Source organism: Canis lupus, chromosome 6, assembly GCF_048164855.1.
Source record: "Canis lupus baileyi chromosome 6, mCanLup2.hap1, whole genome shotgun sequence".
In the NCBI taxonomy this organism is placed as follows: Eukaryota; Metazoa; Chordata; class Mammalia; order Carnivora; family Canidae; genus Canis; species Canis lupus.
This window is the reverse complement of record NC_132843.1, coordinates 70,416,004-70,476,219: the sequence shown is the minus strand read 5'-3', so window position 1 is coordinate 70,476,219 and position 60,216 is coordinate 70,416,004. Positions and strand designations below refer to the sequence as shown.

The following is a 60,216-nucleotide window of genomic DNA, read 5'->3' as shown; positions in this document are numbered from 1 at the left end:
CCCTTGGCCCTTACAATGCCAAGTGAAAAGCTTTCTCTAGGTATCAAGGGTGTTATAAAGTAAGATATAGGGGCAGCCTGGGTGGCTTAGTGGTTTAGCGCCGCCTGCAGCCCAGGCTGTGAGCCTAGAGACCCGAGATCGAGTCCCACCAGGCTCCCTGCATGGAGCCTGCTTCTCCCTCTGCCTGTGTCTCTGCCTCTCTCTTTCTCTGTCTTTCATGAATAAATAAATAAAATCTTAAAAAAAAAATAAAGTAAGACATAAAATCCAGTCTCTGGCTTCAAGATGCTCAAATGTAGTATATGTGCTGCCAAGTGAGCACACAAGATGCTCAAATCTAGATAAGAGATAAACTGTGCAAAGAAAAGCTAGGTAAAAAAAAATAAAAAGAAAAGCTAGGTAAATACCAGGAAGTGCTTAGCTACTTCAGTGAGTAGCTCCAAGGGTGTTAACAGTCAGAAAAGGATGGTATCTCTAGGGGCTCTAATTATGGAGATAGACTAAGGAAGGGAGTGGGAACTGAGGTGACCTGGACCATAAAGGATGGGTGGGATTTGGCCAAATGAAGGGAAGATGGAGAGCATTTCTTAGCAGATCATGAATCAGATTGCATGGCAGACATGAATGTGGCACACTAGAGGCACTGGGTGGACTGATGTGGTGTGATTTCTTCTCTGCTCTTCTATGCTGTTGGTAGGGCTTCAATCTGCATACTCAGCCACACCCAGTTTCTTCAGCAATCTTCACCAAAGGTGTGGTATTTTAGCAACCTCCCAGTCCCGATCCTGGGGATCAGGAATTAGTCTTGCTGGGACACATGGGTAGCTGAGCGGTTGAGCATCTGCCTTTGGCTCAGGTTGTGATCCTGGAGTCCCAGGATCAAGTCCCACATCAGGCTTCCTGCATGAAGGCTGCTTCTCCCTCTGCCTGTGTCTCTTCCTCTCTCTCCCTCTCTCTGTGTCTTTCATGAATAAATAAATAAAATCTTAAAAAAAAGGAGGGGGGCAGACTGGGTGGCTCAGCGGTTTAGTGCCACCTTCAGTCCAGGGCGTGATCCTGGAGACCCCGGATCGAGTCCCACGTCGGGCTCCCTGCATGGAGCCTGCTTCTCCCTCTGCCTGTGTCTCTGCCTCTCTGTCTCTCAAGAGTAAATAAATAAATAAATACATAAATAAATAAAGGAATTAGACTTGCTAATACATACCAACTACCGTGCTAGTGTGTTTTGTAATTTATAGTAAGAACAATAGTTTTGGTCTTCAAAACAAAGTTTCTGGCACAGACCTTCTCAAACCTTGGGACTTTCCTGTGATGATTTCCTTGTAATATTAATACAATGACTTTTGGAAAGTACTTAGGGATGAGGGCTGGTTGCCAGGGAAATGAATCAATTGAGTGAAGTTTTGGAAATTTCAGTGCCCCACTCCTCCCCTTCCATTCGGTCTCTTTTTAAATTTGTTTTAATATTTTATTTATTTATTTATTTATTTATTTATTTATTTATTTATATTTAAGATTTTATTTATTGATTCATGAGACACACACACACACACACACACAGAGGCAGAGACACAGGCAGAGGGAGAAGCAGGCTCCATGCTGGGAGCCCAATGTGGGACTCAATCCCAGGACTCGAGGATCATGCCCTGAATTGAATGAAGGCAGATGCTCAACCGCTGAGTAGCGTCCCTGGTTTCTTTTAGGAAATCAACTGGCATGATGGACCAAAAGGAAGCAAGACGAAAATACACAGAAGGGAAAACCTTGAGATTCTTTTCTACAAATGTTACAGACACACACACACACACACACACACACACACAAACACAATGTCTTGAGGAAAATAAAGTACATATGAGAGGATTCTGATTTCCAGCCTCCTCTATTCCTCCATTCCACTTAATCTTTCCACAGAGCACAACAATAGAGATTTGACCACGCTGGTGGACAGAGCATGGTAATAGTGGTGTAAGCTGAAGTCAAGCCTGCTAAAATATACCCCCCTTCCCCAAGAAGGGGAAAATGGTGGATTTTTACATCTAGTATCATTTATATCTAGTAGCATGGTTTGCATCATATCCACTTAGACAGCAGGAAACTTTATGCTCAGGAGAAGCCACATCAGTCTTGATAGCATCCTGGACCTTGGTTCCTGGATGCCATTCAGATCTCATATTGCTGAACTGTTACTTATTCAAATTTCTCTCAGATTTGGCATTCCACACCCATAATGTAGCTCAATCTCCTCTTGACTCCCAGCCAAGTGATGTTCCCAGGGCTATCCTCTCTGGAAGAGAATAAGGTTTATGTTTTATACATCCAAACATATGATATAAAGTATGATTTATACCTAAACTGGTTAATAAGTATCTATTATTGGAGCTTCAAGACAGAGGAGGCAAGGTTAAGAGACTAGAATGATACTACAAGGTGATACTGCTGAGTTTTCCTCTTTCTGTCCTCCGTTTTTTACTTATGGAAGTTTTTCAAACAAAGCATATGAATTTTGTCTAATCTTTTCTTTGGAAATATTATATTTTACTTTTCATAAATCATAGAAAGTTAGAGTCAAAAGAAATCTTTAAAAAATTGTTTTATTTAAATTCGATTTGCCAACATGTAGTATAATACCCAGTGCTCATCCCATCAAGTGCCCTCAAGTCAAAAGAAATCTTGAATCTCACATAGTTCAACTTTCTTTCTTTTTTTCTTTTTTAAGATTTATTCATTTGAGGGGGGAGGGGCATAGGAAGTGGGAGAGAGAATCCTTAAGCAGAACCCCCCCACACCCCCTGCACTGAGTTTGGAGCCCAAAGCAGGTCTCCATCCCATGACCCCAAGATCATGACCTGAGCCAAAATCAAGAGTCAGATGCTCAAACAAATGCACCATGCCAGGAGGCCCATATAGTTCAATTTCCTATGAAATTCTGGCATCCTGTCCTCAACACACCTGATCCAATATAGATAGCATCAGTTGTCTGGATATTGTGGTCTACTCAACTGTTGAACACCTCTGATAAGAAATTTACCTTTTGGAAAAAAAAAAAAAGAAATTTACCTTTTGGGATGCTTGGGTGGCTCAGCGGTTGAACGTCTGCCTTTGGCTCAGGGCATGATCCTGGGGTCCTGGGAATGAGTCCCACATCAAGAAGCCTGCCCTCTGCCTATGTCTCTGCCTCTCTGTGTGTCTCTCATGAATAAATAAATAAAATCTTAAAAAATAAAGAAAGAAATTTACCTCTTGTTAGGCCAGCGGTAGTTAATATACACCACCATGTGCTGTCCTTTCAGGACATTCTCAAAGCACCCTCTGGAGAAGGGCTCTACAATCATAAATTCAGTCTGAGAGAGCTTGGAGTAACCCCAGGACAATGCAAGCAAGCTTCAATAGGCAAAATGGGGTCAAATCTAAGACAACATAAGAATAAGATAACATTGAGGGCAGACTTGTGTTGATAACAATGGCTTTGGGTAACATTTATTGAGTATATTACTGATTACTATAGATCAGAGATTAGGTACTATTTAAGCACTTTGTACTTATTAGCTATTTATTTCTCACAATTTCATGAAGAAGACTGTCTTCATTTTCTAGTTGGAGAAACTGAGGCACAGAGTAATTGGTCCAAAGTCATGCAGCTGGTAAGTAAAAGAGCTAGGATTTGAATCCAGGCCAATTGGATCTGGAGCCTGGCCTCTAACCACTATATAAATTACCTAATAACTATAACTAAGAATGTCATGTGCCAGGCATCATTCACTCATTTATTCCTCATAATAGCAATCACATGAAGCATGTACTATTATAAAACACCTAAGTAACTTGCCCAACTTGGGCAGCTAGTGAGTACTAAAGTTGGGATTCAAATCCAGGTAGCCTGCCTCTAGATATGCTTTGCTCCAGTACTCTAAACTCCCTTGACGCTCTGCTCCACACAGATGGTGATAGTATCAGATACAGAGTTTTGCCATGGGCATGGAAGGCAAATAACAAAGTGGATGAGAGTAGTATAGGTGCCAGCTGGCAAAAATGTGGAGGGAAATTAGATGCTTAGATCCAGGATACCCAGAGGACTCTTAACCTAATCCTTCTTGCTAAGGACATAGAGAAGGCAAATTATTTCTAAACTGAAGCCTACACAATTGGTAAGAATGGCCTCCTTGCAGAAATACATTCAGGAAGCTGCCTTTGTGCAAAGAGGGAAATTATCCTTCAGATTTGGCAGAAGACAATCTCTAATGGGGAAGTGAGGCCTAATATAATCTGCCAGTTTCTGGTTTCAGAAAAGGGGGTGGGAAGTTTGCAGATATCTAAATGCTTACTATAAATACCTGGATCTGGAATGGAGGTATGACAGGGGCAAGCAGAATCCATTTAAAATTGTACCCATTGGATGCTCTTTCTAGACGGTTTTCTGTGAGTTATGTAGAAAGTTTCACAGGGGGATCCCTGGGTGGCTCAGCGGTTTAACGCCTGCCTTTGGCCCAGGGCGTGATCCTGGAGTCCTGGGATTGAGTCCCACATCAGGCTCCTTGCATGGCGCCTGCTTCTCCCTCTGCCTGTGTCTCTGCCTCTCTGGCTCTTTGTGTCTCTCATGAATAAATAAATAAAATCTTAAAAAAAAAAAAAAAAAAGAGAAAGTTTCACGGTACATAAAGGTATTTAAAAAATGCCTCTGAATATTGAATAATAAGTTGTGCTGAATAATAAGCAATGTGATTAGTATCTTTTTCAGAAACTCATGTGATAAACTTTTTTTTTTTTTTAAAGATTTTATTTATTTATTCATGAGAGACACAGAGAGAGAGAGGCAGAGACATAGGTAGAGGGAGAATCAGGCTCCCTATGGGGAGCCTGATGCAGGACTCATCCCAGGACCCTGGGAACATGACCTGAGCCAAAGGCAGATGCTCAACCACTGAGTCACCCAGGTGCCCAATGATAAACTTCCTTAACTGAGACTGAAGTCCTTTGGATTCCACATTTGGTTATGTGTTCATTCAGAGAACACAGCTTAATAATCCGAAATATTATCTAAATAAATGTTTAGAAAATCATAGTTGCAGAGGAAACTTGCATGTTTTTTAAAAAGAAATGGATTCATTTACGTAGCAAGTAATTATTTAAAATATTATGGTAATTCAATGCTTGTTAGCTGCAGTCATTCAAGAAATAGCAATAAATTTTCAGACTAACTCTCATGGAGCTTACCTTCCAGTGGGGAGGGAAGGGAGAAAATAACCAGAAAAAAAATAAGTAAAATATAGGATAATTTAGATAGTGGTAAGCACTAAGAAGAAAAATTAAGCAGGGGAGGGGACTGGGTGGTGGTGGTTGGTGGTGGCATGTGACAGTTTATATAGGGTGGCCAAGGAAGACATTGAAATGTACATATTCCTTAAAGTTTAGGATTTTGTAATATTTCACCTGTATGAGAGATGTCTGATATATATGATCCATATCTATATCTATATCTGAGGCATACATCAGATATACATCACCAAAATAATAATATTAAGAGTCATTAAAAATAAGATATACAGGGTTTTAAGGCTTCTAGATTGCATCACTTTTTTAGATTAAACCCCTAGTTAGGGGCGTCTGGGTGGCTCAGCGGTTTAGCGCCTGCCTTTGGCCCAGGGTGTGATCCTGGAGTCCTGGGATCGAGTCCCACGTCGGGCTCCCTGCATGGAGCCTGCTTCTCCCTCTGCCTGTGTCTCTGCCTCTCTCTCCTCTCTCTCTTTCTCTCATGAATAAGTAAATAAAATCTTTTTAAAAAAAAACAAAACACCCATAGTTAGACATCTCGGGTTTCGATTTAACTATTTGGAGTCTCATCGGGTTTGCCTTGTTTCAAAATTCGTTGCCTAAGCAGTAGCAAGAGCAGGGGCAACATTTCTCTAGAAGATTCTCAAGGCTACGTGTACGTGCCCTTGAGAGCAGGTTTCATTTTTTAATGCCGGAGGGCACGACAGTGTCTGGACACAGCAAACAAGACTGGGACCCGGAACCCACCGAAGCCACCGGCTGCGCACGTCCAGCGAGGCTGACTGCAGGGGCTGGTCCGAGGGAGAGCGGGGAGCCTCGGGTCCGCTCAGGGTTGCAGGATTCCAACTTCACAAGGGAAGAAAGAGGTCTTTTCTTTTTTTTCCTAAAGATTTTATTCATTTATTCATGAGACACACACACAGGGAGAGAGAGAGAGAGAGAGAGGCAGAGACACAGGCAGAGGGAGAAGCAGGCTCCCTGCGGGGGCGGGGGAGGGGGGCGATGCGGGGCTCTATCCCGGGACCGGGGATCAGGACCTGAGCCGAAGGGGGATGCTCCGCCGCTGAGCCCCCCAGGAGTCCCACAAGGAGGTTTCTGATGAAACCTCTGTATCCAAAAAATAAATAATAAAAAAATAAAAATAAAAATAAAAATAAAAATAAAAATAAAATAAAAATAAAATAAAATATAAAATATAATAAAATAAATAAAATAAAATAATAAAATAAAATAAAAAATAAATAAAATAAAATAAAATAAAATAAAATAAAATAAAATAAAATAAAATAAAATAGAAACCTCTGTATCCGGGCTGAAACGGCTCCTGGTGTTTTTCCTCTGCGGAGGGGGCACGAGCTTCGGGAAGGCGGTCCGGTCCGCTCCCTCCGGCCGGGCAGCCGAGTCGGGGCGAGGCCAGGTGTGCCCCCCGCCGGAGCGCCCACCGGGCCCCAGGGGAGCCCCTCTGCGGGGAGAGGACGATGGCTCCCAGCCCCGAGCGGCCCCCGCCCGCCTGCTCGCTCGCTCACGGCGCCCACCCTCTGCGCACCCCACCCGCCCTCCTCCCGGGCCGGTTGCTCGCGACCGCAGCCCGCAGCCCGCAGCCCCGCCGCCCCGCAGCCTCCGGGGGTGGGGGGAGGACCGTCCGCCCCGACCTGCAGGCCCGCCGTCCTCCCTTCTCTCCGAAAACATTGCTCCCGCCTCCACCCTGAGAGGAGCTCCCCGATTGGCCCGCGCGCCGGGCGAGGACGCCCGCTGATTGGCCGCCGCGCCGTCACCCGCGGTGACACGCTCTCGGGGCGGGGCCCGGCGCGGGGTGACCGCCCGGAGGTAGGCTCGGAGCGGGAGAGCCTCCTTCGCCCGCGGGCTCCCTGCAGCGCGGGCTGGCTTCCGCGGCTCGCACCCGCGCTCCCTCGGCCAGGGAGAGGGTTGCATGAGCCGTGGGCCGAGCGGTTGGGGTCGGGGGTGCAGGGAGGGCCTCGGGGCCGGGGCCGGGGGTGCAGGGAGGGGGAGGAGGGGGGGCCGGGGAGCGGGGAGGCGCGGGGGCGCGCGGGGACATGGCGAAGCTGGACGTTGAGGAGGGGGCAGCGGGGGCACCCGGGCACCCGCCCGCCAATGGGTACCTGTTGGTCCCGGGGGGCGAGCCCCCCGGAAAGCTGAGCGCCGAGCCGCAGAACGGGCCCAAGGCCGGCTGCCTGACCCTGAATGGAGTGTCTCGGGACAGCCTCGCGGCCGCCGTGCAAGCCCTGGACAGGCCTCGGACCCCGCTGGCCCCGGAGGAGGAGACCCAGACCCGGCTGCTGCCGGGGGGCCCCGGGGAGGAGACCCCCGGGGCCGAGGGCGCCCGAGTGCCGCAGACGGCGCTCTCCGCGCGGCGCTTTGTGGTGCTCCTCATCTTCAGCCTGTACTCGCTGGTGAATGCCTTCCAGTGGATCCAGTACAGCATCATCAGCAATGTCTTCAGGGACTTCTACCGCGTCTCCTTCCTGCACATCGACTGGCTGTCCATGGTGTACATGCTGGCCTACGTGCCCCTCATCTTCCCGGCCACGTGGCTGCTGGACACCAGAGGCCTGAGGCTCACGGCCCTGCTGGGCTCCGGCCTCAACTGCCTGGGCGCCTGGGTCAAGTGCGGCAGTGTCCAGCAGCATCTCTTCTGGGTCACCATGCTGGGCCAGTGCCTGTGCTCCGTGGCCCAGGTGTTCATCCTCGGCTTGCCCTCCCGCATCGCCTCGGTGTGGTTTGGGCCCAAGGAGGTGTCCACAGCTTGTGCCACCGCCGTGCTAGGCAATCAGGTAAGAACTAGAGTGATAGATGAAAATCGGCTCCTTAAAGGACCAGGTAAAGGACCTCTGCCTCCTGAGGGAAGAGGAAGGAGGCAGTTGTGTATAAGTGAAGGAAGGGAGATGTGTAGTCAAGATAGGAAACAGTTTTGGGTTAAAGATGGTATTTGATTTATTTGTAAGCACAGAACTTCCAAACCAGTTTGAAATGATCAACTTATCATCTTGCTTTGAGAATTACCTATAAAATATTAATCGAGCTGGCCCCTATATCCCTAACATGATAGAAAACTTATTAGTGTAATAACCAATGAGACTCGGGTAGGTGTTTTTGTTGCCCCCAGAGTATTCATTGTAAAAGGAAGGTTGTTGGATTCTGGGAAGTGCTCGTTTTGAGCGATCCGTGTGAACTGCTCCTGTTTTATTTTGTTTTTGTTTATTTATTTTTCTAAAGTTTATTTTTTGTAGTAATCTCTACACCCAAGGTGGGGCTAGATAGAACTCAGGACCCTGAGATCAAGAGTTGTACACTCTTCCAACTGAGCCAGTCAGGCCCCTCTCCTGTTTAATTTTACATATTAGCAGTTAGCAGAGGGCCTAGCACATGACACTTATAAATGACAGCTAAATAAATGTTCTGGTGGTAGAGGCTTCACAACATTATATATTCACTTACCAATTTTTAACAGTAAGAAAGTGCAAGACAGATCACAGATCATGGAACCCATGGTAAAAGGGTGGCTTATTTTGCCATTTCTCCCATAAAGTGCTTCCTCATCCTTCTAACACCATAGGTTCAAATTCCAGTAGCATTCAGTAACATTACTAAGTAGAATATTGTGTGTGTGTGTGTATTGTAATTGCAGATTGATCCTTTTTTTAAAAAAAGATTTTATTTATTTATTCATGAGAGACACAGAGAGAGAGAGAGAGGCAGAGACAGAGACATAGGCAGAGGGAGGAGGAGCAGGCTCCACGCAGGGAGCCCAATGCAGGACTCCATCCTGGGACCCCAGGATCATGCCCTGGGCCAAAGGCAGGCACTAAACCACTGAGCCACCCAGGCGTCCCCAGATTGATCCTTTTTTTGTCATTTAAAATTTGCTTCTGGAGTTCTGTGATGCTTCATGTATATTGTATTGAGTGTTCATTCAACTTGAGGAGAATGTAGTTAAAAATCTATATACCAAGAACTTCACTTCTCTCTATACCTATATTCCTACATGCTATGTAACAAAAGAATGTTACTCTCTTACTTCCAATCTAATACTTGTTTCAAGATCACAATAAGATTTAGCTAAGATCCATAAAAAGACTAGCTCTACGTGTTTATTACTTTACATTTATCTTTCTCTAAAAGTACAGAAGAGAGGGTAGCTTGAATCTAATTGTTATGTATTCAAAATAATTTATGATATTTTTGTTGGTTGCTTCCATATGTTTAGATAGGAACTGTTTTCTTAAAGTGTTTTTCATTTATAAAATGATATTCCCTTTCATACTTCATTGAGCATGACTGAAATATTATTAACTCCGTATCTATGGATTATCTATTTGTGGATAATAAATGGAGATGCTTTCTCATAGGCGGATCCCTCTGATGTTCAGCACACCTCTGCCTTCTTCCTACATTCTCCCTTGGTGTTCTCATCCTTCCTTGGCTGCAGTAGCTGTGCACTTGTTCATGGCCTCCATTTTCAGCCTAGATTATGGAGTGATCATTTATAGTAATAGTCAACGTTATTAAGTGCTCACTAAGAACCTGGCACCATGCCAAGTATTTTGCATGCATTGTGCCCTTGAATTTAACAATATAAGGTAAGAACCATTAGTCTCTCCATTTTACAGACACTGAAACTGAGATTTGAAGAGATTAAATTATTTTTCAGAAATCACTCAGCTAAATGGTGGCAACATTCATACCCAAGTCTGTCTAATTCCTGCTTTTCACCATCCACCTCTACTGCCCGGTCTCTAACCTGGGAAACCCTTTTAAAACATGGATCAGATCCTGTCATTGCTCTGCTTTGGACTTGCCAATGATTTCCCATAGTGCTAAAATAAAATCTAAACTCTTCCCTTGGGATGCCTGAGTGGTGCAGTGTTTGGGCGGCTGCCTTCCACCCAGGGCGTGATTCTGGAGTCCTGGGATCGAGTCCTGCATCAGGCTCCCTGCATGGAGCCTGCTTCTCTCTCTGCCTGTGTCTCTGCCTCTCTCTGTGTGTCTCTCATGAATAAATAAATAAATATATATATATATATATATATATAGAGAGAGAGAGAGAGAGAGAGAGAGAGAGTTGTGAGAGTTCTTTATATATTCTCTGATATATTTATCTTTATATATTGTTATACTCCTTTCCTATCCACACCCCTCATTCCTCACATCTGCATTCTTCCTCTGCTCTGAGGGGAATTGTCCACTACTTACAGCTTCTCACAAGGTCATGGTCTCTTCTTCCTTTGTACATGATGTCCCCTTAGCTGAGAACACCCTGATTTCACTTGGCTAACTCCGATCTCTTCAGATCTTTCCTCCTCCAGAAACTTCTTGAACCCCACGTCTATGCAAGGTGCTCCTTCAAAGCAGTTTCTTAGCTAAGGTGACTGTATGTTCCAGTTTGCCTGGGATAATCCAGGTGTAAAGCTGTTCATTAGGATAATTACTCATTATCCCGATCCCCGGTCTGGGGATGAGTTCCACATTGGGCTCCCTAGGGGAGCCTGCTTCTCCCTCTGCCTGTGTCTCTGCCTCTCTCTCTGTGTCTCCCATGAATAAATAAATAAAATCTAAAAAAAAAAAAAAGGTTAATTACTCATTTAGTCCCTTTCACTCTGAATAGTGTTCTTATTTGGATGATAGATCACATGATCATCCGGATCTTAAGCACCCTCTACCTCTTCATCACTGTACTTACCACACTCTCATTATTACCTGTTTAATGTTCTCTATCTTTAGTTTTATTTCTTTCATTGTGATTATCATATTCAACCTTATGTTTTTTCTTACTGAGGTGAAATTCACATAAAATTAACCATTTTAAACTATAGCTCAGTGGCATTTAGTATATTCACAACGTACAACCATCACCTCTATCTAGATCCAAAACATTTTCATCTACCCTCAAAGAAGACCCAATACCCACTAAGCAGTCACTCCTTATTCAACCCTTCTTTCGTCCCCAGACAACCACTAATTTGCTTTTTCTCTCTATGGATTTACCTGTTCTAGATATATCATGTAAATGGGATCATATGGGGACGCCTGGATTGCTCAGTGGTTGGGCGGCGTCTGCCTTTGGCTCAGGGCGTGATCCTGGAGTACCAGGATCGAGTCCCACATCGGACTTCCTGCATGGAGTCTCCCTCTCCCTGTGTGTCTTCTCTTTCTGTGTCTCTCATGAATAAATAAATTAAATATTTCTTTAAAAAATGGGATCATACAATATGACCTTTTATGTCTGATGTCTTTCACTTCACGTGTTTTCAAAGTTCACCCATATATGTATTTCATTCTTTTTAGGGCTGAATAATATTTCATTGTATAGATATACCACATTTTGTTTATCCATTCATCCACTAATGGACATTTGGGTTTGTTTCTACCTTTTGGCTATTGCAGATAGGGCTGTTATGAATATTCATGTATAATATTTGATATTTGTACTTATTTTTAGTTTTTTGAGTATTTATCATTTATTTTTTAAAAGATTTAATTTTATTATTTATTCATGAGAGACACAGAGAGAGAGGCAGAGACATAGGCAGAGGGAGAAGCAGGCTCCATGCAGGGACTCGATCCTGGGTCTCCAGGAATCAGGCCCTTGGCTGAAGGCGGCGCTAAACCGCTGAGCCACCCAGGCTGTCACTTGAATATTTATTTAAGAGTGGAATTGCTAGGTCATATGGAAATTCTGTGTTTAATATTTTAAGGAACTACCAAATTGTTTTCCACAGGGGCCACACTATTTTATAATCCTACTAACAGTGTACAAAGGTTGCAGTGTTTTCACACCTTGCCAGTGTTTGTTATTTTCCAATTGTTTGTTTTGTAATTACAGCCATCCTTGTGGGTATGAAGTGGTATCTCATTATGGTTTTGATTTGCATTTTCCTACTGATTAATGATGTTGAGTATTTTTTTTCACATGCTTATTGGGCATCTTTTTTGGAAAAATGTGTATTCAAGTCCTTTGCCCATTCTTGAATTGGATATTTGCCTTTTTGCTGTTGAGTTGTGAGAGTTCTCTATATATTCTAGATAGTAGACCCTTCTTAGATATATAATTTGCAAATATTTTCTCCCATTCTATATGTCCTCTTTTCTCAGCCTTCATCTGCATATTCTTATTCCTGTTTTTGATTGTAAGCATCTGAAGGGTAAGGATTGTATCTTACACATCCTTAATCCTTACAGCAGAATTATTCAGCTACAAGGAATTAGTAGAACAGGAAAGGTGGTTGTCAGCAACTACCCTTTAATGGTACAGTAAAAAAAAAAATTAGAACCTAGTGGATTTTTTTTAATATTCATTTATTTGAGTAATTTCTACATGCAGTGTGGGGCTCAAACTCAAAACTCCTAGATCAAGAGTTGCATGCTCATCCAGCTGAGCCAGCGAGGTACCCCAGAACGTGGAGCTTTAGGTTGTACACCTTACACCTTTTTTTTTTTTTTTAAGATTTTATTTATTTATTCATGAGAGACAGAGAGAGAGAGGCATAGAGATAGGCAGAGGGAGTAGCAGGCTCCATGCAGGGAGCCCGATGTGGGCCTCAGTCCTGGCACTCCAGGATCATGCCCTGGGCCGAAGGCAGACACTCAACTGCTGAGCCACCCAGGCACCCCAGAACATGGAGCTTTAGGATGTACACCTTACACCTTTTTTTTGTTTTTTTAAGATTTTACACCTTATACCTTAATAAAGAAACTGTTTTCTCCATGTTGTATTAATTGCCAGTATGTGCTTTTTTTCTCTTATTAATAATAGCTATGAACAGGATCATTTGTTTTACAGCTTGGAACTGCAGTTGGCTTTTTGCTACCACCAGTTTTAGTGCCCAACACACAGAATAACACGGATCTTCTGGAGTGTAATATCAGTACTATGTTTTATGGAACATCATCCATCGCCACATTTTTATGTCTTTTAACAGTCATTGGTAAGCAAATTATTTTCCCTATTGCTTAAATAGATCAATGCATGGCAAACATATGCAAATAAAAATAACTAATCCTGAACATTTTTATGATAATATCTCCAGTACCATTTGCTTGTTTCATTCTTGCTATTGCACTTTTGTTCAGATAACAAATGCTATGCCCCTAGAGGTATGTTTTGGTCTGCTACTATTTTAATATCATAAAGGGTCTGAAGACTAATTCATCTAATTTATATCACTACTAACTTTTCTTCCCTGATAACTGTTCTTTCAAACTTATAACCTGTCTCCTGTTTGCATATTCCACTACATGTTCTGCATCTTATGCTCCTATAGCCAGGAACAGATTATCATGCTTTTGAAATGATGCAAAGAGGCTACAACCTTTTTTTTTTTTTTTTTTTAAATGGTAAATCCTTCCAAGGATGCCCATTTTAACAATTAACTGGATCTGAAAATGTTGACCAGTGAATGATTCAGGGCAGTGGCAAGCTGTTCAGCAGAATTTCAGACTGGCAACTGTCTGCTTGTTAGGCCACTCCAGCAAAGCACTGCTGTCACCACCCGTCACTGAGTTCTCTCGCCTGGGCCTGTGTCTTGAAGCAGTCAGTCAAAATCCACTGCAAGCAGCCATCATCAGTTTGGAAGAAGGTTTGGGAAGGTCTGCTTTTTCAAGTTTATTCTTAATGGGAAACAATTTTGATTTCAGGGAGAAGGATATAGGGCTTTTTTTAAGTAATATGGTTGCTGACATAACTGTAATATTGCTCTTTAGGCACTCTTAAATTGATTCGTGGAAGAAAGCAACTTTAAAGTTGAAAGGCCGTCTCTTAATCCTTGATATTTACATTACATTGCATTATAGCTGGAGTTTTGTTTTTTTATAGCTGGAGTTTTAAAATTTATAGATTGATTTTTACCATGGCTATAATAGTAATAAAAAATTCAAATTTTGTGATCTCCAGATATGAAATCCTTAGTTTTCAAAGACATGTAGTTTAAAGACTATTTTGATAGAGACTGCCTTCATAGATGAACTGCCCATACGTTTAATTTCCTTTCAGATAATGAAAAAATATTCTTTTGGTAGCATACAAAATATTCTTACATGCCAAATCCACTCTTGGCTATTTTTTTTGTTCCAGTTAGGGAGTGACATTTTTGCTGTGTACAGACTACGGAAAAAGGACAAATTATTCCTGTACTATTTCAGCAGCTTAACAAAGTTTTAAAAGAAATCTACAGTTGGCCCTTGAATAACATGGGTTTGAACTGCATGTGTCCAATTCTACATGGATTTTTTTACAGTACTATAAATGTATTTTCTCTTCCTTATGATTTCATTTTCTTTCGTCTAGCTTACTTTATTTTAAGAATATGGTGTGTAACACAGATAACATACAAAGTAGGCGTCAGTTGACTATGTTGTTAGTAAGGCTTCTGGTCAACAGTAGTTGTTAAGTTTTGGGGGAGTCAAAAGTATACATGAATTTTCTGCTGTGTGTGGGATTGATGTCCCTAACCCCCATGTTGTTCAAGGGTCAACTGTATATTTTTTAAAAATAAACTTAAGACTACTTCCCTGGTAGCCATATTTGATTTGCTAAGTGAAATATAGTTCATATATATTTTGCAAAAATTGATCCTCTAGTAGTAATAGGGATTATTAAAATGTAAAATCCTCTTTCCTAGGATTGCTTATTTATCTTCACATCAATTCCTTTGGTTTTTTTTTTTTTTTTTTAATTGTCTTTCATTACTTGTCTCTTTGGAAGAAATGAAAGAACAGGTTCTATGTAAGATACCTATATATGTGAAATTATATATATGACACATATGAGGTTAAGCAGATCTGTATGATAGCCTACAAATATAAGATTTTTATTTTTTAAAGGAAGGGGACAAAAAGGCAGTAATAATAGATGTGACTGTTGACCTAGCACCCTGTGTTATTTGAGAAATTAAAAGAAACCTATTCATGTCCATTATTACTTATTTATGTACTCATTAGCTTCTGATTAGACTGTGGAGATGGAGCAGGGAAGAAAGGTCTCACTATTAAGTTTTGCTTGGTGGCCTCTAATCTTAACCTTATGATAACAAACATATAAGCATGGTAATATTCATTTGTGACATGAATGTCTTAGGTTGAAAATTGTGACATTTAAACAAAAGTTATCTATTTTCCTTATACACAAATATTTGCTATTGAGGAAGATATGGATTATTTTAAAAATTCCTACTTTTTAAATGTCCTTAATTACTAAGAGATAATCCTACTTCCCTCTAAATTCTACCCACAAATAATTTGGAAGCCCAACCAAATTTTATAAAGTAAATTGGTTCTGCTGTTGTTTTTCAGCAACGTGATACATACTAAATTGGTATTCAGCAGTCTTTCCAAAATACTGTTTTGAAACTTCATGCCATGTAACCCTCTTACCCGATCTCATGGAGCTTACTGATGAATGTAATCCATCTAGCACTTACAGGAATTAACCCAAGCCTTCCACTGAATTTTACACTAATCCCTCATTCTTCATACCCCACACAATTATGGCCTCTACCATTTGGTTGTTTGGTAAGTACCAAACATGTTTAAAGGCACAATATATGCTATATCATCTAATCCTCATAGCCATGTGAAGGCAGTACTATTAGTATTCCCATTTGATAGATGACAAAAGAAGGACACAGAATTGAAGTGTTTTAATCTAGCCATGGTCACAGTAAATAACTGAAGATGAAATTTGAGCCTAGGTACCCCAACTCTATATTTAAAATGTTACGTATAAAAATATGCCATTTTATTTTTTAATTAGTCTTGTTTTTGTTCCAGTTCAAATTTCTTTGGTATAAGTGGTAATGCTGTTGTATTTGAAAGCTCTTCTTGTGCAGGATGGCAGCAAACTCTATCACTTAACTCAAGTGTGCAAATTAAAATCTTTACCTTCCTGATTCACTAACATGGGTACATAAGAGAAACCAGAAGCAATGGCAATCAAAATATTTAATGTTAAAATACTTAAACACATGAGTGTATAACATGTATGTATAATTCTACTTTTGATTCTTATATTCAGGATATTTATATATTGGCTACTATTGTAAACTTTTAATAGAAGTATGTTTTACTTAGTCTATAAGAATTTCAAGCCCCTGAGATAAAGTCTCTGACTTTTAAAAGTAGGTATTCCTGAGGGCACTTGGGTGGCTCAATCCATTAAGTGTCTGACTTGAGCTCAGGTCATGATCTCGAGCCTCGTATCAGGCTCTATGCTCAGTGGGGAGTCTGAGTCTCTCCTCTGCTTGTGCTTTCTTTCTCTCAAAATAAATGAGTAAGATCTTTTAAAAAAAAATCAGTATTCCTGGGACGCCTGGGTGGCTCAGTGATTGAGCGCCTGCCTTCAGCCCAGGGTGTGATACTGGAGTCCTGAGATTGAGTACCACATTGGGCTCCCTGCGAGGAGCCTGCTTCTCTCTCTGCCTATGTCTCTGCCTCTCTCTCTGTGTTTCTCATGAATAAATAAATTAAATCTTTAAAAAAAAAAGTATTCCAGAAAATGACGCTGAATTCTGTAGTATTCAATAATTACAAAATTATTTTGCATATATTATATCATATAATCCTCATAACAACTTGTTTTTCCATTTTATGTATGAGAAAGCTACAGTTGAGAGATGGAAATTGACTTCTTCAGAGTTATACAAAGATATGAGGCAGAGCCAGTATTCAAACTTATACATGTCTTGTAATAAGTTAATATGTGGAATATCTGCTTGAATCATACAGGGACAAATAATGAAATCAAAAGATAATGTTATTTATTTATTTATTTATTTATTTATTTATTTATTTATTTATTTTTAAAAGATTATACTTATTTATTCATGAGAGACACAGAGAGAGAGAGGCAGAGACACAGGCAGAGGGAGAAGCAGGCTCCATGTGGGAGCCTGATGTGGGACTCAATCCTGGAACCCCAGGATCACACCCTGGGCGGAAGGGAGGCGCTTAACCACTGAGCCACCCAGGCAACTCTATTGTTGTTTTGTTTTGTTTTTTAAAGATTTTATTTATTTATTCATGAGAGACAGAGAGAGAGAGAGAGGGAGAGAAAGAAGCAGAGACACAGGCAGAGGGAGAAGCAGGCTCCATGCAGGGAGCCTGACGTGGGACTCGATCTCAGGACTCCAGGATTACGCCCTGGGCGGAAGGCAGGCACTAAACCGCTGAGCCACCCGGGGATCCCCTCTATTGTTATCTAATTTCAAAAAGTAGAAATAGTCCTAAACACAATAAATTTCCTTCTTATTTATCGTGGAAGATAAAGTTTGAATGTGGCTACTTTGGAGAATAACTGCTTTGATAGTTATTTATTATTATTATTATTACTACTACTAACATGTGCTTTCATACATTTCATACATTATTATTATTATTAATGTATGCACTCATGTGTTTAAGTACCCTAGTATGGAGGCGGGGCAAGATGGCGGAAGGGTAGGATCCCCAAGTCACCTGTCCCCACCAAATTACCTAGATAACCTTCAAATCATCCTGAAAACCTACAAATTCGGCTTGAGATATAAAGAGAGAACAGCTGGAATGCTACAGTGAGAAGAGTTCACACTTCTATCAAGGTGTTGTTCTGATGCTCTTGCAAAAATATGGTCCAGCTTCAAGAAGATTCACAAAAAGGGCTTTTGACAAATACCAGTCTCTGGTCACCCTGAGATCATAAAACTAAAGTATGAATTGTCAGAACTAAAAGCTGCATTTAAACAGAACAAAAAGAAACAACATGGAACTGAATGAGTTAAGGACAATGATGACTGTTTTTAATGACTCTTGTTCAAAACATTGTTGATCCCCTCATGTTTGCTCCTCCAGATTGAAGGAAACTGGTCTCTAGATATATCTATAACTTACAGAAATTTTATGAAAATGCTGTTTTGTAAACAAATTAAAATATTTATCTTTCTCCCTACCTGTAAGAAAAAAAAAAAAAAAAAGTACCCTAGTATGGAGCTTGAACTCATGACTCCAAATCAAGAGACACATAGTCTACCAACTTAGCCAGCCAGGGCCCCAAGAGTTAATTATTTTATCAACACACATTTTTTGTGGGGAGAAGAAAGAAGGCTGTTGCTTCTCAATTTCAGAGGAGAAAGAAGAAGCCGTATTTCATACTTTGAAGGAAGTAATGCAGAATAAACAGGGTCAGAGACCAGTGGTTTTCTGTTCCTGTTTCCTTTTCTTTGTACAGACTGAAACCAGGTTTAGTGTGTTGTATAGCTGACAGATACGGGCCTGATTTTGTCCGATAGGGCAGATGACTACCTGAAACTAAAAGATAATCAGAAAATAGGTTTTCTTCAGAAAATAGGTTTAGGGACACCTGGATGGCTCAGTGGTTCAACGTCTGCCTTCGGCTCAGGTCATGATCCTGGGGTCCTGGGATGGAGTCCTGCATCGGGCTCCCTGCAGAGCCTGCTTCTCCCTCTGCCTGTGTCTCTGCTTCTCTCCGTGTGTCTCTCATGCATAAATACACAAAATCTTAAAAAAAAAATAGGTTTAGTGGAGTTGAAGATTAATAAGAATTGTTTTCATTTTGCATTTGAGTTCAACTCTGTGCCATTTATACTTACTTTACCAGAGGAAATAAAAACCTAAATAAGAGACGTAAGACTAAGACTCCTTCTCAATCCCCATGACTACCTTGTAAGCATGGTTTTTACATTCTGAAACTTTGTTTTACAATTGCGTGAGTTGTACCTTACCAATATTAACAAAAGAGATATCTCCTATCTCAACTAGGACACAAAGAGACTTTCAGGAAAGGACAACAGACATCCTCAACAGTGCAAGGAGCAGATAGGGTGAACTGAAGAGGAGGAGTTGCAACAACTTAAACATTTTATGTCTACCAGTCCTCCGCTATAAGGATATTAAAAAGTAAATATTCATGAGTTTGTCTCCTCTTGAATTAGTTGTGACACCTGTAAAAATAGAAGTCTGTTTTAGTTTGCTAAGTTTTCAGTATATCATAATTAACCAGTGTTTTTGGTGAGCTCTGCTCCCGTGAATCCTCCTGGACCTTTTCCATTCTAGAGGTGTAGATAGATCAGATGATAAAATTTTTTATCAGATCTTCGAAGAAAATAGTTGCCAACTCAGGACAATCCTCTAAAAGTTCAGTAACATATTGGTTTGCTTATAGCTGATGTTAACTATAATTATAAATGGAACTAAGTTTAGAAATGAATTTGCTGAATACTTACTAGAACAAAAATTCATCTTGCTTAACTAAAAAGGGAATAATCAGTGGGCAAGGGTGTGATATATTGATGGTTTTGCAGTTAAGTTATGTGAATTGGCCTCTGAGTTAATAGTCAGTTTCAGAGAACTGAGAGGAGATTCTCCAGAAATTAATGAAACAGCCTCCCTGTAAGACTTTCACTACATCTTTAAGCTTAAACTGATTTAGTCTGCTCACTAAGCAAGATACATGTATTTAATTACCTTTCCATGTGTATTTCCAGCATTCAAAGAAAAACCTCCATATCCACCAAGTCAGGCTCAAGCAGTTCTTCAAAACAGCCCTCCTGCTGAGTACTCCTATAAGAAATCAATAAGGAACTTATTTAAAAACATTCCTTTTGTCCTTCTGTTGATCACATATGGTAAGTGGTTTTCTTTTACTTTCTTTGATTTCTGTATAAAACTTTGAGCATTGTAGATTCTTTTCATTTAGTCTAGTGGTTTGAACTTTATCTTTTATTTTATTTTATTTTTTTTGGTTTGAGCTTTAATGAGATAGGTTTGTTAACTATAAAAATAATGATGACATAGTCATAAACTTAAATTTTGAACTAAAAGCAAAACTTAAAGATGAATTTTTTACCTATCTGTAAAATATAATATAATAGATCTCAAATGGACAAGCACTTTCTTTTTTGAGTTTTCACAGTGTTTTAAGTCCTTTATTAGCGGCCATAAGCATATGGGGAATGTTATCTACAATTCCTTTCTCTGACCCTGTGCAAACTGGCATCTATTTTTGACTACTCAGTCAAAACTAGACATTAATGGATGACTTTCACTAGTTTTTTTTTTTTTTTTTTTTAAGATTTTATTTACTTATTCATGAGAGACACACACACAGAGGCTCTCCAATGGGGAGCCTGATGCGGGACTCAATCCCAGGACTCTGAGATCAAGATCTGACCCGAAGTCAGATGCTTAACCACTGAGCCACCCAGGTGCTCCCCATAGTTCCTTTTCTTAATTTTGCAGGTTACCTCCATTGGTTAGCTTAAACCTAAAATACATAACTAGGAAGTAGAGAAAATATAGTGAGTGATTATTATCTATAAGAGCAAATTCATCTCTGTAACCTGTCATTTAAGGAAGAAAGATTCCTACCTTCTTTATCTCTGTCTCCCAAAATAAAAGTTTCTTTGAGCCAACTTATAACCAACCCCTTATCACACTCACAAACATGCCTGCACATGCATTTACACTGTGAATTTTAGTCTCTGTAGTTTTGTGGGTTTTTTTTTTTTTAAGATTTTTAAAATTTATTCATGAGAGACACACACACAGAGAGACAGAGACACAGGCAGAGGGAGAAGCAGGCTCCATGTAGGGACCCTGATGTGGGACTTGATCCCGGGTCTCCAGGATCAGGCCCTGGACTGAAGGTGGCGCTAAACCACTGAGCCACTGGGGCTGCCCCTAGTTTTGTGCTGTTACCCTTTTACCTGAAACGTGTTCCTTTTTTTCCCCTTAAGCAATCCTACGAGAGCTGGCTTAATGTTTTCCTAACTTACTGTTCATTTTGTTATTTGTTTCTTCATTTATTCCATCAATAATTATTAAAATCAATTAAATATACAGTAGTGCCATATATACCATGTGGGCTAAAAATAAGCATGATAGGTGATTTTCTCCATGAAGTAATTAGAATCCAACTGGGGACATAATATAAACACCAAAAAAGTGAATGACAGCTTAGGAGTTATCAAAAAGGTAACAACACCTTGTTGTTGAGTTGTATGGCAAGTGTGTGCTGAAGGCTTCAGAATAAATAACTGGCACAGGATAAATGAAGGGAAGGGCTGGCAAGGGAGATCATCATGGCAAAGATGTGGTTAAGCCTGGCCTTGAAAGTTGGGTTAGATTTGGATAGAGAATAGCATGAGAAAGGTGTGTAGATGGTGCTCTCTCTGATACTCCCCTCTCTGTGGAATGTTTACTTCTTTTATATCACATCATATACTACTTCCTTGATTATATTTAAATAAGGTGAAAGTGTTTGAGTTTTTTTAAATTATAAAGAACTTCCATATGTATTATTCATATAAATTTTTGAGATAGAAATATTAGTAGTAGTATTTTTTAAAGATTTTACTTATTTATTCATGAGAGACACAGAGAGAGACTGGCAGAGACACAGGCAGAGGGAGAGCAGGCTCCATGGAAGGAGCCCGAATTGGGACTCGATCCCAGGATTCCAGGATCACGCCCTGAGCCAAAGGCAGACGCTTAACCGCTGAGCCACCCAGGCATCCTGGGATAGAAATATTATTATACCTATTTTATAAGTGAAGAATTAGAGTTCTCTTTTCTGAATTCTAAATTTTATTTATTTATTTTTTTAATTTCAAAGGTACAGAGACGCCTGGGTGGCTTAGTGGTGAGCATCTGCTTTTGTCTCAGGTCATGATCCTTGGGATTGAGTCCCGCATCAGGCTACCTGTGAGGAGCCTGCTTCTCCCTCTGCCTGTGTCTCTGCCTCTCTCTCTGTGTCTCTCATGAATAAATAGATAAAATCTTAAAAAAACATTCAGAAGGTACAAAGGATGCAGAGTGCATATAGTATAAAATTCAGAAGGTACAAAGGATATATGATGTAAAACCAGTCTTCCTCTATCTCTGTCCCCAGGTCACCCAGTTCCCCAACATGGAGGTAATCACTGGTATCACCTGCTTACTTGTGAGGCTGATATAGCCTTGATGTCAAAATCAGACAAGAACAGTGCAAGAGAAAAATTTCAGGTCAATTTTACTTATGAACTAGATGTAAAATGCAAAAGAAAATATTAGTAAACCTAATACAGCAAATTGGAAAACTGATAATACATCCTGGCCAAGATTAGTTTAAGGAATGATTTTTGTGCTAACCCGAGCACTAAAAATTTATGATTATAACTTATCACAATAATAGATCAAAGAGGAAATTTTACCCAATCAATATCTGAGGGAAATGTATTTGGTAGAATTCAATACCCATTGATTAAAGACTTTGCACACTGTGAAGTAAAATGAACTTTATGAACCTGATAAAGTTTATCTCTGAAAACTCTGTAGCAAACATCATTCTAAAGTCAGAATCTTAGAAATGTTTTTCTAAAGAAACGGTAAGAAGTATCCTTTACAATAGGATGTCTGTCGTTATCACTTCTATTTAGTACACAACTGGAAGTCCTGGCTGGCTCAGTAACAAGGAAAATTAAAAGTCTATAAGTTGGGGGCGCCTGAGTGGCCCAGTTGGTTAGGCCTCTGACTCTTTGATCTCCACTCAGGTCTTGATCTCAAGGTTGTGAGTTCAAGCCCCACATTCAGCTCCACGCTGGATGTGGAATCTACTTTAAAAAGTATGTGAGTTGGAAAGGTAAAAGATGCTATTATTCACAGGTAATATGGTTACGTGCACCAAAGGTAGTCAAACTGTGGCCTATGAGTCAACTCTGTGTGTTGCCTGTTGTTATAAGTAAAGTTTTGTTTGCTTACGTATTGTCTATGGCTGTTTTTGAGCTGCAAGGGCAGCACTGAGTAGTTGCATCAGAGACCACATGGCCTGCAAAGCTAAAAACATATACTCTTTGGCCCTTACAGGAAATTTTTCTGACCCCTGATCTGCAAAAATAATGCAGAAGAACCTACAGATAACTATTAAAACTAATGAGTTCAGCAAGATTACTAATCTGACAATGTGAAAATACCAACTACATTCCTGTGTATTTATAGGAATTGTATGCCTATAAAAGATTTTTTAATACCAATCAATACTGTAAGATATGTATAAATACCTTAGTATGTGTATAAAATAGGTATAAATAGGTATAAATCTAAAAGAAAATAACTTTATAAATTATAAAATTATAAAACATTGAAAGGCAAGAGAAGACCTAAATTAAGTGGAGAGCTATACCACACTTCTGCAAGATTTGAGATTATAGTGATAAACCAGTTAACGTTACAGAACATTGCATTAATAAGTGACAGTTGCAGATTTGGATTGACAGAAGAGCCGGATATAGGCAGTAATTAGGAAATTAAAAAGAGTTTACTTGTTGAAGGAGTTAAAAAGGAATTTCTGTGTACCTGGGTGGCTTAGTGGGTTAAATGCCCAATTCTTGATTTTGGCTCAGGTCATGATCTCAGGGTGTTGGGCTTGAGCTCTGCAATCAGGCTCTGTGCTCAGCAGGAGGTCTACTTAAGATTCTCTCTCTCCCTTCCCCCTCCACCAACACTCTCTCTCTCTTTCTAAAATAAATAAATAAATCTTAAAAAAAAATCAGAAAGAAGGCATTGGGAAACACTGTGGACAGTTTGATAATATTCCTCGGAACAGTTGGAAAACTTTCTTGACCTCATATTCTTCACCAAAGGGGTGCCTACTTAGGGATCATGATTTGAATGAGTGAGCCACATCACACCTTTTGACCATGCACCTGTCTCCCTCTATGACTAGTATTATATATAAAGATGGAGCAGTTGCACATGGGATAGTCTAGATAGGGACTGTACTCCTAGTATGGGTTTTCAGGATCATATACAGTGTCCAAAGCTAAGTTAACATTTTTTGGAGGTAGAGCTATTTAGAGAAAATGAGATCCTTCCCTATGCCATTATTACTATCAGAAACTAAAGGCCAGTTACTCATGATTTTCTGATATGATCTTTAGATAGCCATAGGTCTCATCCTGCAATCTTCCCTTTAAACGTTTTTTTTTTTTTTTTTAAGATTTTATTTATTTATTCATGAGAGACACAGAGAGAGAGAGAGCAGAGACATAGCAGAGGGAGAAGCAAAACTCCCTGCAGGGAGTTTGATGTGGGACTCCATCCCCAGACCAGGATCACGCCATGAGCTGAAGACAGACACCCAACCGCCAAGCCACCCAGGTGTCCCTAAACCGGGTTTGTAATGGAACTTGACTAATTCTTAAATTCCTGTGAAAGAAGTAAGGGCCAAGGACAAAGATAGCATCGCTGAAGAACAAGGTGAGGCACACATTCGCAGATATCAGAATTTATAAAACAATAATCATTAAGATGCCGTGTATTATCAAGGGGTAGACTATTAGATTACTGAACAGTAGAGATCCTAGTGACCTCCTTCTCCGTATCCGTTTGCAAGCTAGGTTGTATTATAGCAATGAAATTCTGCTTTAAAAAATTCTCAGTGGCCTAACATGTCACAAACTCATTTATTACCAGTGCTACATGTTCAGTGTGAACTGCCAGCAAGGTTCTGTTCATCAGAGTTAGCTCAGGATCCAGAATGAGGTCTTGGCACATGCTATGATGATTACCAGGGCAGCAAATGGGAAGTGTCACTTTTATTTACATTTAAAGTCATATGTCCGTGCCGTTAAGTGTCTGGAAAGAGAAGTACTAGAATACAGTGATCTTCTCTTATTTCTAGTTTCACTTTCTCTGGTTTCAGTTACCCATAGTCAACCACACTTAGGAAGCAGATGCTCCTCCTTCTGACCTATCACAGATGGTCAGCAGTAGCCTCACACTATGTCACACGGTTTATGTCATTCACCTCACTTCATCCTGTGGGCACTTCATCTCACATCATCACAATAATAATAAGAAAAAATACAGTACAATAAGATCTTGAGGAAGACTACATTTACGTAACCTTTATTACTGTAGTTTTGTATTCTATTATTATAATTATTCTATTATTAGTTATTTTTGTTAATATCTTACTGTGCCTAATTTATAAACTAAAATTTACGATAGGTACGTATGTATGTACAGGAAAAAAAAAACCCATAGTATATGTAGGGTTTGGTACTATCTGCAGTTTCAGGCATCCCCTGGGGGACTTATAACATACCCCGTGCAGATGAGAGGGGACTACTGTGTTTGCAAATAGCTCTAATGATTAGAACGTGTGTATATAAAAACTAGATGTCTTATAAGAGAAACTGTATAGTAAATTGTCCTGGGATAATCGATTATCCTTATGGGAAGAATAAAGTAAAATTAGCTCTCTATATCATACCGTGAAAAAAATGAATTACAGTAGATTAAAGACTGAAGGGTGAAAATGAGAACTTTAAAGTTTTAGAAGTATATGTAGGAGACTGGCTTTAGTATTCTCTTTTTTTTTTTTTAATTACTTTTTGGCTTTAGTTTTCTTAAAATAATTTCTTGGGGCACCTAGGTGGCTCAATCAGTTATGCATCTGCCTTAAGCTTAGGTCATGATTCTCCAGTCCTGGGATAGAACCTCAAGTTGGACTCCCTGCTCAGCAGGAGAATCACTTCTCCCTCTCCCTCTGCCCCTCTGGTTGTGCTGTCTCTATCACTCTCTGTCTCAAATAAATAAATAAAATCTAAAAAAAAAAAGAAAAGAATTTCTTAGTGTAAAGAACAGAAGGGATGCCTGACAGGCTCAGTCAGTAGAGCCTGTGACTTAATCTCGGGCTTGTGAATTCGAGTCCCAAGTTAGATGTAGAGATTACTTAAAAATAAAATCTTTTTTTTTTTTTTTAAGATTTTATTTATTTATTCATGAGAGACACACACACACACAGAGGCAGAGACACAGGCAGAGGAAAAAGCAGATTCCATGCAGGGAGCCCAATATGGGACTCGACCCCGGGACCACGGGATCATGTCCTGAGCCAAAGACAGATGCTCAGCCGCTGAGCCATCCAGGTGTCTCCCAAAATACAATTTTTAAAAAAGATTCTATATGTTTATTCATGAGAGACACAGAGAGAGAGAGGCAGAGACACAGGCAGAGGGAGAAGCAGGCTCCATGCAGGGAGCCCGATGTGGGACTCAATCCCGGGACTCCAGCATCACGCCCTGGGCCAAAGCCAGGTGCTAAACCACTGAGCCACCCAGGTGTCCCCAAAATAAAATATTAATAAATAAATAAGCAAATAAACACAATCCTTGAAGAAAAAGATTGATAAACATGATTACATTAAGACAATGTAGGGGTGCCTGGGTGGCTTAGCCATGTAAGCGTCTGATTCTTGATTTTGACTCAGGTCATGATCTTAAGGTCATGAGATTGAGCCCTGTGTGGGGCTCACACTGGCCATAGAGCCCACTTAAAATTCTCTGTCTTGGGACACCTGGGTGGCTCAGCGGTTGAGCATCTTCCTTCAGCTCAGCGTCTGGATCTGGGATTGAGTCCCGCATTGAGCTTCCTTCAAGGAGCCTGCTTCTCCCTTTGCCTGTGTCTCTGCCTCTCTCTCTGGGTTTCTCATGAATAAATAAATAAAATAAATCTTAAAAAAAAAAAAGATTCTCTGTCTCCCTCTCTCTCCCCACCCTGCTTGCTCGTGCTCTGCTCTCTCTCTCTCTCTCAAAAAAAAAAGACCCAAAAAACAAAAAAAAACCCGATAATGTTCTTTTCTAAAACAACATTATAAACAGAGAAAGCAAGACATAGACTATGAGAAAATGTCTGCGATGCATATAACCAACAAAGGCTTAGTACCTACAATGTAAAAATAACTCCTACCACATACTAAGAAAATAGCAAAGAAATTAAGGAAACCAAAGCATTTTTGTGTTTGTGTATTGCTCATTTTTGATGCTGAACCTTACTCAAGATTCCTAAATGAAAGAAATGCAAATGAAAACCAGAGTAAGATACAATATCACATGCATTCAAATTGGCAAATTTTTTTTTTATAAGATTTTCTGTATTCACGAGAGACAGAGAGAGAGAGGCAGAGACATAGGCAGAGGGAGAAGCAGGCTCCTCGCAGGGAGTCCAATGCGGAACTCGATCCCAGATCCCAGGATTATGCCCTGAGCCAAAGGCAGATGCTCAACCACTGAGCCACTCAGGCATTCCCCGCCCCCCAATTTTTTTTTTTTGAATTTAAAAAATTTTAATACAGTTCAAATCAGTGGGTCAGGTTCATTTTAGCTCCTTCACTGCCAAACCTGGGGGCAGAGACTGCTTGAGTTTCTCTGCCTTCTCTTTCTTTGTCTGTGATGATCAAAGTATAAAGATACCGGCTGCATCGAACTTTAAACTTCACATTATCCTTATTCTTCTTGATCTTGACGGATTTGGCGTCCTTTCGCCTAGCCGTCAGCAAGAAGTCCTTGATTTCCTTGATTTTGTGAGGCATGCCTACATGGGCGTGGGGGGCAGCACACAGCTGGCACTGGCAGAGACACTCACAGCAGGCGGCCCCCCACCAAAATTTTTTTAACTAGTGAAAACATACATGGCAAGAATGTGAAGTAAAGGAACTCTGCTGGTACTATAAACCAATATAACTACTTTGAAGAGCAGTTTGACTATATCCAGAAAATAGACATTCTCCTTCTAGATATATATTTAGAGAAATCCTTATATGTGATAACGAAAACATAATATTCATTGCAGTATTGTTTTAAAGAGTACAAAACTGGAAAAAGACAAGTGTCTACTGACTGGGCAAGAGGTAATTAAACTGAAGTATATTCACATAATGGGCTATCCTATAGTAGAGAAAATTAATAAACTAGAATTTAAAGTACTGACTCACATAAATCTCAAAATTGTATTATTGAGTGATAAGAGCAAGCTACAGATAGATACAAAAATACATTATTTATATAAAGTTCAATTACATGCAGAATAATTCTAATTGTTATTTATGGATACACATATTGTAATATCTAAAATGATAAGCACTGGGGCACCTGGCTGGTTCAGTTGGGCGTCTTACTCTTGGTTTTGGCTCAGGTCATGCATGATCTCAGGGTCTTAAGATCAGGCCCAGTTTCAGGCTCCCAGCTCAGTGGGGAGTCTGCTTTCCCTCTCTCTCCCTCTGACCCTCCTTCCACTCATGCACGCTCTGTCTCTAAGATAAATAAACCTTAAAATAAAATAAATAAAAGAAAATGATAAGCACTAACAGGATAAGAGGCTATCTCTGAGGGACGCCTGAGTGGCTCAGCAGTTGAGTGTCTGCCTTTGGCTCAGGGTGTGATCCTGGAATCCGGATCGAGTCCCACATCCGGCTCCCTGCAAGGAGCCTGCTTCTCCCTCTGCTTATGTCTCTGCTTCTCTCTCTGTGTGTCTCTCATGAATAAATAAATAAGTCTTTAAAAAACCAAACTAGTAAATGGTACTTTTATAATTTTCTGTTTATTATTATAGGTATCATGACTGGAGCATTTTATTCAGTCTCAACATTATTAAATCAAATGATACTGATACATTATGAGGTAAGTTTCTGTTTATACAGAATGGTTAAGAATGTTTCTTAAGCAGTGTACTTCCTGTTAGCATGTTCATACAATTAAAGATTTATTGGGCACCTGGCTTGCTCAGTTGGTGGAGCATAAGGACTCTTGATCTCAGGGTTGGTTCAAGCCCCCCACATCAGTTGTGAGATTACTTAAAATCTTTTTTAAAAAGGTTAATGACTTTGTTGCTTTAAAATATTTGTATTTGTTTTAACTGAATACATTTTTTAAAAGATTTTATTTATTTATTTGACAGAGAGAGAGCATGAGCAAGGGGGAGTGGCAGGCAGACGGAGAGGGAAAAGTAGGCAAAGGGAGATGGAGAGGCAGGCTCCTCACTGAGCAGGGAGCCTGACAATGAGACTCAAGACTCATCCTAGGACCCCTGGTATCATGAGATCATGACCTGAGCCAAAGGCAGATGCCTAACTGGCTAAGCCATCCAGGCGCCCCTAATTGAGAATACATTTCATCCAATTTATAAAACACACAGAATGGAGAGAAGTTATTATTGCTGTGACAATACCGAAGTCTTTTTTGTTGTTGTTGTTGTTGAAGATTTTATTTATTTATTCTTGAGAGACATAGAGAGCGAGAGAGAGGCAGAGACACAGGCAGAGGGAGAAGCAGGCTCCATGCTGGGAGCCTGACGTGGGACTCCAGTATCAGGCCCTGGGCTGAAGGTGGCGCTAAACCACTGAGCCACCAGGGCTGCCCCAATACCTAAGTCTTTTAAAAATACTTTTTAAAAGAAATATGTCTGGTTATATGGGAAAAGCTAAAGAAACAATTTTAAAAGAAACCAACCCAAATATAAGAAGTAAATATCAAGCTGTGACATCTCTTCGCTTTTGAAAGGAGAGAGCAATTGTAATATATAAAGACTATCAGATTAATCTCCTTAGACTTCTGTGAATTACAGGAGAATTCTAACAAAAATCATTGTACTTTCTAACAGCCATGGAGGATCAAGAAAAATTTCTTTTATTTCTCCTATATTTTAGGTTTTCTTTTTTTTTCTGGTTTGAAAATAGAATGTCCTTTATATGTGCTTTACTTGCCCTCCACCCCCTTACCCTAACAAATGTTCTAAATTTTCTATTATATCGTATGCTTAATTTTATCTGATTATTTCTTTTGACTATGAAATGTATGGGACTGTGAAAGATCTATTTGAAAGAAGTATCTGACTAACTTCTTATGAAAAAAATTTTTAAGGGAGAAGAAGTCAATGCTGGAAGGATTGGGCTAACACTGGTAGTAGCTGGAATGGTGGGTTCTATTCTTTGTGGCTTATGGCTAGATCATACCAAAACATACAAGTAAGTGATAGTAGGTAAATGTATGATGTACAACCTAGGGTATTTTGGGTTTAACGGAAACTTTGCTTTTTATTTTCACACATTTAAATAGTGTTATTGCTATAAGACCTGGATCCTAGACATTCTTAGATTCTCTTCACTTCTGAATAAAGTCTATATATTTTATCAGTCATACTTCGATTTTGAGAATTTAGATACCTTATGAAGATTCTTCCCCTCTAATAATAACACATATGTCTTCAGAAGGGATCATTGCTGTTCTACAGAAGCCCTTTCTAAGAAACATTTGACTTCTGATAGAGACTTTATCTTGTTCTTTTCTCATGTTATAAGCTTAAAAGCAAACAGAAAGTTGTGTTTCCTACCAAAAAATTGTTATTGAGCATAAGACATTTTTGGTAAGAAGTTTTTGCCTAGGAGTGCCTGGCTGGCTCCGTGTGGAGCATGTGACTTTTGATCTCAGAGTTATGAGTTCGAGCCCCATGTCGGGTGTAGAGTTTACATACATACATACATACACGTATACATACATAAAGTCAATCTGAGGAAAAAAAAGTCTTTAAATGTCTTTGCCTCAAGGCACCTGGGTGGCTCAGTTGGTTACGCATCTGCCTTGGGCTCAGATCATGATCGCAGAGTCCTGGGATCGAGCCCCACATCTGGCTCTCTGCTGGGGTTGGAGGTCTGCTTCTCTGTCTCCCTCTGCTGTTCCCCCTGCTTGTGTGCTGTCTCTCTCTCTCTCTCTCTTTCTCTCTCAAATAAATAAAATCTTTATTTTATTTTTTTTAAATAAAATCTTTTAAAAAAGTATTCACCTAAAGTGCCCCACACTATAGTACCACTTAACTATAATATAATACATAATATGAAAATGCTGTATTAATTATACATTTATATGATCAAAATGCTAATACAAAAGAAGAACTTAGTAATACAAATGAGGAGACTGAGAAAGGGGCTTCAGGGGCAGCATGTTTTGCATTGGGCCTTAAAAGAATAGCCATATATGTTTATTTATGATGTATTATTCCATTTATATAAAGCATATTTATATTGTTAGAAGTCAAGAGAGTGACTACTCTTGGAGGCAGGGAAGCTGTAAGACTGGAGGGATCTTCTGAGTGTTGGTAATGGTTTTTTCTTTGGTTTTGTTTTTTGTTTTTTTAAATTTTATTTATTTATTTTAAAGATTTTGTTTATTTATTCATGAGGGACATAGAGAGAGAGAGAAGCAGAGACACAGGCAGAGGGAGAAGCAGGCTCCATGCAGGGAGCCCAATGTGGGACTCGATCCTGGGACTCCAGGATCACGCCCTGGGCCAAAGGCAGGCGCTAAACCGCTGAGCCACCCAGAGATCCCCTATCCATTCATCTATTGATGGACACTTGGCCTGCTTCCATAATTTGCCTATTGTAAATAATGCTACAGTAAACATAGGAGAATAATTATTTTCTTTACTAAATGCTCCCCATGATAAATGTAGCTACCATCGGTCACCATACAAATGATTATAATATTATTGACTATATTTCCTATGCTATAGTTCATTCCCATGAATTATTTATTTTATAACTGAAGGTTTGTATTTCTTAATTCCTTCACCTGTTTTGCCTATAGCCCCTGACTCCCACAACCAACCACTAGTTTGTTCTCTGTATTTATGAGTCTGTTTCTGTTTGTTCAATTGTTTTGCTTTTTAGATGCCACATAGAAGTTAAATCATATGTTATTTCTATATTTCTGTCTGTCTCATTTCACTTAGCATAATGCTTTCAAGGCCTATTGATGTTATTTTAAGTGACAAGATTTCATTCTTTTTTTACAGCTAATGTTCTATCATGTGTGTGTATTCTTTATTCATTTATATACATAAAATGTATATATATTCTTTATTCATTCATCTATCAATGGACAATTAGGTTGCTACCGTGTCTTGGCTGTTGTAAATAATGCTACAGTAAACAGGAGTATTTTTCTTTTCTGTGGGTAAAACCCAGAAGTGGAATTACTGGATCATTAGTAATTCTATTTTTAATTTTTTTTCTATTTTTAATTTTTTTAGGGACCTCCACAGTGTTTTCTATAGTGGCTGCACCAAGTTACATTTAACAGCAGTGTATGAGGGTTCCCTTTTCTCCATATTCTTACCAACACTTGATATTTCTTGCATTTTTTTACAACATTTTTTTTTAAAGATTTTATTTATTTATTCATAGAGACACAGAGGCAGAGACACAGGCAGAGGGAGAAGCAGGCTCCAAGCAGAGAGCCTGACGTGGGACTCAATTCAGGGTCTCAGGATCACGCCCTGGGCTGCAGGCGGCCCCAAACCGCTGCGCCACCGAGGCTGCCCTCTTGCATTTTTTTAAAGATTTTATTTTTTATTTTTTTTTTAAATAAGCTTATGCTTTTTTCTTTTTAAGATAGATTTATTTATTTATTTATTTATTTATTTATTTATTTATTTATTTATTTTAGACACACAGAGAGAGAGAGATGCAGAGACACAGGCAAAGGGAAAAGCAGGCTCCATGCCGGGAGCCTGACCCGGGACTCAATCTTGGACTCCAGGATTGCGCCCTGGGCTAAAGACAGGCGCCAAACCGCTGAGCCACCCAGGGATCCCCTTTAAGATTTTATTTATTTATTTATGAGAGACACACAGAGAGAGGCAGAGACCTAGGCAAAAGGAGAAGCAGACTCCCTGCAAGGAGCCTGATGCAGGACTTGATTCTGGATGCCAGGATCAGGACCTGAGCCGAAGGCAGATGCTCAACCGCTGAGCCATCCAGCCATCCCTTTCTTGAATTTTTGATACTAGTCATTCTGACTGGTGTGAGGTGATTTTTCATTATGGTTTTGATTTGCATTTCCCTGATGGTGAGTGATGTTGAGTATCTTTTCATGTGTCTGTTGGCCATCTGTATGTCTGCTTTGGAAAAATGTCTATTCAGGTACTCTGCCCATTTTTAATAGAATTATTTGGGTTTTTTTGATGTTGAGTTGTATTAGTTCTTTTTTTTTTAAGATTTTATTTATTTATTCATGAGAGACACAGAGAGAGAGAGAGGCAGAGACATAGGTAGAGGGAGAATCAGGCTCCCTTGCAAGGAGCCTGATGAGGAACTTGATCTCGGACTCCAGGATCACGCCCTGAGCCAAAGGCAGACGCTCGACCACCTCATGAGCCATCCAGGCCTCCTGGATTCCTTTTATTTCTTTTTCTCGTCTGTTGTGGCTAAGACTTCCAATACTGTGTTGAATGAAAGTGGTGAGAATGGATATTTTTCTCTTGTTTCTCATCTTAGAAAAACTTTTTAGCTTTTTATCACTGCGTATGATGTTAGCTGTGTTTTGGTCATATTTGGCCTTTATTATGTTGAAGTATATTCCCTTTAAACCCACTTTATTGAGAGTTTTTATCATGAACGAATGTTGAATTTCATCAAATGCTTTTACTGCAACTATGATCATACATTTTTATTGTTCATTTTGTTAATGTGGTACCTCACATTGATTTGAAGATACTGAATCATACTTGCATCGATGGAGTAAATCCTACTTGATCACATATTGACCACATACTGTTGAATTCCATTTGCTAATATTTTGGTTGAAGATTTGCAACTATGTTCATCAGGGATCTTAGCCTGTAAATTTGTTTTTTGGAAAGCCTTTGTCTGGTTTTGGTAGCATTGTAGTGCTGGCCTTAAAAGATGAATTTGGAAACCATTCCTTCCTCTTATATTTTTTGGAATAGTTTGAGGAGTATAGATATTAACTCTTCTTTAAATGTTTGGTAGAATTCACCTGTGAAGCCCTCTGGTTCTAGTCCATTGCCTGCTGGGAGTTTTTTTATTACTGTTTCAATTTTGTCACTAGTAGTTAGTCTTTAGATTTTTCTATTTCCTCCTGATTCTATCTTGGAAGATTCTGTGTTTCTAGGAATTTCTCCATTTTTCTAGGTTTTCCAGTTTGTTGGCATATAATTTTTCACTTATTCATAGTATTCTCAAAATCCTTCATATTCCTCTGGGGTCAGTTGTAACTTCTTTCATTTCTGACTTTATTTACTGGAGTGTTCTCTTTTCTTGATGAGTATGGCTAAAGGTATGTCAATTTTGTATATCTTTTCAAAGAACCAGCTCTTAGTTTCATTGATCTTTTCATAGTCTTTATGTCTTTTATTTATGTTCTGTTCTTTATTATTATTTTTTTTTCTGTTCTTTATTATTCTTTACCTTCTACTCACTGTGGATTTCTTTCTTTTTCTAGTTCCTTTAGGTGTCAGGTTAGATTGTTTGGAATTTTTCTTGCTTCTTGAGGTAGGCCTTTATCACTATAAGCTTCCCTTTTAGAACTGCTTTTTCTATGTCCCCAAAATTTTGAACCATTGTGTTTCATTTGTTCTAGATATTTAAAAAATTTATTTTTGGTTTCCTCATTGTCCTATTTGTTGTTTAGTAGCATATTGCCTTGCTTCCACGTCTTTGTGTTTTTTCCAGTTTTTTCTTGTAACTGATTTCTAGTTTCATACCATGGCAGTCAGAAGAGATATGCTTGCTATGATTTCAGTCTTCCTGAGTTTTTTGAGACTTGTTTTGTGGCCTAACATGTGATACATCTTGAGGTTTTTCCATGTATACTTGAAAATAATGTCTATTTTTCTGGTTTTGAATGTCATGCTCTCTCTATATATGAAGTTCATCTGGTTTAAATATGTTGCTCAAAGCCACTGTTTCTTTCTTTTTTTTTTTTTTTTTAAATTTTTTTTTTATTTATTTATGATAGAGAGAGAGAGAGAGAGAGAGGCAGAGACACAGGCAGAGGGAGAAGCAGGCTCCATGCACCGGGAGCCCGACGTGGGATTTGATCCTGGGTCTCCAGGATCGTGCCCTGGGCCAAAGGCAGGCGCTAAACCACTGCGCCACCCAGGGATCCCAAAGCCACTGTTTCCTTGTTAAGTTTCTGTTTAATGTTTAATGTTAGAAGGAGCATTAAAAAGTGCCCTACTATTAGTGTATTACTGTCAATTTCTCCCTTTTTTCTGTTAATATTTGCTTTATATAATTAGGTGCTCCTATCTTGGGTGCATAGTTACTTGCAATTATTATATCCTTTTGTTGGATTGATCCCTCTATCATTATGTAGTACCCTTGTTTGTCTCCTGTTATCACATTTGCTTTAAAGTATTTTTTCTGACCTAAGTATTGCTATTCCAACATTTTATTTTGCTTCCATTTGCTTGGAATATCTTTTTCCATACCTTCACCCTCAATCTGTATGTTTCATAGGTCTGGAATGAATCTCTTGGTCACAGCAGATAAGTAGGTCTTGTTTTTTTATCCATTCAACTTTTGTCTTTTGGTTGGAGCAGTTAGTCCATTTACATTTATTTTTTTTTTAAGATTTTTAATTTATTTGTTCATGAGAGACACAGAGAGAGAGAGGCAGAGACACAGGCAGAGGGAGAAGCAGGCCCCCTGCAGGGAGTCCCGATGTGGGACTTGATCCTGGGTCTCCAAGATCATGACCCGAGCCAAAGGTAGACGCTCAACCACTGAGCCACCTAGGTGTCCCCTGCCCAGTCCGTTTACATTTAAAGTGATTGTACTTTATGTACTTACTTCCATTTTGTTAATTGTTTTATGATTATTTTTGTAGTTCTCTGTTCCTTTCTTCTTTTGCTCTCTTCCCTTGTAATCTGATGACTTTCTTTTAGTGTTATGCTTGGATTTCTTTCCTTTAATTTTTTGTGTATCTACTATAGGTTTTGGGTTTGTGGTTACCATGAGATTTGTGTATAACGTCATATATACACACACACATATATATATATATGTACATATATGTGTGTGTGTGTGTGTGTGTATATATATATATATATATATATATATATATATATATATATATCCAGTTGGTGGTTGCTATTTTAAGTTGGTGGTAGCTTAGTTGAAATACATTTTAAAACCACTACATTTTTACTCTACCCTCCATGTTTTGTTTATATGAAGTCATGTTTTATATCTTTTTATTCTTGTATCCCTTAACTAATTTTTGTAGATATAATTGATTTTGCTACTTTTGTCTTTTAGCCTTTATAGTAGCTTTATAAGTGATTGATCTACTACCTTTACTATATGTTTGCTTTTACTAATGAAATTTTTTCCTTTCATAGTTTTCTTCTAGTTATGGCGTTTTCTATTCTGTTTAGAGAAACTTCTTGTTAGGCTCATTTAGTGGTGATGAACCCCTTTAACTTGTGTTTGTCTTGGAAACTCTTTATCTCTCCTTTATTTCTGAATGACAGCCTCGCCAGCTAGAATATTCTTCATTGTGGGTGTTTTCCTTTCAGCACTTTGAATATATCAGGCTACTTCCTTCCGCCCTGCAAAATGTTTGCTGAAAAATCAGCTGATAGCTTTATGGAGTTCCCCATGTACCTCAGTATATACTTTTCTGTTGCTACTTTTAAGATTCTTTATCTTTTAGTTTTCACATTTGACATGAATTATTTGACATTAATTATTATGTGTCTTGGTGTTGTCCTCCTTGGGTTCATATTCTTTGGGGTTCTCTTTGCTTCCTGGAAGTGGATGTCTGTTTTTTTTTTTTTTTTCTCCAGGTTGGGGAAGTTTTCAGCGCTTATTTCTTCAAGTACGTTTTTGTCTCCTTTCTCTCTTCTCCTTCTCAACCCTTATAGTGCAAACGTTAGTATGCTTGATGTTGTCCCAAAGGTCCCTTAACCTCCTTATTTTTAAAAATTGTTTTTTGTCTTTCAGCTTGGGTGCTTCCCACTACCCTGTCTTCCAGATTGCTGATTCATTCTTCTGCATCCTCTAATCTGCTGTTGATTTCGTCTGGTTTGTTTTTCATTTCAGTTATTACATTCTTCACCTCTGATTTTTTATATATATATTTTTTCTATCTCTGTTGAAGTTCTTAGTGAGTTCGTCCACTTTTTCTCTCAAGTCTAATGAGTAACTTTATGAGCATTACTTTGAACTTTTTATCAGGTAGATTACTTGGTTTATTTAGCTCTTTTTCTGAGATTTTTGTCTTGTTCTTTTTTTTGGAATATATTCTTCTCTCCCATCTGTCCTCCTGTGTTTGTTTCTCTGTATGAGGTGGAACAGCTATCTCTTCCGGCCTTGAAGGAGTGGCCTCACGTAGGAACGTCCCCTGTGCAGACTGTGTGTGCTGGCTGCTTTGGATGGTCAGCAGGAGCTGGATTTGGTCTAGGCCAGAGGTCCTGGGGTACTCCATGCTGGAGGCCATCCTGGTGAGATGGCTGGAGCTGAAGCACATTTTGGCTGGGTGGTGCCAGGGCCTTCATGCCAAGTCCATGTCGGCAGGATAGCTGGACCTGGAGTAGGCATGAGCCAGGGGTCCTGGGGCATTTGTAGGGTACTCTGTGTCCTAGCTGCCCTGGCAGGGTGGCTGGAGCTAGAGTGAGTGCTGGCTGGGGTTCTCTGTACTGGGGCTGCCCAGGTGTGACAATTAGACCTGGAAAAGATGCAGTCTGGGAAGTCTCCCCTTGTAGGACAGATGGCTAGGTGCCTCTACTCTGTTCCCTTCTATGCTCTCAAGGGGGAGGAGAAATGTAAACAGTGGCTGTCACCAGCATCTCCAACCCCAGAGTGAATTCTACAAGTTCTCCTACTGTTTGGTGGATACTCTAGGATTACTAAATGGATTTCCTTCACTCATAGTCTTGTTGCCCTCTAAACTGCTGTTTTGGTTTTGGTTTTTGCTGTGCCCCAGGGCAGGTGAATCTGCAAGGACAGCTCAGTGATATCTCTCCCTCCTGTAGGTCATAGGGTCTGCAGTGGGGTTGCCATTGTCACCCGGCTCTATCTTTCCTGGTGTTCTGTATGTGGTCCCTCTACCCTTTATTCTGCAGAAGCTGTTCAATCAGTCCTCAGTTCTTCTTCAGGAGGAATTGCTTTCTCTGCAGTCTGTGTGTCTGTGGGAGGACATGAATTCAGGGTCTTCCTAGGCTGCCATCTTGGGCTTTTTAGCCAAGAATAGCTACATTTTTTTAGCAGGCAGAATGTTCTCATCTGCTTGAGCAAAATGAATCAATGGAACTGTGAATAAATGAATGGAATGAAATAAAATGAATGAACGAATGAAATAAGGAGCTGTCACCTATGTATCCTATATGCTTTCAAGGCCCAAGATATAGTTGATATCATCATGGAAGCTCTTCCAAAGCCCTCTCATGTTGGAATTCTCCAAGATAGCTCTCCCATAATTTAAGACAGCACTTGCTGTGGCTTTATTATTATGAAATGGTAGCCTAAACCCATTCAATCTGTAGATGAAGGGAACATATATAAAGGTTTAAAGTTATTACTAGTCTTTGGTCCACTTTACAATTAGAAAATTTGATAGGCATAGCAATGTGTTTTCTCTTGCCCAGATTTTGTTCTCAGAGTAACTGCCATTCATTCACCAAACTTATTTTGTGGGCATAGTTCAGCTAGGGATTGTGACAAACAGTATAGGGTCTCTGTCCTTGAGACATTTGTGGTGTAAATGGGGAAAATAAAGCATTCATATATGAAAAATAATAACATAACAGCCTAAAATAGATGTCATATGCCCAATAGATGTCTGTCATTGGACAATTATGTAGATACTAAGATGGCAAGGGAGTTTAGAAGAAGAGACAATTTTCTAAGTTGCAGTGATTAGGAAAGGCATCTTGGAAGAGATGGAATTTGACCGTGATGGTGAGATATAGATAGGGAACTATCCCACTCAGTGACACAAAAATGATTTTATCCATATGAATATTCCTTCCTATCTGAACATTGGATATGTTTTGTTGGTTGCTGCTGTTGAATCTTAAATGTAAGCTTTAAAGTCCATGCTTTGGTGGAAACATTTTCCATACAAAGGAAACCCAATTTTTTTTGGTAAGATTTTATTTATTTATTCATGAGAAACACACATAGAGAGAGGCAGAGACACAGGCAGAGGGAGAAACAGGCTCCATGCAGGAAGCCTGATATGGGACTCGATCCCAGAACTCCGGGATCATGCCCTGAGTCAAGGCAAACACTCAACCGCTGAGCCACCCAGGCATCCCTAGGGAAACCCAATCTTGAAAACAAAGGAATTTGTTACTGTATGAACAGAGCAATGGTTAGCGACATGATTTTTATATACCTAGGAAAATCGGACAAAATACTAACAATTTTGTTTTTGTTTTAGACAGACTACTCTGGTAGTTTACATTTTGTCTTTTCTGGGAATGGTTGTATTTACTTTCACGTTGGACCTTGGATACATTATCATTGTGTTTATTACTGGAGGGGTACTCGGGTAAGCATCATATGTGTTTAGGAGGGTGATAGCATGCTGTTACAATTCTGAAGTATTACTACTGTGGTTTTAAATTTTTAGTTCATTCAAATGCCCTTTAATATTTTAAACTTTAAAGAATCTATCCTGTGCGTATAAATCTATCCATGCATATAAATATTTTAAGTTTTAAGAATCTATCCTATGCATATATATGAGTAATTTTTAGGAGTAAAAAAAGTTGTTTATGTTTTTTTCGTATATATGATAAGTGAAAAATGGATTAGCCTTACTTAGTCTGGGTAACTCTATTTAGTTAGAAAAACAATTGACTTAGCAAATCAGAGGTATATTTTTCTTAAAAAAAGAAAAATTCAGGAACTGCTTTATTTCTCAGTTCTTTTGTCTTTGGGCTGATTGGCGAATAATAATAGGGCTTTACTTAGACACATTAAGTTCAGAATATTCCGTTATTTGATCACTAGAATAGGCCTGAGAAGGAGAATGATTGCCTCAACATGTGATACTGTCCCTCAGTGAATTTTCTCTATAATTTTGGATTTATTTTCCCAGTTTCTTCATGACTGGTTACCTCCCATTGGGTTTTGAGTTTGCTGTTGAAATCACTTACCCTGAATCTGAAGGTACCTCATCTGGTCTTCTTAATGCTTCTGCACAGGTAAATCTCTGAGTTCTCTTAAATCTGAGGTGATTTATTTGCTAAGTAATATAGTGGATGAAAAATTTCACCTTTCGATGAATGCTTCTAGAAGCTAGATCATATGAATAAAATAGGAAAAGTTCTGGGGAAAACATTTGCACTTATTTCAAAGAAGCAAATTTAACAATAATTTCTCCTACTTTATTTTAGATATTTGGAATTTTGTTCACATTGGCTCAAGGGAAGCTCACGTCAGACTATGGTCCTAGGGCAGGGAACATTTTCCTCTGTATTTGGATGTTTCTAGGCATCATTTTAACAGGTAAATTAGGGCATTTTCCTGGCAAAAGTACTTATGTCATATTGTCTTTATATTTAATTTTCATGTATATTGATTCTCAGTGGCTTAGCAGAACTCAAGGGGGAAAAAAGATTAAAAAATAGGATATTACTTGTTTTTTTCCAAGGATATGAATCTATTAATTCATTTTTCATATTTTAACTTTAGTACTGTCACCATGCATAAAAAACAAAACCATTGTATCAAGAGTCAATAAAGATCTGGAGTGGGCAGACTTGCTTCGCACTAGCTGTGTGACTTTACACAAGTTACTTAACCTCTCAGATCCTCCTTTTCTCATTCATATAATAGGGTATTAAAAAGGTGGTTCATGAAACTCCTAGCATAGTGTCTGGCACCTAGAATGTGCCTAATCATGTTAGCAATTATTATAATGTGTGGTGGTGGAAATGGCACGGGGAATGTTCAGCCAATTCTTATTTCTTAGGTATTATCAGAATAGACATGGGCAGGAACAAGATACTGCCCAACTGCTGGAGGAAGAGCACATAAAAGGACTTTTATCCGTGGTTTGTCCAGGCACATTAGCGTAAAAATGGATTTAGACACTCACGTAGGCTTCTCCTGTCATCTCACTTTGCTAATTTCTTTCTGGATTCCTCTTCCCTATTCAGACGGCAGTGTAAACTCTCTTGTGCAGGCTACACGGTACTTACCAGCCAAGCCACATATCCTGCCTCCCCTTTGTACTTGCTGCTCCAGTGATTCCAAACTACCTCTGGGTCCAGCTTCCTGGCTATTCTATTCCTGTCTTGCATTCTTTGCATATACTGTTTCCTGCCGGCCTAGAATGCCTTCCTCTCTCTTATCTGCTTGACAAGTTCCTTCTCATCTTTCAAGTTTCTTTCTTTCTTTTCTTTCTTTTTTTTTTTAAGATTTTGTTTATTTATTCATGAGAAAAAGAAAGAGGCAGAGACGGAGGCAGAGGGAGAAGCAGGCTCCCTGCGGGGAACCCCATGCGGGACTTGATCCTGGGACTGCAGGATCATGCCCTACGCCAAAGGCAGATGTTCAACCACTGAGCTACTCAGGCGTCCCTCATTTTTCAAGTGTCAATTTGCATGTGTCTCCCTCCTCTGGCAAGCCCTCCTGGATTTTCTCTGGACTGACATAGGCATTTTTTTTTTTCTCGCATGCTCCCACTATACCTTCTACATACCTGTGTTGTTGCATTTTATCCTCCAGTGTATAATTGTTTGCATGTCAATATTCCCTTAGATTGGAGGGTGCTCTAGGGAAAGAATTGTGTTTTTCATCTTTGTATCTTTGGTTCCTAGCATCGTGTATTTGTTCACTAATGAATGACTTGCTAATTCAGTTAGTGGCTTAGAGAAGCACTGGCATTTTTTCATGCTACAAGGATGCTATTGAATATTATGGTACTACAGTGTGCTAAATGTGACAGTATCAAAAAAGACTTTGTTCTGTTTACAGTACAAAGACTCTTCCAAAAACTCTTTGGTAACTCCATTGATGTTTCTCTGTTTCAGCATTAATCAAGTCTGATCTCAAAAGACACAATATAAATATAGGAATTGCAAACGGTGATATTAAAGCTGTAAGTAATAATTTTTTATGATTATGCTATTGAGAAATGTGTGAAATCAATCTGTCTAGACAGCTATTTTGGGTTTCCGAGCCAACTGTTGATCTGTCATAATGGCATATACCAGATGCTGTAAGTTTCTTTTATCTCCTGATTCTTTCTAGGTACCAGTTGAAGATAGTCCCACAGACCAAGAATCAAAAACCATGATGATGTCCAAGCAGTCAGAATCGGCAATTTGAAGTGAAAAAAGAAGTTAACCTCATGTGGTAGATGAGTAGTAAGGCTTGGTTTATATGTACGAGAGATAGATACTTAACTTGAAAATTATTATGTGACCTCTGAATACAGTTACTGTTTTCACCTTCATATTAACGTGAGCAAGATTTTGCTTAAAATATTTTAAGCTTAAAATATTTTGGCTCACATTGTAATAACACTACCATTTATCTACCAAGCATCCCATTGTTAATCTATTGTCGATCAGAATGTAAGCTTCTTAATGTGTACTTTCCAAAAATTTTTTCTTTTTTATAGAAAGTGGAAGGTCAAAAGGCTTTCTAAAATGATAATGTGGAGGTCTAATCCCTTTAAGTCACATAGGAGTACATAGAATTTAGAACCAAATGTGCATTATATTCCTAATTAGCTCCCTTTCCATTATTCTGACCAACTGTCCAATCTGCCTCAGTGGGAGATACCAACACGGCACTTCTGACCCCCTAAAGGATAGCACTGGGATGAGACTTCCACGGAACCTCTAAGATTTTTCCATTTTCTTATATTCTTGTTAAACAAGGCTTTGTTACATGTACTGTTAGTGGCTGTCAAAACTGTTCTGTGTACACATTGAACCCATGACTTTGGTCTTAGACTTGTGTTCTAATTAAGCTAAGGAGTGCAGACATAGGCTCATTGTCTTGAGCTCTCTGCACTACCTTCCTATCACGGTAGGATATGCTAATACTATTTTTTCACTCCAGCTTGAAATAGAGGGATTTTGTACCCACTGCCTTGTCCACTATCTTTTTTTCAGTGCAGGCATACCTTGGGGATATCGCAGGGTCAGCTCCAGACCATTCAGAATAAAGCAAATATCACAATAAAGTGATTCAAATGAGTTCCTTGGTTTCCCAGTACATATAAAAGTCAGATTTACACTCTTCTGTAGTCGATTAAGTGTGCGGTAGCCTGGAAGAACAATGTACATACCTTATATGAAAAAAGACTTATTGCTAAAAAATGCTAACCATCACCTGAGCTTTTAGCAAGTCATAACCGCTGATTACAGATCACTATAATCAATATAATAATAATGAAAAAGTTTGGAAAATTGCAAGAATTACCAAAATGTGACACAGACACAAGCGAGCAAGAGCTTTTGGAAAAATGGCACCAAAAACTTTCTTGATACAGGGTTGCCACAAATCTCCAACTTGTTTAAAAAAACAAAAAACAAAAAATGCAGCATCTGTGAAGGGCAATACATCAAAGCATAATAAAATGAGGTATGCCTGTGTATGACTTTCAAGCAAGAAAATTCCATCCTCTGTGTTGTTGGCTTTCTCGTGATTTCTTGTATCGCACCTCATAGCGTAATACTTTGGCTTGAAGGTTGTGAAGATAAAGAAATTGATGGTAACATAGCCCTCGTGTTTTCATTTGGTGGAGACCTCTTGAAAGGGTGTCTTTGTTCTGCACTATCGTTTGTATGACCGTTCTCCTTTGAGGAATACACTGTGTCCAGGTGCATGCTCCCTCAGTGTGTTGGGGGAATGTATTCTTTTCTTCACCAGAGTGTACCCAGTCTCCATACTGTTGGGAAAAAAGTCTGCTGTTTTACATGCTCAGGGTAAGGAACAGAGGACCAAATGTCTTTCTACAGTGCCTACCACTGCGTTTTGTTTACAATAAGAATTTAAATGTTGTTCCTGTCCTGACTTTCTAAGCTGCTAGGGAATATCTTTACAATAATGACATATACACAACCATAATATGTACATTATGTCCACATCAACCCTAAAAAAAGCTGGTCAGGGGATACCCTTGAATATTCTTGGAAGCAAATTAGCAATTCCGATTTGGGCATTTTATATGCATCACCTTACATTAAAATTATAATGTTCTTTTTAATCAAGCGACAGCAAATTATGTAGAATTTTACCCTGGAGAATCGTCACTGGGAGAACCCAGCTGGGAATCAGGAGCTCTGGGTCTGTGACCTGGATCTGTTTCTAGGTGTCCCTGTCACTCTCCGGCCAGCATTTTTCTCATCCATAAAATGAATGTATTCACTTTGATCTCAAAGATCTTTTTTGAAAAAAAAAAAAAAGATCTTTTTTGAGTCTTAAATACCGTTCACCATGCGGTAGACCAAATCACTGAGCCACAGGAACTTAAATCTAGCTAGAGAAGTATCCCCTGGAGAATTGAATGAACAGCTGTGATTGATACTTTGTGGGTATGGGGAATTTACAATTGTTTTTTTTGCTTTTTTATTCAGTTGATGATAGCTCAAGCATAATATGCTGAATCATTAACTTCCTTAGACAATTACATCGCAGGTTTTATGGCCAAAAATATATTCTAAGATCCCTCTTAAATAATTATTTTTATTTTTAAACCATCAATTGTTTAAAATAATCATGTACTTTTTGAGTTTCTGAGCTTTTGACAAAAATTACAAATAAAAGTTAGGAGACATTGTTTCTGAAAAGCATACATATCTGTCATGTGTATCTCTGTTGATTAGAAAAAGGATGAAATATGATATCATAAAACACAAAATAGATTAATAATTTTTTCTATATTTTGAGTTAAAGTTGTCTATAACATGTCAGACAAGAATGTCATAATTCTGTCTTGGAAAATGGAGTTGGGTAACCAGCACTTGAGTGAATTTTAATGAAATGATTTTAGAAAGAAATTGGATGCTTTCAAAAGCAGTTTCATTTATAAATATTGCAAAAACAAAAACACTAGCTTTTGCCTTTTGTGAAGGTTGGGAGAAAATTTAAAAATATGTTTATGTGTAAACTCAAGAGAATTGCCAGAAGAATGTATGTCTGTATTAAGTCATCTTTCATGTTCTAAGTTTTGCTTTTTGTACTATTTGTCTGTATGCTCATTCTTCAGTGTTTCAGACCTGAAATAAACTTATTTTTTTAATGTTAATTTTGTATGGCTTTTTTTTTTTTTTAAGGTCTGATGCTTAGGTACATAGGTACATATGGGGACTAGAAGATTTCAAAATGAGCCAAGGAGAGAGTGAGGTGTTTTGTGGAGCACAAGGAGACAAAGACCACCCGGGTCAGGGCCAACACAGCAACATAATAAGGGCTTTTTTTTTTTTTAGGATTTTATTTATTTATTCATGAAAGACACAGAGAGATTCGCAGAGACATAGGCAGAGGGAGAAGCAGGCTCCCTGCAGGAGCCTGATGTGGGACTCAATCCCAGGACCCCGGGATCACACCCTGAGCCAAAGGCAGATGCTCAACTGCTGAGCCATCCAGGCGTCCCAATATATAAAAAATGTTTAGCAGAAAGCTTGATGTAGCCAACACTCAAAAGTTCTGGCTACTATTTTTATGCATTGATGATTGGAAACTAGCAACGTATTACCACTTAAAAGTATTTGGATTTGAAGAGAAGTTCCAAGTGACTTACATCAAAAGAATACCAATGAGGAAAATTTGAGGTCCTGGAGAAGGAGCAATAGAGAAGATATTTAGGGAGGAAGAGAGTGGTAGCCACATTGTTCACATGGGGCCAGGCAGGGGGTTGCCCACTGGACCTCCCCCTGAAGCTAGTCCTGCATGCAAATAAACTGGTTGGCAACTTTAAGGAAATTGTCATTGAGACTGGAGCCTGGAGGAGAGATTAGTCTAGGACAGTGACTCCCAAAGGTTCTGGTCTCAGGATTCTTTTAGCTTAAGAATCAAAGAATTTGGGCAGCCCAGGTGGTTCAGCGGTTTAGCGCTGCCTTCGGCCCGGGGTGATCCTGGAGACCCGGGATTGAGTCCCACGTCAGGCTCCCTGCATGGAGCCTGCTTCTCCCTCTGCCTGTGTCTGTGCCTCTCTCTCTCTCTGTGTCTGTCATGAATAAATAAATAAAATCTTTAAAAAGAAAAAGATACTGAATATTTTTTTTAAAAAAGAATCAACTTGCTTTTCTGAGTTACAGCTGTCAATATCATACTAGAAACTAAAACAGAACTATTTCATTTTTTAAAATATTTTATATATTTATTCATGAGAGACACCAAGAGCCACCCAGGCATCCCCAGAACTATTTCATTCATTTAAAAATAACTTCATTACATTAAAAAATATATATATTTTACTTACCTATTTGACAGAGAGCGCACAAGCAAGGGGAATGGCAGGCAGAGAGAAGTGGGCTCCCCCACAGAGCAGAGAGCCTGACATGGAGCTCCATCCCAGGACCCCGGGATTAGGACCAGAGCTGAAGGCAGACACTTAACGGACAGATCCACCCAGGCACTCACTTCATTACATCCTAATAAATTACATATTTATGAAAAATAACTTTTCCAAAAAAAAACAGTGAGAAGAGTAACACTTTTCAATGTTTGAAGAGTGCAAAAATAGGGATGCCTGGGTGGCTCAGTGTTTGTGAGTGTCTGCCTTTGGCTCAGGTCATGATCCTTGAGTCCTAGGATCAAGTCTCGCATCTGGGTCCCTGCAGGGACCCTGCTTCTCCCTCTGCCTGTGTCTGTGCCTCTCTGTTTCTCTCCTGAATAAATAAATAACACCTTAAAAAAAAAAAAAAGTGCAGGGACACTTGGGTAGCTCAGAGGTTTAGTGCCTGCCTCCGGGCCAGGGTGTGTTCCTGGAGTCCTGGGATTGGATACTACATCGAGCTCCCTGCATGGAGCCTGTTTCTCCTTCTGCCTGTGTCTCTGCTTCTTTCTTTGGGTCTCTCATGAATAAATAAATAAAATCTTTAAAAAAATAAAGATTTTTTAAAAATGTGCAAAAAAATGTGCAAAAACTTCATGTCTGGCTTCATAGAAGACCACTGGATTCTCATACCAGATCCTACATTCAATCTGTAGGGATAGGTTATTTTTTTTTAAGATTTTATTTATTCATTTGAAAGAGGAAGATGAGACAGAGAGAGCACAAGAGCAGGGGTGAGGAGCAGAGGGAGAAGCAGACTCCTTGCTGAACAAAAAGCTCGATGTGAGTCTCCATACCAGGACCCCAGGATCATGGCCTATGCTGAAGGCAGATGCTCAACTGACTGAGCCACCCAGGCAGCCCAGAGATAGGCTATTTTGACATGTTTGAAGAAAAGCCTTGCACACATGTGCAATTGGAAAAGGAGAAGTATTTTAATAGCCTTTTCAGATGATTGTGGATATTCTTTAATACTATAGCAAGTTGGAACTGATAGTATCTTAAAGATTAGTTGCTATGTGACTCTGGAGCCATATCAATAAACTCTTACTACTTTGTTAACATTAAATCTAATGGTCTGTCTTATACTTTCAATAGATCTTTAACTGTGTGTGATTTTGTAACATGCATTGGCATTTGGAACGTATTTCACTTGAGTTATGCAGCTCTTCCAAATATTGGTATATATCATTATATGTCAGATAAATCACATTCGTTTATACATCTGGTCTCATCAGACAGTCTTTTAAGTATTGGGAAGCAGTCAAGCTCATACAAGTCTCCTAAAACTTGTTTTGGCAGATGCAGGTTTTCCAGAATGCTAATTTTAATTTGAAAACTTGATTCCTACCATCGGAGGAAAAGAAAAACAACCTGTCAGTTGTTTCTCAAAGTGATGGACTCGCTCCATTGCTTTTTGAAAAAAATACCTGCCAAACACCCATCTGAATAACCATAATTTTTCTGTCAACCATCCTTTTGAGTAAAAATCATGTTCTGTGAAAATAAACCTCTGCTTCAGCTTGCATCTCAAATAAATGTACAGGTAAGTGCTTCTCCTTGAAACACCCCTCATATTTGGGTGTGTGCAGGAGTATGTCAGGTGTGCTTTCCATTTCGTCACACAATATTAAAAGCCATGTGCTCAAGGATCCGAATTCAATAGCTTTCACTTTTTTCAGCAAGGATATTCTTTGGTGGAGCTGACTCTCTTTTTTTTAACTGTCAATGCATTATGGTGAAGAATCCCATGGGCACCAGTGCAGGTTCATGCCTCGACCTTGCCTGAGTGCGAAGGTATCGGCAGTTGCATCCAGCCCTGCTTTTGCACCATCAGAGCAAATGTCAATGCTAGGAAAAAGGCAAATCACTTTTTTAAAAAAAGGTATTTATTTATTTATTTATGAGAGAGAGAGAGAGAACACGAGCAGGGGGAGGGGCAGATGGAGAAACAGGATCCCCACTGAGCAGGCCCCAAGAGCATGACCTGGGCGGAAGGCACATGCTTCACTGACAGCCACCCAAATGCCCCGGGAAATCCCTTCTTTATATTACTTTTAAAGAATTTGACATGAATTCCCCCCAAAAGGTCTTGAGGACTCTCAATGTTCTGCTGACCACACTTTGAGAACCACTCTTCTTTTTTTTTTTTTTATTATGGTGAGAAAATTTATATTTAGATTTATAGCCGACTGGACTCAGTTTAGATGATCCCAATTTTGTTGGCAACGTCCAAAGCATCATAGTCAGGAGCCAGTCGAACATATGCTTTCTTCTCTCCTTCAGGCCTGATCAAGTTGTTGACCTTGGCCACATCAATGTTATTAGAGCTTCTTCACAGCCTGTTTGATCTGGTGCTTATTGGTCTTGACATCCACAATGAACACAAGTGTGTTGTTGTCTATTTTCTTCATGGCTGACTCAGTCAGGGGGAACTTGATGATGGCATAGTGATCAAGCTTGTTTCTCCTGAGGCGCTCTTTCAAGGATATTTGGGCTGCCTTCGGAGACACAGGGTCTTGGGTCGTCGAAATGTAGGTGATGTACGGATCTTCTTTTTTTGTGACTGTGCATGCCTTTCAGCACCGCTTTCTTAGCTTTCAAAGCCTTTGCTTTGGCTTCGGCTTTGGGAGGGGCAGGGGCTTCCTTCTTTGCCTTTGGGGCCATCTTCATGAAAGGGGAGAACCACTCTTCTAGAAAAGAGATTGGCTGTCATCAACACAGATCAGTGACTGGCAGCATGAGAAACTAGGGAGAGTAGACAGTTGAATAGGATCAAAGTTCAAAGGCCTCTCAAGAGGAGCCTGAATGGAATGGAAGAAGAGTCATTGGAGACAGAAAGAGCCTGTGGGAAAGAAAGGCAAAAACTGGGTAGTTGTGTGAATGAAGCCTGAGAGAAGAGAATTGGCAGCTGCAAAGACTCTACCCCATATACAAACTGGAAGCCATAAAAATGTTACCAGTACCTCTTTTCATACAATTTTAATTATAATTAGTGTTCTATTTCAAGATGAACTTTCCAGTTTATTTAAAGTAGCTAAATGAGAGGACAAAGTCATGAAACTGAAAGATAAATGAGTCCATAGCATTGTATCTGTTACCATCACCCTATAATAAACAGGGGCTTTAAAATCTAAGACCTTTCACTAGAATGACATTTAGATTTTCCATGGAAAAAAATGATTTCCATACAGGGGGGGAAAAAAAACAACTCTTATTTTCCAAAGCAGGCAAAGCTATTGAGGTTAGTGACACATTTCCGAAGTCTGTTGATCTTTCCTGTAACCCATCTGTCGGGTCTCAGTCTTCGGACCGAGGAGCCCAGACAAACTGCCTATGGCACACTGTCCCTCCCTCTCTGTCATCTGTGCAGGTGACAACCTGCCCTGAAGTGACTTCAGGGTTCTTGATGGGATCCTGTGCCTGGAAAATGCTTTTATGACCCCTCACAGGAGATAATATATCTTTGGGTCTTTGAGTCCCTACAGAGAGGTAGGGTTTCAAAGCACACTGACCACCTAGAGGGAACACCTTATCTTCGATCTCTACTAGGGTCTAGAGATGTCCCTGAGCAGGTCTGAATGGAAGGGAGGAGGAGATGTGGTCCGGAGGCCCTAAAACCTTGACAAAGGAGGAGAATCATATGGAGGGAGGGGGAGATTCATTAAGACAAGGTATGTGAGCTTCATTTTCCACTTAGAGAAACGATGTATTAGGCCCCTGCCTAACCTTGTTTTATGTATTCATTTCCTCTTCCCCTTTCATGTGTTACATGGTGAAATGGTCATTGTCATGAGAGCGAACTGTTAGAAGCCAGTAGAAAGTTGATTTCAGGTCTGAGCCCCCAGGTCTTGATTAATAAAGGCTGCCTGAACGACACTTAGAGAAATATCTGATTCCTCCAAGGACTGAAGTGACCCCCTAAGCCCCGAGATTAACTGATAAGATTAATTTTCATAAAGCCTCATCATGCATAGAAGTGAAGCGAAATGACAGTGGCAGTGATTTCTTTTTCAGTGAAAAGCCTGAATCCTGCAAAGCATATCCTGACCCAAAACGAAGATAGATAAGCTCTGGATCATTGTGGCTCCAGCAGGATTTATGCCTGGACAGAGGTGCCCAACGCACAATCAGGAGATTAGTATTAGAAAAGATGTCCCTAGAAGGGTGACACGGGGGCATAGCTTCATCACCTGCAAACCTATGCAGGCGCTGGTACTATTATTCACAGGACAGTTGAGTTTCCTTGTACGGATAGATTCTGTTATTTATGTGCCTTATCTTATTGCATCGTAGGCCCTCAGGAAGCATCTGCCACTGTGTGTAGCGTAAAAAACGTGTCTTTTGGGAACCTAAAGTCTTAGGTGTGAACCAGGACTATGATCTTGGGAGAGTAATTTAAACTCTGAGTTTCTGTTTCTTCTCTTACTAACTAGAATAATATTCTCCTACCTTGCAGGTTTGTGGTGAGGAGGAAATTGAAGCAGAAGGCACACAGTAGACCCCTAACAAAACAGATCCATTGTTGTTCCCACTTTGAGAAACAGTAAAGATAGGAACTGATGGCTGATAACTTGCTGATAACTTGAGAGGCAGACTGATTTGGGAGAACAGGTGTTTAAGGGTTTGAACTTAACATTATTTACAGCAGCTGTCTTTGAAATCACTGATATCCAAGGTATTCAGCCGCTTGTGCGTGCATGTGGGTGCAGCCCTGGGCAGGGTGCAAAGGAAATGAAACAACATTGAATTCTAAAGAGAGGGTGAGATCTAGACAGACGGGGGTGAGAGTCGAGGTACTTGGGCACCAAAGAACAAAACTGAGATGCTCTTGTGGGCAGGAAACGGTGGTTCCTGTGTTTATTGCACAATCCACAGCAAAGGAGGCTAAACAACAAGCCAAGGAGGAAGCTACCCGTGAGTCCACAACTATTTCTCCTTGTTCCTTTTTCGTGCACACCTATGCATAATCTTTCACAGGTATAAAGCAACTTGCATATTTAACATAATTTCCCAGGCATTTTCCACGTTGCTACATGGACTTCCTAACCAGTATTTTATTTCTAACTTTTCTTTTTTCCACTTTTACTGAAATGTAACTGACATAGAACATTGTAGTAGTTTGAGGCGTACAGCAACAACGCTTTGACACATGTGTATATTGCAAAATGATTGCCACAATAAGGTTAGTTAACTTCCAACACCTCATACAGTTACACATTTTTTTTTCTTGTGATGAAAACTTCTAAGATCCACTCTCTTAGGTACCTTTCAAATAATCATCATTTAAAAGAACAGCATAATATCCCCGTCAGGCCAATAGACCGTTATTTACTTCATGGTTTTCTACTCGTGGACATTCATTCACTTACCTATTTGACATGTATCAAGCACTTAAACACTTGGGTCGGGGTTTGTAGTAGGAGCTGCAAATACAAAACAGTGTCCCTCTCAAAATGCTCTAAGACAAGAAAACAAACCATCTGAGTCCACAGCACTTGCTCACAGACTAAACAGGAGCCCATGAAATGGGAGCTTGGGAGAAGCAGCACCCCCTCTTGGGAGCATCAACAAGTGGGCTCTCACCCCATGGAATCAGGCGAGGCTTCTCTCCTGTTTTGAGCAGAGGAGGACGGTGATACTTGGGAAGCCCCAATTTCATTGTTTTATGCCCCTTAAGCCCTCTCTGCCCACCTTCCCCTTTTGGTTTGTCAAAACCTTCTCTCAGGGGCAGCCCGGGTGGCTCAGCAGTTTAGCGCTGCCTTCAGTCCAGGGCATGATCCTGGAGACCAGGGATCGAGTCCCACATCAGGCTCCCTGCATGGAGCCTGCTTCTCCCTCTGCCTCTGTCTCTGCCTCTCTCTCTCATGAATAAATAAATAAAATCTTTAAAAAGATTTAAAAAAATTAAAAAACCTTCTCTCAGCTCCCTTCATCTCACTGAGATACAAAGGCCTGAGGTGTACTCCTGGAATGTATTTGTATTTTATTTTTAAAAGATGTTACTTATTATTTGAGAGAGAGAGCACAAGCAGGCAGAGGGGCTGAGGGAGAGACAGAAAGAATCCTCAGGCAGCAGGGAGCCCGATCCCAGGGGGGGGGGCTCGATCCCAGGACCCTGAGATCATGACCTGAGCCAAAGGCAGATGCTTGAACCACCCAGACACCCTATATTTGTATTTTATTTATTTTTTTAAAAATATATATATTTTAAAGATTTTATTTACTTATTCATGAGAGACACAGAGACAGAGAGAGAGAGAGAGAGAGAGAGAAAGAGAGAAAGAGAGAGAGGCAGAGACACAGGCAGAGGGAGAAGCAGGCTCCATGCACCGGGAGCCCAACGTGGGACTCAATCCCCGGTCTCCAGGATCGTGCCCTGGGCCAAAGGCAGGTGCTCAACTACTGAGCCACCCAGGTGCCCCATATATTTTTTTTTTTTAGCTTTAAGATTTCTGTGACTTTTTTGTATATTTTTCATTGAGGTGCCCTGTATTTGTATTTTAAATCAGTCTAGGCTAAATGGATACCGTTCAGACAGCTTCAATCGTCCAGTAGGATCATGTAAGCTTTGCACTTTCTTGTGTGCCTGAAATCAGGCTGCTTTAGGCTTGTGCCTCTGTAACCTACCAGTAAATCTGGCTTTTCCTGATTAGCCCTGAACACCTAGCTGCTGGACCTTTGGCTGGCCCTGGGCAGGGAGACCCATTTCCACTCCCAAAATGGGAAGAGCACCCCCTCTGATGGTCATTTCATGAACTGCTCTGGAGACTCATGGCTGAAATTTCCTAGCTTGGGATGAGGGGACGGGATGTGTGCATGTTTGGAGGAGGGGGAGTGCCAGTTCCTTTTAGCCATATCTCCAAACCAGGACGAGTCACTGGCCCCCAACACACACAACACACACCCCACATGTTAAACAAGTGAGCGTCCTGACACCAGGCAGTGGTGAACACTAGCCATTGACAACTTCTCACATGTTTGTGATGCTGTCCAGGTAAATGCAGGCATATTGTAGTTCATTGCACCTCACAGGTGTTGCAGTTTTTACAGATTGAAGGCATCAAACAGGTCTATTGGTAGCATTTTCCCAATAGCATTTGCTCACTTCATGTCATGTGTCTGTGTCCTCACAACATTTTGGTTATCCTCACAACATTTCAAATGTTCTCATTAGTATTACATGGGACTTGCTGCAATCTCATGATCAGACTTGAGGGGATGAGGAGTTGCTTCTTAAGGATGAAGACACAGGGATCTCTGGGTGGCGCAGCGGTTTGGCGCCTGCCTTTGGCCCAGGGCGTGATCCTGGAGACCCGGGATCGAATCCCACGTCGGGCTCCCGGTGCATGGAGCCTGCTTCTCCCTCTGCCTGTGTCTCTGCCTCTCTCTCTCACTGTGTGCCTATCATAAATAAATTTAAAAAAAATTATTTAAAAAAAAGGATGAAGACACAGTGGTGTCTCGAGATGGAATCCACGGATGAAGGTGCTGCGAAGATTGCTGAAGTGACCGCAAAGCGTTTAGAGCATTACATGAGCATTGATAAATCAGTGGAAAGGTTTGAGAGGATTGACTCCAATTTTGAAAGAAGTTCGACTGTTGGTAAAATGTTCTCAATGCTAACAGAGAAATCGTTCACAAAAGGAAGAGTCAACCAATGTGGCAAACTTTGCTGATGTCTTATTTTAAGAAATTGCCACAGACACCCCAGCCTTCACCCCAACCTCCATCACCCTGCTCTGTCAGCAGCTATCAACATCAAGGCCAGACCCTCCCTCAGCAAAAAGATTAGGACACCTGAAAGCTCAAATCATGGCTAGCATTTTTTGGCTAATGCTAATAAAAAATACTAAAAAGTATTTTTTTAAGATTTTATTTATTTATTCATGAGAGACACAGAGAAAGAGAGAGAGAGAGAGAGGCAGAGGCAGAGACAGAAGCAGGCTCCATGCAGGGAGCCCGACTTGGGACTCGATCCTGGGTCTCCAGGATCAGCCCTGGGCTTCAGGCGGTGCTAAACTGCTGAGCCACCCAGGCTGCCCAATAAAGTATTTTTTAAATAAGGTATGACTTTTTTTTTTAAGGCATAATGCTGCTGCACACTTACTAGACTACAGTATAGTGTAAACATTCTTTTTTTAAGATTTTATTTATTTATTGAGAGAGAGTGAGAGAGCACGAGGTGGAGGAGGGGCAGAGGGAGAGGGAGAAGCGGACTCTCCGCTGAGTAGGGAGCCTGATTCTGGGCTCGATCCTAGGACCTGAGATCATGACCTGAGCCGAAGCAGACATTTCACCAACAGAGCCGCCCAGGCGCGCTAAACATAACTTTCATAGGCACTGGAAAACCAAGACACTCACTGGACTCGCTTTATTGTGACACTCGAGTTCTTATGGTGGCCTGGGACAGAACCTGTGGCACCTCCGAGGTACCTCCAAGCACAGTTGGTAGATGAGCCGACTCAGCTTAACTGTCTTGCACAACTTCTGCAGGATGGGAAAAGTCATGGTGTTTTGGCTGGAGACTGCTCCGCAGTGGAATCCAGGAACCAGTCCTGGGGCCTGGATAGGCCCTCCCTGCCGTGCTGCCTGGGGCCTGTCCCAGTGGCACAACGGGGGGGGGGTGCTTCTTTCCTTCCACAGGGGTCCCGCAGCTCAGCCTCATGCTTGCTGGTCCCTGCTGACCCCAAATCAAGCAGCAGAGGGCCTGCGCTGAGACAAGACAAGTTCATGTTGGGCGAAAGGATCTGCATGGTGTTTTTGTTTTTTCAAAGATTGTATTTATTTATTCATGAGAGACACACACAGAGAGAGAGAGAGAAGCAGAGAAACAGGTAGAGGGAGAAGCAGGCTCCATGTAGGGAGCCTGATGCGGGACTCGATTCTGGGTCTCCAGAGTCATGCCCTGGGCCGAAGGCAGGTGCTAAACCGCTGAGCCACCCAGGGATCCCCGGATCTGCACAGTGTTAGCCTCCCAGTCAGGTTACTTGGGGACCTGGGGACACATGCTCTCTCTGCACGTTGGAACAAACACTTACCCGTGCCTGGAAGAGCGAAAGCACCTGCAGCGGCATCACTCCTCGGCACTGCTCCCTGTCACATGCTTCTCGGCAGGCTCCCAAACCTTTGTCACCTGCTGGCACACCTAGAAAGGAATAGTATTTGTACAAGCCACTGGGACAGGTGCATGAGGCTGCTCTGACTGGGGTCCCCCTGGCGTCACCCACAGTACCCTTGGCCCTACCTCCCACCCCAGGGCTCCAGGCTCACTATCATAGCCTACTGTAACCAAAGGTTATCTAACTCGAGTGTCCCCAGAATCACCTGGACGGCTTGTTAAAGCACAGTGCTGAGCCCCAAGCCCAGAGGTTCGGATTCTGCAGGTCTGAGGTGTGAGGCCCAAGAGTACATATTCCTGGTGAGTCCCCGGCCAAGGTGGCACTGCTGATCCGAGGACCACACTTTGAGGACAGCTTCACAGCAGCTGCCAGCTGGCCTTGCTTCCCCAGGCAGGCTGAACGCACACCTGGCCTCTGCAGGTGGGTCTGCCTGGGTTCAGCGCCCTCGCCCATGCTCCCCTGGGTTGCCCCAGAGATGCTTCCTCTGGCTTGACTGGAAACAGGACCTGGCTGTTCTTTTCACTGTGCAGATGGGAGGCTTTTGTGTGTCTCCAGTGAAGAGGAACAAGGTGGGGACCTGGCTCCTCAGACACCGGGGCAGTTGCGAGCCTAGCAGGTGCACCTGTGTCTGTGGCCGCGAGGGAAGGCAGGTGGCGCTGCTGGCCCGTCTCCAGCCTGCGGGGACCGCGGCCACCCCGCATCTGCTTCTGAGCCAAGACGAACTTCTGCCCCCACGGAGCCCAGGGAGGGCCAGGCTGACCCCTGGAGAGCGGCAGGTGTCGCTCCTCCCCGCAGCCCTGCGTCTTCCTCCCCTCCCCGTCCTTCGGGCTGCTTCAGGGTGGGTTACGGGTGGGAGCAGAGGGAAAGGGGGCAGAACTGGATGAAAGCAAAAGAAAAAAATAACATCTTTCACTGTCTCTCAAAAAAAAAAAAAAAAAAAAAAAAAGAACTGGCTCCTAGGAAAGCAGTTCCCTCCCGGTGATGACAGCACGGACGCCCCACCCCACGGCCCCCACCCCAACTCCCTCAGCCAGGAAAGGCAGCGACGCCCTCACCTGCTCCCCTGGTTCGGAGAGGAGGCTCAGAGTTCCGACAGGGAAACACCTGGCCTCCTTCTTCTGCGAGGGGACACACCTGAGGAATCTGAACAGTGAGAAAATGTGTGTGTGGGGGGGAGCTGAACATTAGCGAGGGGGCCTCTGGGGGCAGGGGTGAGGGGGCAGGGAGCAGCTGAGGGCAGGTGCCCGCAGAGTTGGTGCTTGGGCGGGCGGGCAGCACCTGTGCCCCTGGCCAGACTGCCTCTACCTCCTTTCCCACAGTTTCTTTTCTTTTTTTAAGATTATTTATTTATTTGTTTATTTATTTATTCATGAGAGACAGAGAGAGGCAGAGACACAGGCAGAGGGAGAAGCAGGCTCCACGCAGGGAGCCCGACGTGGGACTCGATCTGGGGTCTCCAGGATCACACCCTGGGCCAAAGGCAGGCAGTCAACCCCTGAGCCACCCGGGCGTCCCAAGCCAGGAGTTTCTTAGCAAAAACAAACCCCGCCTTCCCCAGGCCTCTGTTTAATCTCCAGTTTCCTGCGCAGTCTGGGCTGACTTTCCTTCCAGAAGGACATGTGGCCAGTATGTTTTGCACGTTCCTGTCACTTCAGCGCCCTCCCCGGACAGGCGAGCTCTTTAGAAATGGGAGAGATCCTCCTGAAATAGAGGGGTTCGCAGGAGACCAGATCCCGTGATGATCCCTGTCCGGGGCTCACTCGTCGTTTCACAACAACCAGGAATGCCTTTGATTACAAAAAAACCCCACAGATTGTTCGAGCCCCCTCCCAGAAACTGATTCCTTAGACCCAGAATGGTGCCGTGAAAGTTTTCACAAACGTCTGACGTGTTCCTGAAGCAATTGGGCAGTGGCCACCCTTTGCCCGTGAAGGCTCTTACCGCCTTTGTGGGGAGCCCTGGGTTGTGGCTGAGTGGGGAGATTCCTTTTTTTTTTAAGATTATTTACATATTTATTCATGAGAGACACAGAGAGGCAGAGACACAGGCAGAGGGAGAAGCAGGATCCCCATGGGGAGCCCCATATGGGACTTGATCCCGGGATCACGCCCCTAGCCAAAGGCAGACGCCTAACCACTGGGCCACCCAGGCATCCTGAGTGGGGAGATTCCTCCTGAAGCAGTGCTTTGGGAGCTCAGAAGATCTAAGCACATCTCAGGGTCAGGAAGGAACCCCCAGATAACCAAACTGAAGCACCGTCCAGGGCTGAGGAGAGTGCTTATTGGTGGCTCCTCCGCAGGAGGGCATGAGCATGTCCATGGGATGTCCATGGGCAACATCGCTGATCCATTGGCAAGCAATGCTGGCCAGGCCCCCAACTAAAGGGTTAGGGTCCTGCTTTAGGAGGGGATAATAATATGTTCCATCTTTTGAGAACAATCCCCAAGGGGTTCATCTGCATGATCTCATCTGACCCAGTGACGGAAGCCCCCCCGCAACAAGCCTGTAATCTGTGTAAAATAATGTATATGTGCTTGTAGATAATTTCCCAGCACCCCTTGCCTCCTTCCTTTGGGCCCCCAAAGGGCCTCCTATAAAAAATTCTGGAGCCTCACTAATTACAACCATTTTGCAGAAGAGTAAACTCAGGCTCAGCCCTGCCAAAAGTTGCATAGCTAGGAAAGAATGGAGTCAGGGCCTCACTCCTCACTCACTTGGGTCTCCCTCTTCAGATTGCCCAGGGAGGGCCTCTGCTGCCTCCTTTAGAAATGGAAGGTCAGAAGGCCCAAGTCAGGGGTGGCTGGCAGCAGCTCTGGCCCCAGGCAAGGAACTTCTGCAGCCCAGCGTCCATAATACAGGTGCCTGGATTGGTCCAGAGAGAACCTCAGGACAGAAAGCCTCCCATACCCAACCTGCATGGGGTAGCTGCACCCTGGTTCCTCAGGGAAGCTCCCCTTCTAAGTCCACTCCACAGCCTGGGCCTCACAGTGAGGATGTGGGTCAGTGACAGAAGCTGGGGAAGACGTTCCTGGCTTACACAGATGGACACTCTGGGCCTCGGGTGATGATGATGAGAGCGAGCCACACTCGTGATCGCTGAATTTAGGGGTGTAACTGGAATCTTCTGGCAAGGCAAAAAGGCCAACGAACCACACTCACATACTCCTGAGCCAGACAAACAAAGGAAGTTTGAGGGTCATCTATATTAGGCTCTTCGATAATAATTATGTATCGAATAAAGTTTAAAGTATGAATCCTGGGACGTCTGGGTGGCTCAGAGCTTGAGCCTCTGTCTTCGGCTTTGGGTGTGATCCCAGGGTCCTGGGATCGAGTTCCGCATCGGGCTCCCTGCATGGAGCCTGCTTCTCCCTCTGCCTGTGTCTCTGCCTCTCTCTCTGTGGATATCTCTCATGAATAAATAAATAAATCTTTAAAAAAATAAAGCAAAAATCCTATCATGCTTTTCTCGTGCTTATTTTAGTGACAGTTCCGTGCTTTCAAGTCTGCAGCAGAATATTTATCTTAAATATTCTCCAAAACCAAAGCTCCCTTGGTTTTGGATAACCTGTACCGTGAGGTGGCTGTGGCTCACCTGGTGAACTCAGGGGAAGAGCAGGGCATCTGGGAACCACCATCCAGACTCGGCTCAGGACTCACCTACACCTGTGACTTGTGGTGGCCAGGCTGCTCCAGGGACCCCATCTGTCCCTCCTCTGGATAAGTGGAGCAGTGACTTTGCTCCCTCCTCTCCCCTTCCCGTCTCAGGCTCTGCTCTGCATCCCTGGTTGGGAGCCCAGAAGGCAGAGATGGGCACCCTCTGGACCTTAGGCTTGCTCCAGAATGGAGAGGCTCTCCCTCCCACCGAGGGACCGGGCCAATGTCTCAGGTCCTGGGGTGGCTGGAGCTTCCTCCCTTGTCAGAGATGCTACTGAGCCAACGAGGGGCCTGGGAGCGGAGGGCAGGGCAGTTAAGCAGGGAGATGCTCGGTGGCTCTTGGCTCCCGTGGGTCTCCGGATGCCTGGCACGATAGCCGGCCTGGAGGCCTCTGCAGTGGGGGTGGGCAGTAGAGAGCGGTGGACGGAGCGTACACAGGCTCTTGTGTTAGATCGCGGAGGAAATGGTCGCCTGCCTCTTACTAGCTGTGTGACTCTGGGCCAGTAACTAAACTCTCTGAGCTGAGTTTTACTGTGTGTGCAGATCAAATGCGACCATGACTCTGAGTTCCCCACACAGTGCAGGATGCCCCACAGACACTGGTTCCTGGGCCCTTCCTCCTCCCCCAGAATCCACCTACCCAGCGAGCTGGGCACATCCCCCGGGAACCCCACAGCTACCAGGTCCTTCCATAAAAAATACAAAATCAGTCAGTCCCCAGAGTGCTGAGCCTCCTGCCCCCGCTGTGTCTGAGGCCAAGAGACAAGGGAGACAGCACGTGGTCTTTGCCTCTGGACATATCCTTCTCATTCAGCTCAGATGTCGCCCCCCTCCCTGCAGTTCCCCGTCACACAGGCAGGATGGAGAGGGTGGCACGCCGAGGGATCCTCACATTTTTCTCTTCTCCCTCCAGCCTCCCCCTCAACCCCCAGATCCCCTGGCAGAGTGGAGTGCCAGAGCAGGGGAGCCCTGGGGCCTCAGGGGCCTAGTTGGCAGGGTCCCGGGTGGAGTCCTGTGCCCTCTCCGAGATGACGGATCTCTGCTGCTTCTGGTTCCCTGTGAGGATGATGGAGCCT

At 41.4% G+C, this 60,216-nt stretch overlaps 1 protein-coding gene, 1 long non-coding RNA gene and 1 pseudogene across 3 annotated transcripts; 1 reads left to right on the top strand and 2 right to left on the bottom strand.

Moving 5' to 3' along the window:
• Positions 1–1,863: 1,863 nt before the first annotated feature.
• On the bottom strand, positions 1,864–6,787 carry LOC140634771 (uncharacterized). 2 transcript variants are annotated; one of them, XR_012032153.1, is made up of 4 exons: positions 6,571–6,787; positions 6,019–6,154; positions 3,241–3,410; positions 1,864–2,287 (listed from the first exon to the last, which is right to left on the bottom strand). It is a non-coding gene; the product is annotated as an uncharacterized lncRNA (long non-coding RNA). The 2 variants fall into 2 exon arrangements; XR_012032154.1 differs by lacking the exon at positions 6,019–6,154.
• A 513-nt stretch (positions 6,788–7,300) lies between these two features.
• Positions 7,301–45,113, top strand: FLVCR1 (FLVCR choline and heme transporter 1). Its single transcript, XM_072831113.1, has 10 exons — positions 7,301–8,063; positions 13,070–13,214; positions 19,761–19,901; positions 28,648–28,715; positions 29,955–30,058; positions 39,282–39,392; positions 39,945–40,050; positions 40,243–40,354; positions 41,884–41,951; positions 42,104–45,113. The coding sequence occupies exons 1-10, from the start codon at positions 7,326–7,328 to the stop codon at positions 42,179–42,181; spliced, it is 1,671 nt and encodes a 556-aa protein (XP_072687214.1). The 5' UTR covers positions 7,301–7,325; the 3' UTR covers positions 42,182–45,113.
• On the bottom strand, positions 27,363–27,628 carry LOC140634770 (large ribosomal subunit protein eL38 pseudogene; annotated as a pseudogene).
• Positions 45,114–60,216: the final 15,103 nt, after the last annotated feature.

Excerpts from the sequence above, each read along its gene's own strand:
- FLVCR1 (XM_072831113.1), top strand. The coding sequence starts at position 7,326 with ATGGCGAAGCTGGACGTTGAGGAGGGGGCAGCGGGGGCACCCGGGCAC. Across the intron at positions 13,215-19,760 it reads ATGTCTTTTAACAGTCATTG|CATTCAAAGAAAAACCTCCA; the intron begins GTAAGCAAATTA and ends GTGTATTTCCAG. Across the intron at positions 39,393-39,944 it reads ATTACTGGAGGGGTACTCGG|TTTCTTCATGACTGGTTACC; the intron begins GTAAGCATCATA and ends TTATTTTCCCAG.